Below are 72,089 nucleotides of genomic sequence, written 5' to 3' on the forward strand. Positions count from 1 at the left end.
TTAGGCCAGTACAACAGGATATAAAGCTTTGAACCTTGTTATGCAAAAAGGTTATGCAAATGCATCAAGAAACTTCCTAGGTTATTTGCAAGAATTCTAATTTTGAAAATTATTTCACTTTAAAGTGACCTACCGTATGTAAAATTTGAAGGGAAGATATTTTCGCTATAGTTAGCAAAGATTAAAAATAAAAAAAAAAAAAAAAGAGAAAAAAACTATCAACAGTTAAGGTTTGGTGCAATTGATATATACTTCACACATATGCTTCGAAAGATTTCACTTTCCAAAGTCAGATATTGTTTGCTTTCGTTCACGAAGTACGAGAATATCAAACAATTATCGAAAAATAATAATTTTCCAACACATATGACATATAGCTAGACACTTCACTACTAGATTGGTCTATGAAAAGATCATCAGTGAGAAATGGAAGGTGAAAAGATGTTTTTGACAACTTCTTAAACCAAAGTCACCAAACACAGTTTTTTCCTCAATTGACAAAGGTACCATATCTTCTCTGTTGTCACTACAGAATCAAGAAAAAAGCAATTATTTTACATTAAAAACCCTTCTTTTACAGCCTCATCAATTTTTTTTATATCATCTTGCCTTTTCCTCCCTGGTCTCAAAATGTTAGGTAAGTTGAAATTGAAGAAGTTGAAGTGACAAACTCTCTTTGTAATGCCTAATATCTCATTCACCCAATTCTAAAATGAATTCCAATTCAGCTTAAAATTGCTAATATCAAGTACGACGAGCATAATCTGTAACAGGAAAATCACATTTCATTAGAACCTCAAAATTCTACCGAGCGCATAATCACATACTCCCGCACTTGAAAACAATCGTGAACATAAAAAACCTGCTTCTTCTGGCGAGCTAAATTCCATATCCGCCAACACATGTTCTCTAGTCTGGTGTTCCTCTCCTTAGTACCGCCAGTGGCTTGCGCCTGCGTATTCCCGCGCGCGCGCAAACGCTCATTAGAAAACCAAACCGATATTAGGAGGCAGAGAGAGAGAGTAGGAAGGCGTACATACTCTAACCCAGGAGCGATGCAAATCGGTCTCATCGAAGCCAGTAATGACCTCTTCGACAAAGTATCTGGTAGGACTGAACCTTCCCCTCTCCCGGAGAAGCAGGGAGGACTTGACCTCGTCGATACCAGGGCCGACGTCGAGAATGGCCTCGAGGTAGCTGTTAATCCAGTCGTTTCCAGCCATGGAAGCGTCAAACTCAAGTGTGTGTGGAGAAGAAAGGAAGGGATGGATAGAAGGTGATGAAGGGATGAATGAATGGAAGTGGTCGGTCGACACTCACTCCCTCCTCTCCTTTGCTTTCAGTAACCGCTCAACTCAAACCGACCACTCTCCATTTTTTCTATATATACAGAAAATATTATTAGTAAGAGAGATTTTGGGAATATTATTTCTTTATTTATTCATTGATATTTGGCCGTTTCCTTGCATGTGCTATTTAATTTTTTTCCTAACTGTTCAATTTTTAATACTTATACTACTTTCGTCCCTTCACAAATATAAGTATTTTTATTCTGAATTATTTAATAATTATTTTTAAAAATATTTTATTTTCCTTTTAAATACTTTTATTTTATTAACACATCATATTAAAAGAAAATAAAATAAAATTATTTTTATATTATTTTTAATTACTCATTTTAATTAAAATATTTATTATTGTTAAAGAAAATTGTCAAATGAATAAAGTACTAGTAAACAAAGCGAAACTAATTATTATTACTTATTATTATTATTATTATTATTTACTATTATTTGCTGGTGATATGGAAAGTAATTATTGCCGGGGGCAACGTGTCAACATCAAAAGCATTCAATATCAATAACAGAAATATAGTTTTATACACATAGACGTTGCATTCCCGTATACGTATATTAATATCGTCAACGGTTAGGTGCTGAATTGAAAAAATTAGCATCGTATAATTCAAATCAGCACATGTAATATATATAAATAATACATATTTTTTTATTATACACAACATATGTGCTGAAATCAATTAGTATTTGTGATGTATAAGACTATAGCATGTGATGTTAATTCATGTGTTATATTTATGTTGTTGGTTCATAATTACAAGTGTGTTGTATAACAGTACGTGGTGTGCTGAAATCAAGTATTGAATGTGTTGTATAAGACTATCGCATGTGCTCTTAGTTAGTGATGTTAGTTCATGTGTTGCGTTTGTATTATATGAATGCAGACGGTGTGTTGCCGATAGTAATTAGTGATGAAATAAAAGACAACACAAATTCATTCATATTATGTCTGATCTCTCAAAGTCTCTCTCTTTTATCACTCTATATTTATTAATAGTGCACTTACCTGTACATATATACACATACATTAATATTTATATTATACGTCTTACACACGTCTCGTCACGATATATATATACTTATTAAAATTATATTATTATTATTATGTAACACATGACGAAGACTCTTACCTATTTTATTTTGGTAAATTTTATTTTTATACTTTCTATATTATCTATTTTCTACCATATGGAAAATCTTGCAAAAAATTTTTATTAAACATTTCTCTCTCACCGGAAATAATTTTCTGACTTAGTCTCTGTGTGTCAAAATGCATCTGGTTTCTACGGACCTTGTTCATACAATTGTTAATGACTATGGCTACAAGCCAAGATCGGGCTAAGGCTATTATTTCATTCGTCACCATTTGGATATAAACACATATTTGCATCATTTTGATTGGCATCCATTTAACCTTCAAATATATAAAAATATAGTATTAATAATGGCAAACATAGATATTACAAAATACAGTATAAAAAAGTATAGACGTTAATTTAAATATTACAAAATATAAAATAGCATAATGTAAAATGACATAGTATGTCTATCACTGAGGGTTTGCTGGATCTATGGAAAAATCCGCTATATTAAGATGCGTTGTGTCGTAATTCAGAAGATCATCATCGGGGTCGTCATCATTATCAACGTGATTAATCTCGACATCCTTCCCCTTTTTCTGCAGTGAGGCTTGATAAAGATCAGCTAGGTGTTTGGCTATTCTATAGGTATTGGCCCAATGACCTTCAATGCCGCACTGATTACAAATGTCAATTTGCCTCTTTAGCCTTTTCGGCTCTATCCCCATATTGGGGTTTATTTTGCTTCATGTTAATGTCAAAACCGCGGTGATTGTAAGGGTTATATCGACTGCATTGACTCTCACAACCGCGACCACGTACTTGGCCTCGTTCATAAAATGTCACGTTGGCTTCAGGGAACGGACTAGAACCAGTGGGCGGGGACTGATGATTTTTCATCAGTAACTCATTATTTTTCTCAGCTAATAAAAGACATGCAATGATTTGTGAGTGCTTTTGAAATTTTTTCTCATGATACTACTGTTACAGAACAACATTAGAAGCATGGAAGGTAGAGACAGTCTTTTCCAATTTATTATTCTCAGTAATATTTTATCCGCAGAGTTTTAACTGAGATGCAATCTAATGGATAACAGAGCTGTAATCTGTAACAGTTTAAAAATTCTGTAACCGCAACCGCAAGTTAAGCGAATCATGTCGGGCTTTCGGGAGAGTAATATATTTCAAGTGTCCAAATCTATCCCTTAATTTATTCCACAAATCAAGTGAATCTTTCACCGTCAAATACAATGCAACAACACATACTATATTGAAACACGAAAAATATTTCTCCTATTTGAAAAAGGAAAAGATGAATGTCAATACAATAAGTGGCAGTGCAAAATTAATTGAAGACTCTCGAGAAGACATTATATTTCTCTCCGCAGGGACGAAAATTTTGATACAATACGCATTGTTGGCTCCTAAAGCTCGAAGAAATTTACTAAGCTTTCATGACATTCGAAAAAATGGTTATCACATTGAGACTATGAGTGATACCAATGGTGACTTTTTGTTGATCACCAATATCATTGATAAAAAGAAATGCATCATGGAGAGATTACCCTCACTCTCTACTGGTTTATATTATGTCATTGTTGAGTAAGAAAAAACCAATGTGCAGGGTTTTCGAGAATGGGCCTAGGGCTGTGGATTGGTGTATAGTTCAATTGGCCTATTAATGGCAGTGAGATCCTAAATGGGTCTGAATATAAGCCAAACGGCCCAAGTGTTATTAACAAATAGGTTTTTTTGGGAGAAACCTGTGATTAGGATATCGGTGAATACAGAAGTCGGACAAAAAGAAGACGGACGAAGAAAGATGAGGGCTGATACGGAAATCGAGCAAAAGAAAGTCGAGGAAAGAAAGATAAGATGGCAGACACGGAGGTCGGAAAAAAGGAAGTCGAGGGAAGAAAGATGATATGGCAGACACGGAGGTCGGACAAGTGGAAGGCGGACAAGAGGAGACGGTTAAGGGACAAGAGGAGACACGTAGCAGCAGGTGTGCCGGTCGGACGAAAAGCAGTTCTAAGACGGTTAAGGGAAGTTACAACCGACGAGCGGATCGGACAAGTGAAAGGGCGGTCAGTTGGTCGCTTGATTGGGCGATCGATTAAATCGTCTGGACGGATGATTGTTCAGCCGATTGAAGGGACTGGATGGTGGTTGCTTGATTGGGCGATCGATGAATCGTCTGGACGAATGGTTGTTCAGCCGTTTGAAGGGACTGAATAGTGGTCGCTTGAGTGGGCGACTAATTAGTCGTTTGGTCTAACGACCAGTTAGTATCTGGATTGGTCGGTTGGTCAATTGTTGGGTTATTCGGTAGGTTCAGTCGGTGGATGGTCCAAACGATTTCTCAGTCGGGTGGTGATTTATGATCCGTCTGAAAAGGCGAAGGTTGTTTTCAAAGTTATAGGGTCGAGCAAACGGTTGCTAAATATAAATGCGACCAAAGACAGTTTTTCAGACGGTTGTAAACACGAGGAGGTTTCTCTGTCAGTTATAACTGGTAGTGCACGATCTGATAACTGACTTAGAAGACATATAAGAGGGGGTCCGCAACTGGCAAAAACATCTTCAATCGACATCAAAATCAGTGAATTTCTTTTGGGGATCATCCTTTTACTTTTTCAGTCTATAGCATTTATTTCTTTTCTATTTTATTCATGTATCGTACGTTGTCTAGGGATTCTTAAATCTCAAGCATTTTATTTTATCAAATTCGAAGATAATCTCTATTTTTGGATTTTACTTTTTATTTTTGAAAATCAGCATCAACAGTCATATTAGGTGTTGTTGAAACACACCTCACGGTAGATCAAAAGACTACCATTTTCAAATATGATATAATCGCCTTGAGCATCCTCACGGTATTCATGGTCATTCATTAAAAAATAAAAAAGTGTTAAACTCAAATGAGTTAACTTGTGTTGCTTTTACTCAGAGAAAAATGATAACCAGGTCATTTCCAACTAAAGTAGGTATTGAATTACCAACATTTTTGGAAAGAATACACGGGGATATGTGTGGACCAATAGACCCACCATGTGGGTCATTTAAATATTTTATGGTGTTTATTGATGCATCTACCAGGTGGTCACATGTCTGTTTATTATCCACTCGTAATATGACATTTGCGAGATTGTTTGCCCATTTCGGCTTGGGGGCATGCAATCTTAAATGCAGGAACACTCATAAGAATGAGGCCGACAAACTATATGTGACACCCCGGCCCGCAAGCCACGCAAAGCCTAACTCTAGAGTTCTTTCAGTAGGACTTCCGAAAAAGAATGTGCGCATTGTTGACATGAGTAGTCTATTCAATTTATTTAACCTCTTATTCAACCTCGGGGGTATTTCATCCTCCCCGACTCATATCACTATTCAACTCCGGGGTATTACACTATCATTGCTATTACCTTATGCAACTAGTATATGTTCACGAACCAAATATATCTCATCTACGTATTTTTGGGTGTGTTGTTTATGTATTTCACCCCTCCAAATGTACAAAAATGCGTCCTCAACGTAGATTGAATATTTATGTCGGATATGAATTGCCGTCAATTATAAAATATCTTGAACCTATGACGGGTGATTTATTCACTGCAAGATTTGCAGATTGTCATTTTGACGAATCATATTTTTCGACATTAGGGGGAGATAGAAATGAACTGAAAAGAGACATTAATTGGAAAATCCCATTCAATTTTTATGATCCACATACAAAGCAATGTGAACTAAAATTTTAGTGCATTATACATTTGCAAAATATTGCAAATCAGTTATCGGATGTTTTCAATGACTCGAGCAAAGTCACACGATCATATATCCAAGTTGCTAATGCTCCGACTAAAATAATTGTCGTTGGTGGACAAGTTGCAAGTGCTAATGAATCAGCGATACACTTAAAGCATGGTAGACCACTCGGTTCCAAAGACAAACATCCTCGAAAGAAAAGAGGAATTAATGATGATAATCATGAAAATATCAGGATTGACACTGATAAACCTCAATCTAATGAGGAAGTCAACCCTGAAATAATTACTCAAGAAGAGCATGATCTTGAATAACATTATGAGATTATTGAAAACTCAATTAACTATGTTACTTCAATAAAATGTTGGAATCGTAAAAAGACAATTATTGATAATGCTTTTGCATATAATTTAGCACTTGATATAACTGAAGAAAATGAGGATCCAGAGCCAAAATTAGTTCATGAATGTCGGAAAAAAAAAATTATTGGCTAAAATGGAAAAATGCGATTCAATAAGAGCTTGACTCATTAAACAAAAGAAAGGTCTTCGGACCAATTGTTCAAACACCAGATGGTATAAAACTAGTTGGATGCAAATAGGTATTTGTACGAAAAAGAAATGAGCATAATGAAATTGTGAGATATAAAACCCGTCTTGTAGCTCAAGGATTCTCACAAAGACCTGAAGTAGATTATGATGAAACATACTCTTCAGTTGTTGATGGAATAATATTTATATACCTTGTGAGCCTAGCAGTGCGAGAAAAGCTTGGCATGCGTCTTTTAGACGTAGTTACTGCATATCTTTATGGCTCATTGGATACTGATATTTATATAAAAGTTCCTGAGAGATTCAATATGCTTGAAGCATACAAATTAAACCTAAATGAATCATATTCCATCAAATTGAAAAAATCATTTTATGGACTTAAACAATCAGGGCGAATGTGGTATGATCGTCTCAGTAAATGTTTAATAAATTAACAAAAAAATGTTATACTAATGATCTAATATGTCCATGTGTCTTTATCAAGAAAAATGGATCAAATTTTGTCATTATTGCAATATATGTTGATGATATCAATTTAATTGGAACTCCTAAAGAGATCAAAATTGCAGTTGAATATCTAAAGAAAGAATTTGAGATCAAAGATTTTAGAAAGACAAAATATTGTTTGGGATTATAACTTGATCATGTTAATAATGGAATATTTATCCATCAATCGACATATACCCCAAAGGTATTAACACAATTTTATATGGATAAATTGCACTATCTGAGTACATCAATGATGGTCCAATCCCTTGATCCCATATAAGATCCATTTATACCAAATGAAGAAATACTTGGCCTCGAGATACCATATCTCAGCGCTATTGGCTCATTAATGTACCTTACGAATTGTACCAGACCATATATATCTTTTTCAGTAAGTTACTGGCCAAGTTTAGCGCATCCCCTACAAAATACCATTCGAATGGTATCAAACACACTTTTCATTACTTTCAAGTGCACTTACCTATATATATATACACATACATCTATATTTATATTATCCGGCTCACACACGTCACTATATATATACATATACTTTTCAATATTATATATTATATTATATGATTATTACATAACAATTTTTTAATTTTACTATTATTAAAATTATTATACTTCATTTGTTCAATTCACAAAAATATATAAATATATTTTTATTTTGAATCATTCAATTACAAAATAATTATTTATTTTTAGTATTTATAGATTTTTTTTTTTACAAATACCTCTGTTTTATTGTTATATTATTACTTTTATATTAAAAAAAATAAGGGCATAATTACTTTTACACTACTTTTTTATGTAAAATTTTCAACAATAAAAAAGTAAAATTCAAAACATTATAAATTATAAAATTTAAAATATAATTAAAAAGTTAGTTATATTTTCTAAAAGAAAAAAGGCAAATAAGGTGGGACAAACGAAAACAGAAATAGTAGACGAAAAATGCGGAACGGATGGAGTAATATTTCCTAGTGTTTTAATAAAAAATACTCAAAATTTTTTATATTTTATGTATTGTGTAAAATCTCTTGTGTTAAATTAAGGTTACATAAAATACATTTTTATGCAAAGGTGATGTTTTGATTATAAACATGCATCTAATTATACATATTTTATACACATAAAAAATATCTTAAATAATACTACATCCGTTTCAAATACCATGCAACACTTCATTTTTAGTATGTGCAAACATCCTGTAATATTTCTAAATAGAAAATAATTAAATATACTTAATCTATATCTCACATTTTCTCTCATCATATCTTCTTTCTCATCGTACTACCTAATTCCTAAATTATCTTATTTTTAATACTACCCACCTAAATTCTCCTGTCGAAAATAAATGTTATACCATATTTTGAGACGAAATAAATAAATAATTTATCAACAATAAATTTAATAATTTTTCAAAGACAGACTATTACTTTTTTCTTTAAAAAAAAACTACTATAAAATAAGCTATTTTGAAGGCTCGCCTTTTCGATTTTTCAACATGTGGATTGAGTACGCATCGTTTATGGACACGATCTCTTCAGCCAGGAATTTGCATATTAGAGGAACTGCTCAGTTCTGCCTCGTTACTGAGCTGAAAGGTCTCAAGAAGCACCTAATTGACCTTAACAAGAATCATTTTTCCCACATTTTAGAGAGAAGCAGGGCAGCTCCGATTAACTTGAAATCTGCTCAGCAGGCCCTGGACGCCAATCCGAACTCGGCTGCTACCAATAATATTGCCCAGCTGCGTGAAGATGCTGCCAGACTTCAAAGGGCTGCGATAACCTTCGTCCAACAAAAAACGAATTGCAAGTATCTGGTGGAAAATGACAAATGCTCTAAGACTTTCCACTCTTGGATTAAAAGGGCTGCTAAGGGAAATTTCATTGCTTCGATTACCAGGGAAGATGGTTCAGTTACCTCCTCTATTTCTGAAGTGGTTGGAGAACTATCGAGCTTCTATGTCAATCTGTTGGGTTCGCCTATAGAAGTCGTTGATCTTGAGCAGGAGGTTATCGACTCTGGCCCTCTCATTCCAGAGTCTATTCATGGTGATCTCATGTTGCCTGTCTCGGACATGGAAATTCTTGAAGTCCTCAAATCGATGAATGTCGACAAATCTCCGGGAAGCGACGGATTTTCAGCTGGTTTCTTTGTGGCTGCATGGTACATTGTTGGACCTGATGTGTCTAAAGCAATTAAGGATTTCTTTACTCATGGTAAGCTTCTCAAGCAAGTCAACCATACTAATATTGTGCTCATTCCAAAATCAGCCTCATCCTCTCGGGTGGGTGATTTCTGGCCGATCGCTTGCTGCCGCATCATCTATAAGATCATTTCTAAGCTCCTGGCCAATCGTCTAAAGCAGGGACTGTCGCATATTATCGATAATGCCCAAGGCGCTTTGGTTCAGGGCAGGAATTTAATGGAGAATGTTCTGCTCCTTCAGGAACTCCTAAGAAATTATTCGAGAAAAAGGGTTTCGCCCAGGTGTATAATTAAATTGGACCTCCGCAAGGCTTTTGATTCGGTCTCGTGGGATTTCTTGGAATCAATACTGCTCAGGCTGAACTTCCCAGTGCATTTTGTTCACCTAATTATGGAACGCGTGAGCTCGGTCTCATTTTCATTGTCAATTAATGGGAATTCCTACAGGTTGTTTAAAGGAAGGAAAGGGTTGCGCCAAGGAGACCCTCTCTCCCCATACCTTTTCATCTTATGTATGATCACATCCGCAGGTGGAGTGGAAGTCACCTGTCCTATGCTGGTAGACTTGAGCTAATTCGAACAGTAATTCAAGGCACGTGCTGCTTCTGGCTTTCAATGTTTCCTATGCCTTCGACAGTGCTGCAACATATCACAAAGATATGCAGATCCTTCTTGTGGCAAAATAAATCAGCCCCGATTGTGTGGTCGAAGATCTGCTTGCCGAAAAAGGAGGGCAGTTTGGGCCTGCGCTCGCTGGAAATTTGGAACTCTGCCCTCTTGCTAAATATCTCTGGTCACTATACTCGGGCAAGGAATCTCTTTGGATTAAATGGATGCACAACTGCTACCTCCGGAGCTGAGACATCTGGACGCTGGAAGCATCAAACCATCACTCATATTTCTTAAAATCTATTCTGCGGATCAGAGACAAATTGATTTCAGTTGTCGGTAATCTGGAGCAGACTCGAGCAGTGTTGTACAGATGTTTTGGTCGCGGTATTTCTGATGTCTCAGCTGTCTACAATTATCTTAGAGATCGGAATAGCAACTGGCAGTTTTTTAACCCCGTATGGGACTACCCAATCCTCCCGAAACACTCCTTCATTCAGTGGATAATGGCTTCGGGTAAACTTAAGACGAAGGACAGACTTGAGTTTCTGGATATTGATCGCACCTGTGTCCTCTGCAAAACTCAATCGGAAAGCATTCAACACCTCTTGTTTGCATGCCCATTCTAGTCGCAAATCTGTGCTGCAATTTGTTCGTGGATGCAGACCCCAAACACCATGTGCTGCCTTGAGTCGGCTGCGAGTTGGATCAGCTCCAACACCTCTCAGGATCCCTCTCTCAGATTACTTCACTGTTTCGGCTTTGCATCAACAATATACTACATTTGGACTGCCCGTAACAAAGGGTCTCTTGAAAATTTCTCGTTGAATCCCCGGATCTCTATAAATAAAATTAAATTATGCTCATATCGCATCTTATACTCTTTAAAACCAAACAACATATGAAACATGCTCTTTACTTGGTTTAATGTACAGGTTTTGGCTCTTTTGATCCCAAGGTGAGGAGGCTGATGTGGCTGTTCGACAACTCCAGCTTTATGGAGTTTTGTTTACTTTAATTTTTATTAATTGTAGGGATTGGCCCTTTAGTGATGGCCCCTGTCTGCGTGCAGAATTTGATATCAATTAGTTTTGATTAGTCGAACACTTTTGAATTAGCAGCTGACAGGCTACTGTTGATGGTTCCCTTTGAGTTGGTTGCTTCCCGGGTATGCCCGGTGTATATGTAATTAACTATTATTTTATTTATTTATATATAAAATCCTTGATCTTTCTGATCAAAAAAAACAAAAAAGAATGAAACGAGCTTACAATAGAGTTGTATTCTCCCAAATCTCTCCACTATATCTGTCCTAATTAACAGATTCATCACTTCATCAACATAGAAGGTAAGAACGACATATATGAAAAATATCATTCTAAATAAATCTATATCTTGATTCTACGATATTCTCTCAATCAAATCCCATAAAATCTAATAATTCAACTAAATGAAATCCTCTAAAAATAATATTCCTTTCTGGGATGCTCCGGATTGATCAACATGGTCCGCAAAAAATAGATCACTTGTTTCATAATGATTGGTTTCTCAATGACAGTGGGGATTTGATTTGTATATCCTTTAACTCCTTCATTCAATCATAATCATCTTTTTTGGAGGAGTTCACCTAGTTAAAAATGAATCCCATGTGTCTTCTGCAAGAGACATAATGAACACTTTAATTTTCATTTTCCAATGTTGGTAGTTTTCACCATCAAGTAATGGAGGTCTTGTGATCGAACTTCCTTCCTTTCCCGCCATGGTCGTGGATCTATTCTCAGAATGTCGAGAAGCCTACTCTGATACTAATTGTTGGTCCCAAACGCCTTAAATATTTAATAACACAAAAATGCACCAGATTTTCGTAGAAGGAATTCGAGCATCGTAAACAGAGTTATGTTGTTCGTGCAAGGTTCAAACCACTCACGCATACTGTAATCGAAAAATAAAGGACAATCAAATTGTTAGCCCAGTTCGGCCATCGGAGACCTACATCTAGGGGATACCAACCCAAGCAATATCACTCTTCATGAAGAACAAATCGAGCTTATAATAGAGTTGTACTAGATGCTACTCTATAGCACTCACCCCCCCTCTTCCTAAAGTTGCTCAACAAGCCATCTATACCCTCAATCTTGCCTACTCTATTTTTCTCACGTCGAGATGATCATTACCCCAAGAATTTTCTCTATGATCACTCTCTCGAATCTTCCCACTATATATGTCTTAATTAACAAATTCATCACTTCATCAGCATAGAAGGTAAGAACAACAGATATGAAAAATATCATTCTAAATAAATCTATATATTGACTCTACAATATTCTCTCAATCAAATCCCATCAAATCTAATAATTCAACTAGAGCTGTTAAACGAACCGAGCCGTTCGTGAACACGGCTCGGTTCGGCTCGGTTAAAGCTCGTTCGTGAACGTTAACGAGCCGAACCGAACAACATAAATAGACTCGTTTGGTTAACGAACGAGCCCGAGCCCTGTTCGCGAATGTTCACGAACGTTTGTTAAAATAATATATAATTTTAACTATTATATATAAAAATTATAATTTATAAATAAATAAAGTATTAATTTAAAATAAATAAAACAAATAATTCTAAATTTTAATTTTAATTTATACATATATATAAAAATTAAAAATATATATAAAAAATTTAAAAATAATTTCAAATTTTAATTTTAATTAAAAAATAATATTAAATAAACACCCTCCTCTGTTCTTTACTTTCTTTCTTTAAATTAATACATAAAATATTATATATATATAAATATTAAAAATAAAATAATATACTTGTCAATTGTCATTTCTCAAACCCTAATTTCTACTTCCCTTCCACCTGCCGCTCCTTTCTGTTCATTCTTTTCTTTCTCACCTTTACCCCACCGCTCCTTTCACTCCGCCGCTCCTTTCTGTTCTTTCCTTTCTTTCTTACCTTCACTCGCTACTCGCTAGTAGTAGTCGCTCCATTGTTTACTTATCATATCGTCGCCGCCGTCTTCTTCCTCTCACAGCTGTCTTCCTTCACAGCGAGAAGCCACTGTCTTCCTCCACCATTTTCCGCCGTCAATAGTCGCCGCCTTTGCGAGCCCACAGTCCTGCCACCAGCTCCCGCCAATACTCCAGTCTGCGCGACAGCAACGCCTACTTCGCCCGCCTCTTCTTCCACCTTCCGACCGTCCACAACCCGCCGTCCGCAGCCCACATCCTCGCCTCCTCCCAATCCAAGCTGCAACAGGTAAATTTATATTTATTTTCACATACATTTATTTATCGATTTAGGAGCTCTACCGCTTTCTTTTGAAATTATGAATATATACGAACATATATATACATTGAATTTCACCTCAACCGTCGGACCTCTGTTTTTCTTTATAAATATATATTACAGATTTACAGTTCACAAATAAATATATAAATATTTAAATAAATATTCAATTTGATTATCATGACTATATATGCAAATTACTATATCTATTTCAATAACATTCAATTTGTTCATCATAATTTTAAATTTCGATAAGAGTTTCTAATATTTTTCATATTTGTAATTGTAGCTATGTCTCAAAGTCAATCCCAACAAGGTTCTTCTACTGTTCCTGCCATGGATTATGTTGATCATCTTGTTGAACAAGTTCCCACTGATGAAGGTGAAGATGATGAAATGCACGAGGACGTCGACTTGGAGATTCTTGCTGATAGCCATCAAAAGGATAAAGAAAAAAACATGGAAGAAAATAGGGAGGATTATAAAAAAAAAAGGTCGAGCTAAGAAATCGTTTGTGTGGCAACATATGAAAGAAATATCTCAACCTGATGGGTTAGTAAAAGTGCAATGCAGTCATTGTAAAAGGATTTTCTCAAGAAATCCGGGAGGAATGACAACTACTTACAAGCGTCATCTGGTAACCTGTCGCGCGGTCAATCAAATATTTCACCTAATCCGTTATCAAAATTTAATGTCATATAGGGGAAGGGATCGTCTCCACATGGATTGTGTGATTCATTCTTTCGTGTTCTAGTGCAGTAAATAAAGGGGGAATTTTCTTTTATTATCTAATGAAAATAAAATAACAAAGCAATTAAATTAATGAGGGAACTGACTATCAAGGGGATGTCTGGCTCAACGGATGATGCAGTTATGTCACTTGTGTTTTATCATAAATTCAATAAAGTTAATTCTTATTAAAGTATCAATAAATTGGTTATAGTTATCAACAAGCTCTGACAACCAATTTTTCCTTACAGTGTAAGTAATTAAGGTACGACCGTGAACTACCCCTAATTAAGCAAATAAACCTAGGTGCGCCCATAAGAATATTGCCTAACCGCATTCCAATCTAGAAAAACCCAATTCAAAACAATTATTACCTAAGAGGAGCAATTAGATTTGATTATCTAACCCCCGGGAAGGAACTATTCAACCCGGTTGTCACCTATTCAAGTGCGAATACAATTACGGATATCCTACCTGAATTGACTTTAGATTATCAGACTAATTTCAATATCGGTACCAAAATATTCAATCAATCTAACAATCACAAAAGCTATTCTCAGAATTAGACAAATATTGATAATCAAAAAGAACTTTTATAAAGAAAATCAAGAATCTCCAAAACAAAAGAACCAAAACATTATCACCCCTCAAACCAGAAAAGTGTCTACTCCATAATCAAATAATAAAGAACAAAAGAGAAAGATGAAGTCATAGTGGGAGGGGGAAATCTTCTCTGTCGATTTGCTCCTGCGCGATCTATGAATCTGTCTGCTCCTATGCGTTTCTGCCCTAGCCGTCCTCTCTTCTTTCGAAACGTGTGATCCCTCATCTTTTATTTAAGTTTTGCCCTAATTATTTTGTAGATGGGCTTTTGGGCCTTTAATTAATTTCTCATATCAAGAGGGTGTAGTTAGTAATGGTCATGACTAACTAGGTTGTGCAAATATGAATTTTTCTTCCATTTTTCTGCCAATTATGCCAAATTTGATATTTGCCCTCTGCACACAACAAATAAACAATTCGCATATAAATTAGGTATAATCCAATCAAAATCACTCAAATATCGCATATGATATGAATATAAAATGCGTGCGATTTCTAACTATCAATTCTCCCCACACCTAGATCATGCTTGCCCTCAAGCATAAATTCGAAATAAGCCAAAGAAATCGCAGGCAACTCGATATGACAAGAGGATCCAACACAACCACTTCAATCCGAATTTTAACACATCAAGCCAAGTCAACCTCACAAGATAAAGTGTATTCGCACATGCTCTCTGAAGAAATTAAGTGTATAATTGGTTCAACACTCAGGTAGTGCAACAAAATATTATCCTGTAGGCTTGAGTAAAAATCAAATCTCCCTTGCTTAAAATATTCGAATCTAGCATAAAGAATCAAAGGGACTTTCAATAAGGGTTGTAACGGGGCTTATGGTCAGGGTAGGAAAAAGGATATACAAAGGCTAAAATATGTCAGAAAAGAACACAATAAGAACACGATGCTAGCACATGAATCCGCATAAACAATCAAATCCTTACTCTATTCCCTACCCAAACTTTGATAATGAAATTAAATGAAAATACTTTATTAAGATAATTATTTATTTATTTATTTTTGTATTATTTTTTTTGCTTCTTTTTTTGTTTTTTTTTTTCGTTTTTTTTTATTTCTTGTTTTTTTTTTTGATTTCTTGATTTTTTATTTTTGATTTTTTTTTTGGCTTTTGCCTATATATATATATATACATACACTACCCACAGTTATTCCTTCATACTATGACTTATTCGTACCCAAATTTCATTTCTCACTAGTGCCGAGAAAATAAAGTGCATCACAACATGAACTTAAAGTAATTCTTTCTAACATAGGGTTCAAATTGGAGAGGGCTTAATCAAAAGAAGGGTATGAGACTAAAAAACAGGTTATTATAAAAGAAAAAAATAGGCTAAGAAGACTCAAATGGGCTAACTAGGGGAATATATTGTGCTGGGTAATAAAAAAGGGCTTAGTGGGTTACCTAATGCCCTTATCATTTTCAAAACGCAGGACTCGATAGTTGCAAGTTCAACATGCATAATTACTCAAGTTCTAGGTCATCTAATTGAGCACTACAAATCACACATGAAAGAAATTTCCAAAAGCCTGAATATATGCAATTTATTTTCTAATGTGACTTTTGGAATATAGGCTCAAATTCTCACAGGGTTCAAACGTCGACTTGACTCAACATATCACCAATCAAATGTCATTAGTCATGCCAAACTAACCTATCACACAAATCACCTTTGACCCACTTCAGACTAATCTAAAAAACATGCGAAAAGACAGCAAATCAGGCATAAAAATTGCACAAAATGAAAATTTTGCCCAAAAATTTGTATAACTCTCCTCACACCTAAAGTATGCATTGTCCTCAATTTAAAGAAAGCAATGAAAGAAGAGAGGAACTTCCCTGGAGTCCATAGGGGGTGTAGTAGTTGGGAGCTTTGTTAACACCTCTTCATTTGATCGTGATTTTTAGGGAGGCTTGAATTTTATCCTTGCAAACGATTAGCCAAACGCAACAATGTATTCAAACAAAGTAATTCACTCAAGTGACTAAACCCAATTGCACCAAAAAATCAGCCACAACAACGAACAAGATTATGCAAAGAGAGTGCGATCTTCAATTCAAACATGTCAAACCAAATCATTATATTCAAAACAGTCCTATATAACAACCAACAACCAATAGTCAGTCACAATGTTAGGCAATGCAATTCAGAACACCACTGTAACTAATCCAAGACAGAATAGCCAAGAATAGAACTACGTCAAAACAAATCAAGCGTAACATTACGAACATTACTATGCGACACCAAGTTCACAGCAATTTCCTAGTAACAGGAGTCCATAAAGTGGAAATTCTAAAACATCAATCCCATATCTCAACATATTATTGAAAAATTGAAAGTATTGGTAGGGATGAATAGATAATACCCAATCAAAGAATGAAGATGGGCGTTGGCTGGAGGCGGCCCAGGGCTGTTCGGCGGCGGAAGGAAATGTGGAATCTGCGGCGGCGTGGAGTCGCAGGGGGCGCTGGGCGTCGGAAGGACTGGTTCGATACAGGCGGCGTTACTGGAGGTCGTCTTCTGGCAGAGGCGGCGTCTCGGCGGCGGAAGGAAATCAGGAAAGAAGAACGGCGGAGGCGGAGGGCTCAGCGGAAAGGGATTAGGGATTTTTTTATTTGTTTTATTTATTTATTTTATTTTGGGGATTTTAGGGTTAAAATTTGGTAGAATGAGGGATGCAGGCAGTGTGATAGAGCAGTATTAGTCATGCTCATGACTAAATACTACTTATCATTCTGGAAATTGGAGAGGTATAGAAATATTGGAAAAAAAAAAAAGCAGAATGTGAGGTATCAATTAGTCATGACCATGACTAAAAGCCACTTCTTGATCTGAATTTTTTTTTTTTTTTTTATGCTGCCACGCCTTTGCAAAAAGCCAGTAATTATTTTTCAAAAGACCTGCACAAAATCAAACAAAATTATCAAAAGTATTATTAGAAATTAAATAATAAAAAATAATTAGAATTAAAGAAAGCATTTAAATGGTTTGCGTTGTCTCCCAAAAAGCGCTTTTCTTTATAGTCTTTGAGCTAGACTTCGCTTCGCATCAATTCTGAACATTGAAATCGGCAACGGGTGCCAACTTTATAGGATCAAGTGAGGGTTCCTCGTGGTATAATTTGAAGCGATGTCTATTTGCCACACACTTTTTCTTCGGCTTAGAATTTTGATTCTCCTTATGACATTTTTTTGCTGCCAGCAATGGTGATCCCTTGGGAATCCATCTCCACTTTTCGACAATCTTTTTTCTTTTCTTACTTTCTCCAGTTGGTCTTTTCTCTAACTGTTTTGTCAACACAGTTCTTCGTTTATTCTCATTACCAACTTCACAAGTTTCCTGCACCATAAAATTAATAACATTAATTGCATATAACGATTCAGATTCAACAGGACATTTGACGGGATTAAAAATATTGAAATGAAATTCTTCTCCATCAAACTCCAAGCTGAGTGTGCCCTTTTTAACATCTATCTTTGTTCCTGCAGTGCACATAAAAGGTCTTCCTAACAAAAGAGGCGGTGGATTAAAACAATTTGCATCGTGCATATCAAGAATATAAAAATCAACAGGAAAAATTAATTCATTCACTTGAACTAATACATCTTCTATCATACCATCGGGATAAGCATGGGTTCGATCAGCAAGTTGAATAATAATTCCTGTTTTTTTTAGAGACCCTAGATTTAAAGAGTCGTATATTGATCGAGGCATGACATTAATAGCAGCTCCTAGATCTAGCATAGCCTTAGTTATCTCAGTTTTTCCAATCTTACAAGGGATAGAAAATATACCTGGATCACCTGTTTTAGGTGGTACCTTTCTTTTGATAACAGCAGAAACGTTCTCACCCGCTATAATATGCTCGTCTTCTCGCAATTTCTTTTTGTTGGTGCACAGTTCTTTCAAAAACTTTGCGTACTTGGGGATTTGGGTGATAGCTTCCAGGAGCGGGATATTAAGTTCCAACTTCTTGAATATTTCCATCATCTCTTTTCGTTTGTTTGCCTTTTGTGGTTTCTTCAACCTGTCAGGAAAAGGAGCTGATTAAGTTTCAGTAGGAGGAACAGAGTTAGGAAGTACCTTTTCGTGAAGTTCAACTTCTTTTTCGATCTCCATCTCAATCTGATCTTTATTTTGTTCCTTTGAGATAGGAGGTGGACCTTCCAATTCCTTTCCGCTACGAAGAGTTATAGCACTCGTATTCTTTGGATTAGGCCGGGAAGAACATTCAATCTTCGTATCACTGCAGATAGTGATGGCGCTGACATTTGCTGGATTTGGCTCAGACTGAGCAGGCCACTTTCCTCTTTCACGTAGCTGTTTCACCTCCTCCGACACTTGATTGATCAGACCTTGTCATTTGTCGACAGTTGACTTCATCTCTTGCTGGAATTGCAGGGCACTGGTAGCCATAGACTTCACCAAGTCTTCCAAAGATGGACTGAAGTTGCTTGTGCGTGCTTGGGGTGGCTGTTTCACATAGAAACGAGGTTGTTGCATCTGTTGCATAGCTCCGAATGGTTGATGAGCATTACCCCGCTATGCGTTTCCATAACGCAGGTTCGGATGATCTCTCCAGCCTGGATTGTAGGTGTTGGAGTATGGATTATACGCTGGAGGTCTACATACCGTAGTTTGCAGTGTTCACATCCACTGCACATTCTTCTTGGAGGGTCGGACATGCATCTGTAGAGTGTCATGCACTTGTGCATATTCCACACGCCTTGACCTGGACACTCGGGTTGGATTTTTCCACGACCATCTTGCGAACAAAGCTCGTCAACTCATAAAGTTGTTGTTGTATCGATTGGATGGTATGGTCGTTTTTGTTTCCGCTCATATGTCCAACATCTCTTGAACCAAATTGCTGCGTGTTTTCAGCCATCCTCGCAATAAGATCCCAAGCTTGTGCCGGCGTCTTATTTACTAAAGCTCCACCGCTTGCAGCATCGATAATGTTCCTGTCCATCAACGACAAACCATCATAAAAGTATTGAATCAATAATTGAGAGGGAATTTGATGTTGTGGACATTTGATGATAAGCTTATTGAATCGCTCCCAATATTCATGAAGCGTTTCACCTGATTGTTGCTTAATGCCACATATCTCCTTCCTCAGGATCGCAGCTCTGGAAGCTGGAAAGTACTTCTCCAAAAATTTCTTTTTCATGTCGTTCCACGTGTCGATACTTCCAGGTGGGAGATAGTAGAGCCAATCCTTTGCAGCATCTTTGAGTGAGAATGGGAAGGCTCTAAGTTTGATCTGTTTGTCAGTAACACCTGGTGGTTTCATGCTGGAACACACCACGTCGAACTCTTGCAAGTGTTTGTGAGTTTCTTCACCTGCAAGTCCATGAAAAGAAGGCAATAAATGAATTAATCCAGATTTCAGTTCAAAAGTAATAGTGTTATTTAGAGTGGGAAAGTTAATGCATAAGGGCTGCTGCGCCAAGTTGGGAGCAGCCAACTCCCTTAAAGTGCGGGTATCCTCAGCCATGACAGTCTTTTGATCACTTTTAGAGTCGCTGGAGCTAGAGATTCTGAGGTGGTTTAAAGATTCTGCCAGCTTCGCAACCTGAGTAGGTTTTCGTTGCTTGGCTTCCTTTCGTAGCTTTCGCTCAACCTTCTCGATCTCAAGATTAAATATCAGTTCACCTGTACGAGAAGAACGGGGCATAAACAGGAAGATAAATTAAAATAACACAAAAGAGCAAAACAAAGCGCCAATTCCTGGCAACGGCGCCAAAAATTGACCTGTCGCGCGGTCAATCAAATATTTCACCTAATCCGTGATCACAATTTAATGTAATATAGGGGAAGGGATCGTCTCCACAGAGATTGTGTGATTCACTCTTTCGTGTTCTAGTGCAGTAAATAAAGGGGGAATTTTTTTTATTATCTAATGAAAATAAAATAACAAAGCAATTAAATTAATGAGGGAACTGACTATCAAGGGGATGTCTGGCTCAACGGATGATGCAGTTATGGCACTTGTGTTTTATCATAAATTCAATAAAGTTAATTCTTATTAAAGTATCAATAAATTGATTATAGTTATCAACAAGCTCTGACAACCAATTTTTCCTTACAGTGTAAGTAATTAAGGTACGACCGTTAACTACCCCTAATTAAGCAAATAAACCTAGGTGCCCATAAGAATATTGCCTAACCGCATTCCAATATAGAAAAACCCAATTCAAAACAATTGCTACCTAAGAGGAGCAATTAGATTTGATTATCTAATCCCCGGGAAGGAACTCTTCAACCCGGTTGTCACCTATTCGAGTGCGAATACAATTACGGATATCCTACCTGAATTGACTTTAGATTACCAGACTAATTTAAATATTGGTACCAAAATATTCAATCAATCTAACAATCACAAACGCTATTCTCAGAATTAGACAAATATTGATAATCAAAAAGAACTTTTATAAAGAAAATCAAGAATCTTCAAAACAAAAGAACCAAAACATTATCACCCCTCAAACCAGAAAAGTGTCTACTCCATAATCAAATAATAAAGAACAAAAGAGAAAGATGAAGTCATAGTGGGAGGGGGAAATGTTCTCTGTCGATTTACTCCTGCGCGATCTATGAATCTGTCTGCTCCTATGCGTTTCTGCCCTAGCCGTCCTCTCTTCTTTCGAAACGTGTGATCCCTCCTCTTTTATTTAATTTTTGCCCTAATTATTTTGTAGATGGGCTTTTGGGCGTTTAATTAATTTCTCATTTCAAGAGGGTGTAGTTAGTCATGGTCATGACTAACTAGGTTGTGCAAATCTGAATTTTTCTTCCATTTTTTCTGCTTATTATGCCAAATTTGATATTTGCCCTCTGCACACAGCAAATAAACAATTCGCATATAAATTAGGTACAATCCAATCAAAATCACTCAAATATCGCATATGATATGAATATAAAATGCATGCGATTTCTAACTATCATCTGGATAGTTGTATTAAGACATCATTGCCTTCGGAACAACAAGTTCTTTCTTTCACTACCGAATCTCATTCGGAAGGGATAACTTCGATTGCGAATTATCGGTACGATCATGCTAAGGTACGGGAACTTGCATCCCATATGATTTTAGCTTATAAATATCCTTTTCTAATGATGGAGCATGCTATTTTCAACAAGTTTTTTAAAGTTATTTCTCTATTTTATCAAAAGATTAGTAGACATATTGTGAAGAAGGATTGCATGACTACTTTTGAATTTGAAAAAAAAAATTGAAATCAATGTTAAAGGGTGTTAAAAGAATTAGTCTTACAACTGACTTGTGGAAGTCGAACCATAAGGTTCAATATATGGTGGTGACTGGACACTTTGTAGATGACAATTGGGTATTACAAAAGAGAGTGTAACACCCCCAGTTGGCTCATACTGGACATGCTACCGCCACACTGCATCATGAGGTCGTCATCTCCTACTTCGGGCCCCACAATACAGTGTTAAGGCTAAAATTAACCATAAAAGCGCATTATTATATAACAGAATCTGATTTATAAATATTTACAAAACACACCCCTTAACAAGAGGTTTTTCCGGTTAAAAATTTACATATAATACAATAGACGTAAGTTCACTCACTCAGCCCGTCTTTCTATATCCTGAGACGTCCTCTGTCTCGGATATGCCATGCATACCTGAAACACATATTTTCTTAAAAGCAGTCTAGAATTAAATCCATTTTAAGAACTAACATGAAATATGCCATATCATACCTTTTTAAAATAAAGTCTAATTCCCGTCAATCCTAACATACGTGTCATGTCATGCCAATAGTGAAATGATGCAACAAAGATATCAAACTCGACAACAATGCACATGCACATATATACATCCGCCGAAGTGAGCAGCCGGAATAACCTTGGCTCCATAATAATAGGCTCACTACATTTGTCTAAGTGAGCAGCCGGAATACCCTCGGCCCCGCAATAACAAGCTCACTAGACCATCATTAATAAATAGCCGGAAAACCCTCGGCTCAAGGAAGGACCTGATAAACCCATAATAATATAACGTTCATCCGGTCACTCCCATATACCCATCATACAACTCCTACAATCAATACATGGATAGCCGAACGTTGTCGCCATTAACCACAAGACGCCCCATAGTCTGTGATAGCGAAGATAGGACCCCGGGACTAGCCCTATCCCGTGTAATGTAGTAGAATCCGTGCAACCTGGAATCACCCAAGGGAAACCCGGAAACTCTACTCCTCCTTGCGCGCCGTAACGGGATCACGTTTGGAGTTTGGCATACGATCCTAAACTACCGGTAGAACTCACTAGTAGCTACTCCAATGAGTGGAACAACACCGAACACGAATAATTAGACTGAATACGTCTCAACTACAATGGGTCTAATCCCTGAATAACAGTGCGACTAAGTCACCCAGTTGTCCGACTACTATCGTCCATTATCGCCAAAGTGTTACGGTACATCGGGGTCGAATATCCTAACCCCAGATGATGCCCTCGCCTAGCACTACCACACACAACGACTAGACGATAGATCCATAAAACATATCCGATAAATCGTGCAATATGTGTACAATATACCAAATAAGTGAATTTACCGAAAAGGGCTAGTAAGACAGCTCACCTATCATTCTTTTCATAAATTCACCAACGCGATCAAATACATATATCAAATACCATAAACTGTGAAGTCTCTCACATGCATATGCACACATATATATATAAATATATACATGCACTGACAAAATGATTCACATAATATCACATTAGCATATTAATCAGAATCGCATGCAACATGCATACCTAATTTTCTTAAAATTAGATTTAATTCCCTACTGCTTACCTCTTATCAACACTCCTTAGCTTTTGCAATCTTACCCGAATCTCCTCCAACGTACACCTGTCACATTATTTACTCAAATCAGTTGAGCTATATGCTTACTTATAGGAGCTACCTGCTTATTCAAAAGCTAATTTCTATAATTAGCTCGTTGGGTTTCAAACTTTTATATTTAGTAGACTATGATATTCTAGCTATAAAACTCTTATACCTCATAATATTTATATTGCCCGATTATTAAATAAAAATACTTAAAGATATGAATAAATAGACCGGTGCAATACACTGCCGGTGCAATACACTGCCGTTTTCAATTCGACTCGGATCGATACAAAATTCACAGAATATAATGCTAGGACTACGAATAGGCTATTAGCTAAAGAACTTAGTCGATTAAATAGTAAAATAGCCGGTTATGAATTTTTGAAGAATTTCTAATTTAATATCCTCAATATCTAAATTCATATTAAAATCCATAATTAAATTCTACGTATAACAAGGAATACAATACCGAAGTCGGAATCGAAATCGAACGGCTAAATCTTTTTCTTTCTTCCTTTTTTTTTTTTTTTTCTTCTTCTTTCCCTGCGTTTCTTCTACTTCCTTCATTCGCAGGTAAGATTGATTTATATTATATTATATTATATTATATTATTATTAATAATAAAAGTTATTATTAATATTATTATCATCGTCCATTCGTATCATCATTATCATCACTTAGTATTATTATATTATTATATATATTATAATTTATATTTATTCTTATCGATATTTATCCGTTTAACAGTCTTTTTAATCATAATCAATATATAAAATAGGAATAAGATTTATTCCAAAATATTAATTTCTTGATCCCAAAATATTATAAAAATATTTATTTGCTATAATAATATTATTTTATACACTCCAAAATCGGGGCATTACAGAGAGTGCTGAATTTTTTTTTGTAATGTTCCACCTCCGCATACTGGTGTTATTATTGCTGATGCACTTAGTAGATGCTTTATTGTTTGGGAAATTGAAAATAAAGGGTCTAGTATTACCGTTGATAATGCTTCTTACAATGATGTATGTGTGAAGAGATTGAAAGATGATTTGTTGTTAAGAAAACAATTAAGTATTGGGGGAAAGATATTTCACACGTTCGTTGTTGTGCACACATCCTGAATTTGTTGGTGCAAGATGGTTTTAATGAGATTGGATCTGTGGTTGATTGTGTTCGGGATGGAATAAAGTATTTATGTATTCTGAAGCGCGTCTCACTGACTTTAGCAAGATAAAAAAACAACTCTCTTTGTCTCCGAAGAAGTTATCTCTTGATTGTCCAACACGATGTAATGGCACTTATATGATGTTAGCTTCAACTTTACAGTTTAAAGATGTGTTTTGTAGATATGCTGATATTGATGTTGGATTTCGTTATGTGCCGACTGAATTTGAGTGGAGCCAAGTGGAAGATGTTTGCCAGTTTTTAGGAGTTTTTCATGAGATTACAAATATTATTTCTAGATCTGAATATCTAATGGCTAATATTTTCCTCCCTGAGTTGTATCGGATTAAAGAGCTTCTTAATGAGAAATGCACACATAATTCTTCTCATATGAGGTCTATGACATTAAGAATGGAAGAAAAATTTGACAAGTACTGAGGAGACAGTAATGTGTTGATATCTTTGGGTGCTATTTTAGATCCAAGATATAAAATGGAGCTTATTGATTTTGCTTTTTCAATAATTTATGGTGATGATGAAGCTTCAATTTATGCGGGTGAGATCAAGAAGATTTTATATTATATTTTATGATGAGTATGTCACGAGTTACACTTCTGAAGAGAGGCCTCCAATTGTATTGAAGCATAAACATTCTGAAATTGGAGGGTCTTCAACTTCTAACTCTTTAGGATCTTGTGGGGTTGGAAGCGAAGTTTTAACCGGAAAAGCAAAGTTTCTTATGCATGTGGGTAAGTCTAATAAAGCCCCGCCACAAAAATCTGATTTGGATGTTTATTTGAGTGAAAGTAGATATGATTGTGATGCCAATGCAAACCTGGATGTTTTGGGTTGGTAGAAAGGAGAAAGATTGAGGTTTCGAGTATTGGCAAGGATGGCAAGTGATATATTATCTATTCCTCTAACCACATTGACCTCTGAGTCTAAGTTTAGCGCCGGTGGTAGAGTTATTGATGATCGTCGAGCTTCTATGTCGGTTGATATGGTGCAAATGTTACTTTGTGGCAATGATTAAATTAGAAATTTGCATGGTCTTAAGAAATACTCCTTAAAAAAAAAGGTAATACTTTCTTATTTTTTTATTTTCTAATTTTTCTATGTTAAATTAAATTGATATAATTTTGAATTTTATTACAGGAAGAGTTGGATGCTAAGGAGTTTTCTAACTACAAAGAAATTGATCTTCCAAGTTGAATCATTGAAATAAATAATGTATTGTAATTCAATATATCATTTTTAAATTTATATTTTATAGTTGTATTAAGATTAGCCATTTAATTTTATTTTACATGCATTGATATTTGTATTTATTATTTTTGCAGATTTTCAAAACTAAAGGGCGTAATTCCTTGATGAATTAGCGGTTTGGTAGCTTATTCTTGGTACGTATTTTCTACCTATGGTTTGATGGCGTATCTTAATTTCATGTTCAGGTACTTATTTTCTTCTATTATTGTACTCAATTTATATTTAGATATACAAACATATATATATATATATACAAATATATGCAGATTTTTAGCGTGAAAAGATACGATCATTTGATGCATCTATGGTTTGATAGCGTATCATGATGTTATGTTTAGAAAGATTGTATTTTCATTTAAGTTTGTTTTGGATTGTGCTGGGTTAAGTTTATGTTGGATTGTGTTGGATTAAGTTTGTGTTGGATTATGTTGGATTAAGTTTGTGTTTGATTGTGTTTATTATGTTGGATTAAGTTTGAGTTAAATTGTGTTGGATTTTGTTGAATTAAATTCTTGTTGTTAAATTTTTAGTGGATTGTTATTTATTGTGCTTTTATTCTTGAATTACGATTTTTGCATGTTTTATTACTATTTTTTTTTTAAAAAAAAAAACAAGTGAGACAAACGAGCTCGAACGAGCTCAATCGAGCCTAATCGAGCCCGAACGAGCTTAATCGAGCCCTATCAAGCCGAACACGATCTCAAACATTAAAATTTTTTAACGAGCCGAGCTCGAACACTACGAACGAGCTCGAAAGCTTAACGAAGGAGCCCGAGCCTTGTTCGCGAACATTAATGAACACTTAAAATTTGGCTCGGCTCAGCTCGGCTCGGATCGTTAACAACTCTAAATTCAACTAAATGAAATCCTCTACAAATGATATTCCTTTATGGGATGCACCGATTGATCAATATGGACTGCAACAAATAGATCACTTGTTTCATAATGAATGGGCGGGCCGCAACTAGGATTCCATCAACTTCCTAATTTCTAGGAGGTGTTTATTCCTTCTACGATTCCATATTGCCTATGGTTGTTACATGACTAAGATTGTGGCCTCAGTTTTTTTTTCCTTTTATTGACTTCTCTTGACCACGTCAACTCTCTTCTTGAAACTAAAACCCTTGGCGATATGAAGTATGACTGATCTGAAAGTTTCTATATCTTAAAGGCTCTAGGCAATCATAAAGGACAATTTATTCCTATCATGCTTTTTTGACTTTCTTTTGATCACGTTGGACTTCTCTCTGGGGATTTGATGAACTTGGTAGCATAAGGTTCGATGAATTAGGAGACTTCATCTTCAGAAGCTCTGATCATTTTTTGTGCCAAATTCCTCAAAGCTTTTTCTTGTTTATGAGTTTTGGTCATGCAGCTTTTACTTTCGGGTTCTCATGGCAGACGCTTTGGGCCTTAGGCCCAGGTCCAATAATTTTCTATCTTCATTCACATTCACTATTAAATAAATTTTTTAAAATATTTGTAATTATTATTATTTTTTTTGATAAATTGATTTTTTAGTCATGTTACTGTATCCTTTATCATTTTAGTCTTGTAACTAGAGTCTATCGTAAATTAGTCTCGTAAGTGAAAAATTTTTTTCGCAATTTTAGTCCTCTGGTGTCGGAGATACCTATGTGACATCTATGTGGCTCACCGGATGACACATGTCTCTGTCAAATCAGCTACACCCGACTAATACGTGGATTTTTATTTTTATTTTTAGTTATTTTTAAATTTTAAATTTTCAGTTTTTTGAAAATTTTTATTTTTATTTTTTAAAAAGACAAAATTAAAATATAAATAAAAAGATCTACGTGTCCGTCGGGTGTCACTGACCCGGCGGAAACGTATCCTCCGGCGAGCCACGCGAGTGCCATGTAAGCATTTTCTACGCTGAAGGACTAAAAGTGCAAAAAATTTTCATTTACGTAACTAATTTACGACAAGCTTCAGTTACGGGACTAAAATGATAAAGAGGTTCAGAAAAAAAAATCAATTTAGGGTTTTTTTATTTCCTTTTATTACTTTTTCAATAAAAACATTCATTTTTTATTTTCATGCCGGATCCAAATGAACTATTGTTACCGGAGGGAGTAATATTTTATTAGTGAATGAAATTATCTACGATGCTTTTGACATTTTTATCATTTGTATTTTATGTCTAAATTAATTGTATACGTAATAATATATTTATAATTTATGTAAAAATTAAAATTATTTTGATACCAATGTAATAATTATATTTACGATATCGAATCTAATATACATATTCAATGAAAAACTATATTCAATTGGATGAAAAATATTATTTAAATAAAAAACTGTTCTTTATAATTGGTTACTATAAAATTTAAGATATTTTTTATATTGGATATTGAAAAAATATATTTATACTACTACTTTTTTTATTGAATTGATAATTTTTTTAAATAAATAAAATGTAGGGTGTGTTTTTTTTTATCAAAATAAACAATCATTTGGTAAAGAAATTATTTTTGTGGTGGGAAAACACCACTATATACGCCTTTTAAAATAAATATGGTCGGAAACCCGGTGCCATCATTGTCAAATCTCTGCCCTCTGAAACACAGAAGAAAGAGTGGAGGAACGCAAAAGTAACGGAGATTCGAGATCGATATGGCGTCCACATGTGCAACTATATGCGAAATTCTAATCGCAATCCTCCTCCCTCCCCTCGGCGTTTGCCTCCGCTACGGATGCTGCACCGTAAGCTCCTTGCAATTCGATTCAGATCCCTAACCCTAATTTTTGTTAATTGTTTGGGATTATTGCTTTTTGCAGGTGGAGTTCTTCATCTGCTTAGTTCTGACCATTTTAGGGTATATTCCTGGGATTATTTACGCTATCTACGCTATTGTCTGCCTCAATCCTGATCACATCCGTGGGGATTATTACGAGCTCGCCTAGAACTGTTGTAATTTCTCGCCCCTTCATTTCTTCTGATTTCTGCGCTGTATGTTGTATTGGATATTTCTCATTGCTGTTGTGGAAATGCTTGTTCGTGTAATCTGATCTGATTGCTTGTTTGTTTAATAATATTTGTTCAGTTTGATATTGATTATGTTTGAATTCCAGCGATTTCAGTGGCAAAAACTTACTAAATTGATGAAATGTGTGAAATAGGTAATCTCTTAAGAATTTATCTGGAAAACAATCAAGAATGGATAGAGAAGGATCTGGTGAAATACACACTTAGTTCACCAAATAATAGTGCGTTGTATTAGTAAGAATTTTCTCAAGTTGAAAACAGAGCCAAGATGTGACTTTGTGTATTGGTGCTAGAAGCGGTGAGGGTGACACATAATTCGAACATTCGTGTAAGCTCCTAGAGCACGGTATTGAACTGGAATTTTGCACGAATGTAGATTGTGACATCACTTCACAAATTAATTAGTGTTTCTAGCTAACTTTTTCTAGACTTTATATATTCCAACTACCTCACTATACAACAGCTTAATTAAGTAAATTTTAATGGAATTAAATAACTAAATAGGCTGGTGCAGTACAAACAGCAAAAATTAACAAGAATGATTCATATTAGCATTAAGATGAGTTTTTGCATGCTTGAGGTTGGGTTAAAGCCTTGTTTAGTATCGGCATTTGGTACTAGTTCATGAATTTTTATATGATTGACAATAGATCAGTGCTCAATACATGTGATCCATTTTGGTTTAGAGTTGTTCCATTTCGGTTCTTGTTTGATCATGCAATGTCATTTAATCATTGCTTATATGCCCATATTGTTTTGTTTTCTTGATTCTGTTTGTGTTTTCTATTCTATTGATTGCTTGCATCTAATCGTGCCATTTGGTATTCACAATTCAACCTAAACTTCTGGTAGTGATGGCCTCTTAAGTGTGGCATGCCTTTATTTATTTCTCTATCACCACCGAATTCCCCTCAACTCGTGCGCCACCAAAAATGTTTCGAAATTACTTTGCAACTCACCATTTCATACCATCCCCGCTAGTTTTTCCAGCTTTCCTTCCCCTTCTTCTCCTCCTTGGCTTTTTCTAATTTCACTTTGGCGGGTAGTAAAGGCAACCATATGATATGAGAAACAAATTCTTGCTCGCCCATAGCTATCACCTCAACTCCCTTGCCTGCTTGTTTATGTCACTCTAATATTGCTAGCTCATGAGGTTTCAAGCAGTTGTGGACTCGTGGTTCATAAATAATCTCAATGCCCTTCATTATATACTAAGGTTCGATGAAATGCAAGACATCTTGTGGCGCTTCAATAACCAAATGTTCGTATTATGTATAACATGTTTTTATATAAATTATAATTCGTAGTTGTGTTAGTTAAAATGGTTCATAGCATTCCTTACATTTGTATATAAATTATAAAACAAATTCTATGCATGTTTTTTTAGCATGAAGTGATTTATGCAATCATATTTTACATCTAGTATTGCATGAATTTATGTTAAATTATATTTGTTACATATGTCATTACCCTATTTCCTCGTACTCAAGTGTAATTGAAAACTTTAGGCAAGAAAAACTAACTATTCAAGCCCCGTAAGATGTACCCGAGTTGGCATGGGAGGTGGACTTTTGACCGTTAAGTCATGAGGTAGCTATTACGGTTAGCTAAGAATAACTAACTAATCATCATTTGAGTTTGAGTTCAATAGTAGGGGGGGTGGGGGGGTGAGTGTTGTGCCAAATATTCAATATAACAAATTCCTTGTTCAAATAAATGCATATTATTGATATCATATATAGTTTTCAATAAGAATCATTTCAATGAGGATGAATTGCAATTGCATACAAGTGAAATTGAATTAAACTTAGCATTACAAATTGAGGTTTCCTTGTTGAATTTGTAGAGATGACATTAGAATTAGGTTGGTTTTTTCGGTGTATTTCTACATATTCGTGTATTCATACGTATGCTATTGTTTTGAAGAATCAGGCAAGTATTTCCCGGACAAGAATGTCCGGAAAAGTGTCAAAGCTCTTTCTGGTTGGAACAGGGGAACCTCATGCCCCGCTCCCCTAACTGTCGCAAAAGTTAGGCCTTTGTAGACTTCAGTCCATCCGGCAACCTATATGAAACTCGATTGATGTATATATATATATGTATGTATGTATATTGTCGAGTATGAGCGTTTCACACAAAATTAGGGGATCAGTATGGTCTAATATCTGTACCTGGCCTTGGGAGTACCATGGATACCATTCTCTTTCGACTTTAAGATTGAGATGGCGTAGGGAAAATCGAGTTGCCGTCACTGGAACAACCGAGTCTGTATCTCCGCTACATTTACGGACATAGTTTAAGTTTTTTTATAACTATAGTGTACAAGAAGTATCTTTTTTATACCCTATCATAAGAAAAAGGTTTTGATTTCTCTTTTTTACCATATAGCCTTTTATTATATTTTTATTACAAAAGACAAAAATATATTATATTCTCTCCGTTCGGCTATAAGGGTTATATTTGTTTTTTATGAATATTAATTATTATATCAATATGTAGTACAAAGCAATAAAAAAAGTAAAAAAAAAATTTATTGGTGCCTTATAATACTAATATAATGATAATTGTATAAAAAAATTATACAAATATAATTATATTTATAATATTAAGTACAATGTAAATGTAATATTTACAGGCGGAGAGAATATTAAAAATAGGTGCCAAAATAAATAAATCTATTTTTAGATGGCCGACATAATAACGTGGAAGTTGTATAGGGATAGGTTCGAGGAATGGGATGAATAGTGAAATACATAACTATTTTTGAACTATATATTTATTTAAAGTACAAAAATATAGATGGTAGAATTATTTCTATATATAAAAAAAGATCATTTAGGTTTATTTGATTATTTTTATGAATTGAACAATTAAAATATAAAACAATCATGTGTGTCTGATTTGTAAAATAATGTAAAGGAATATTTTTTTTTTTTATTTGAGATAGATAATTGTGTAAATAATATAAAAATAATAATAAGCCTATAATATATTAATTTTTTGAGAAAAATGTGTTGAATTATTTTGACAAAAAGAAAATATTTGTTTTAATGAATGCTATATATAAGTATTATTATTATTATTACTTAATATATTGTTAATTCATAATGTATTATTTGTAGATTAGTCATTAACCAAGAACAATGGCCCGGTGGCGTGGGACTGTACGTGTGACCATACGGCCGAAGTTAAAAGAATGAGGGTTTTGTTAGTTTTGAAAATACATAGCACTTCTTCTTCCCTTGATAATTATGTCTTCTTCTTTTTCTTTTTCTTTTTTTTTTTCCTTATATCTACAAATTCATTATTTTTATTTTAAAAATAATTATTATTATTTTTATTTCTATTTCTATTTACTCTATTATTTTCTACTAACTCTTTAATAAATATTTTATAATATTTTTATTTAACTTTTTATATAATTTATTTTTATATTAAAATGTTATTATTTTTTAAAATATAGGCTCAAATATAATGACATTACGAAGTCTTAGATGAAAAAAAAAAAGAGTATTTAATATAATATAAGTATATATTATATTTGATATTTTATGTAAAAAAAAATAGTTTTTAAATTAGTATTTATAATAAAAATAAGTATTTGATGAATATGCAAACATTATTAAAAATATGTGGTAAACATGGTATGCTTACTTTTCAATTTTAGTATTTTTACTTCTGGCCTAAAATTTAGATTTTAAGCTAAATTGTGCCAATTTAATGAAGTTCTTAATAAAGATTTCTCTTTACATAAAATACTATTTAAAGTTTAAATTAAAAAATAAAATTCAAATATAAACAAACAAGCTGACAATTGAATTTCGTTTCGTTCTTTTGTGTTTAGAAATTTAAAATTTTTGTTATTAATTATAATGAACTATGATATTGTCATTAAAATAATTATTTTAATTGTTTTCAAAATATTTTATAAAAGTATATATTTATTAAAAATAGTATATAATATTTTGTGCAAATGAACAAATTTGTGACACATTATAAATTAAAGAGGAGCTTTTTGATATCGTTTAATAATTATTCAATATTGATCTACAAGGATGTGTTTATTTTTAATGATTAATTTGAACAATATTATTTCATTTAATAAAATAACTTATTTACTTGAGTTAATGAAAACTTGTAAGTAATCATTGTTAGGTCTATTTTGACATAAAAAATATAGAGGGAAAAGACAAAAGCATGCAAATGTAAATTTAAAGTAAAAATAGTTATTTTGTCTTTAGATAAATTTTTAGACAATGATATTTTATTTAAATGTATTTATTATTATTTTTTTTTATAACTATTGCCTTTATAAATTTATTTTAAAATATAATAAATTATATATTAAATTATCAAATATAAATTAAACATTTATATTTTTAGGACTTGCAATGAGTAAGGTTGATTTGAGTAGAACTGAAAAATGTAAAATTATTTATCTCAATTTCTTTAAAGTTTGGATTTTAGATTTGTATTTTGAAAATAATAAGATTTTGAATAAAATAATATTTGATTTTATGGTTTTAGACGAAAAATGAAAATGATAAATAATGTGAAATCAAATTTGAATCTTAAAGAAATAGTCTCAAAATTTTTATTTTATTTATTTTGATAAGGTGGAACATGCGGCCGCTACAATGTCAGAGGTTTGAACTAACGATTTTACGATAACGATTTACCCTCATACCATTAAATCATTTTTTTTACGGACATGTGTTTTAGGATTTGCTTTACTCTGTTTTAGCTCATCTTGAGAATAATAAAAGTTTTAATTGAAATGATTGTTTAATGTATTGTATTTGTTTCTTTAACAAATTTTTTTAACAAATTTCTCAAAAAAAATAATTTAATATACTATACACATTCATTATTTTCATATTATTTACATAATCTCTATATCTTATGTTAAAAAATTTTCTTCGTACCAAAACGCAAAACAAACACACCCATTTGATATAGAATAAAAAAATTAAAACTACTATTATATAAATTATAAATATTGAGAACACCTTAACAAAAATGTACAAAATATTTTTTTTTTATATATAAATTATAAGCCGGAACTCATATGATAGTGAAACATATACATGTTTATTTTGTCAGTATTTTGTTCACCAATATAAGTATATTACGTGCTATTCAGTTAATACAGTGATGAATCATAAATATTTTTATATTTTAAAATCTATTAAAATTATTTATTTTTTCCTAAAATATTTTTTTTCTTTATTTATTTATATATATTTTGTTTTTTCACTGTTTTGTCTTTACTCTTTGTTCGAAATGAGTTTAAATTATATTTGTATATAAACGAAGAACAATTGCAAATAGTTTACGATATCCTAAATTATTAGAAAATATATTTAAATGGAGAGATTATTACTATTTTCGTCTTATAAAGTATGCTTACTTAGCTTTCTTTGTATTTTACAAAAGAAATTATCACATTTTTGTAAGACAAATGAATTTTTTTATAACATACCTTATCAGTTGATGATGCACATGTAACTTTATTTTAATATAATATGCTGTTTGGGATGTGACCTTTGAGCCTATGCTTGGATTTGTTACTATGTCATAAGAGATTGGTAAACTTAAATGTATTTGGTTTTGGGTTTTAATTTAGCTGCTGGTTGAATATGAATGTTTTGTGAAAAAAATAAATAAATACTTTCTTCGTCCACAAACTAATATTCTATTTTCTTATTTGGGACGTTTAACAACTGTTGTCCTATTCCATTTTTTAAACATAAATTTTATATTTTTACCCTCCATTTATTTTACTTTTAATCTCTACCATACAATTAAGGACAAATTTGACAATTCATGACAAAAAGACAATCACCTAAAAGTGCAAATATACTTTAGGACAATAGAAATTGGACGGAGAAAGTATTATTTAGAGAATTGTAAGATTAAATAGTAAAAAAAAAAAAAAAACTTAGAGAAAATAAGGGGTATTTTTTTTTTAAAGTTTGAATTTTGGTTTAAATAATAATTTAATATAATTTTTACGAAAAAAAATTTAATTATATTTAAAAAGATACCAATTAATTAGTTAAAATTATTAAAAAAAAAAAACTAAAAGAAACAATAGTAATTTGATATAATATATTATTTTGATGTACTTATAAGATCAATAATAAGATGGTACCTGAATACCCATATTCTAAGCCCCGCAGCAATGAGCTTTTTGTACGTTGGGAGCATCGAAAACTCGGAGTCCTTCCAATTTCCTAGAAGATCATCACTGTCAAAAATACAAATTATTTTTGTCTTATAAGTTTCTCAAAATTATTTTGTTGTATTATGACATTTTAGATTATTTTACAGATAATTAAAACATTGAATTGGAATAAATATAGTACGGAATGTTACGATTTGATTGAGAAATATATATATATATATATTAAATAAAATAAGATCTTGAGATAAATATTTTGAAGCGATAGGGGCGGGGAGAGAGGGGTTATTGTTATAGAATGAATAACGATAAAAATAAATATAAAGCACAACCGAACAAACCTGCATGCGGTCCACTTGTACGGGATCCCCGTTGTATTTGCATGAAGGGCCTTTTGTACATCTGGCCGATTATAATATATCTCCGCGTATCTCTCAGTGCAAGGGTCGTAGCCGGAAAATCTAAGATGAATAGGGTTATTCTTGAATTTTAAAGAGCGTTGGCGTAATCTTTTTGAGGATGCCTCGCATTTCGGCGTGTAAATGCTATAAGGATCGATCTCCCCAAATTCATAGCTCATAGCGTAATCCATGGCATCATCGCACTCTCGAGAAGTATTTTGTGTCCTAAAATCACATGACTTTAAGATTCGCTTGTAGGTTTTATCTGATATGATAGAATGAGTCCACCAATATGTCACGGTCCCAATATTATCGTAGTAGTTGTCCATGACAGCATTGCCGACCTGCGTCCACATATATTATGATAAAAAAATACTAATTCGGGGTTTATACTTTTAAAGAAAATCAATATTTGGTGATACAAAAAATAAAATAAAGGAATTAGAGGATGAAATAGTGTAAGAACGGGCTTACGATGAACCCTTTGAGATTGATGATCGGATTGGAACGGAAATATCTTTTGTTATACTCAAGTATCGCTTGCGCTAATTGAGGAACGTAATGTCCTATTGAACAACAAGGAAGATCAACGTCATTACAAAACATAGTTGAATATTTTTAAGGTTTGAATTTGATCTAATATTTTGAATAAAAAATATATATAATATACTAAAGAATAATAAATATTCGATTGTTTTAAGGGAAAAAAAAATACAAATAGTACTAAGATCAAATACAAACCTTAAACACAGCCTTAGGAATTGTATGCACTAATTTTGTTGATACGAAGATAAATTATGAAGTACTCATTTATTTTTGATGCATAATTTAATAAAAAATACTATGTCGATCTTACCTACCGTGTCACAGTTACTATATATACAGAAATTTAGGAGAAAGATGATTAATAAATAATTTAAAATATATTAGTAAAAAAGTAATTATAGTATAATACACATAATTATCGATTAAGATAACTAATTACTTTAATTAAAATAAAAATAATAAAAATAAAAAAATTAAAATATAATTAAAGTGCCTTCTTTTCCTTTTTCTTTTTTTTAAAATGACATTGAGATGTGGGAAGAAAAAACATGACACAAAATGTGGAACATAAGAAGTATATTTTAATAGTAGATTTTGGTACTTTTTGTATGTAAAATTATTTTTCCTCTGAAGTATAAATTAATGTAATAATATTATATACATAAGTGTAAGTTAACAAAACAGATAACTTTAAAATGGGCAAATGAAGTATTATGCAATACTACACTCGTCAAATAATTTTATTTGGTGAGTAAGTTTGTGTAAAATAAAAATTAAAGAAAAAAGTAAAAAGTCTAAAATACTATTGGGATTAGTAGGGTAAAAAAATTAGTGAGATGGTATCATAGTAAATAAAAAAAAAAATGAGAGTAAATTAGGGTGTGTTCTTTTTATTTTTTTCTCAAGCACATTTTTCAAAAAATTAATATATTATATATATTCATTATTTTTATATTCTCTATAAATTCTCCATACTTCACATAAAAAAATTTCTTTCCAACTATTTCATTATTTTTAGTAATTGCATGAGCCCCCACATACACTATAAATGAAAATGACATGTTTAGATGGAAAAACCTTAACTAAAAAGTAAGATTATTTAAGTGGGATGGAAACAATATAATTTATATAAGATATTATTTTATGTATTTAAATTAAAAGTATCGGTGTCGATCATATGCTGAAAGAATTCATTTAGCACAGGTGTTGATAACATAAAATATAATTACTCTAATTTATATAATTAAATACTTAATTAATATAATTATAAATAATATGTTTTTAAACATTAGCACAGGTTAAAATTCAGCACTTAATCTATACTGTTAAAACATACTCCCTCCATCTAAAAAAAATGAGAACATACTTTTGGACACAATTTTAATGAAGGTGTATATATATATATATATTTGTAATTTTTTTTGTCTTTTATAGTAAAATGTAATTTAGGTAATATGATTTTTACTAAATAAAGAAATCAAAATACTTTTAAGGGATATATAAAAAAATGAATAAATTTTTTAAGTGATAGAAGGAGTGAGTGTAAGTAGAATATTTATTACCTGCATAACTCTCCCCAGAAATGTAGAATTCTCTGTACTTATACCGAGGAAATTTGTCCAGCCATTTCAAAATGAAAATTAGAGAATCTCGCGCTGTACGAATCAATTAATATAAATAAAGTATATTATCATTTTTATGAATACAAAATCAAATATATAATAAAATTTATAGACCTTTTTTTCGATTGGAAAAAAAATTTCATGAAATTCATTATGTTTCATTTGGTCGGATGGATTTGAATTTGAAAAAAGGAGCTACCAAATGAAAGGGATTCGGCCGCTCCTTGGCCTTTGGAGATGAGAAGGCATAATGAATTTTAAATGAATGAAATTTAAATAATTGAGTTTGAATTAGACAATGAATTTTAAACTAATGGATTTAAATTATTATAAATTCGAAATATTTTCATAATTAATATTCATTCTTTGATTGGACAAAGTATTTGAAATAAAATGATATAATGAGGATTTGAAATATTAAAAGAGATGAATTTGAAATTTACAATCAACTTTAAACATTTGAAATTCATTGCATTTCCAAGCAAAATTAGTGAATTTGGAGGAATAATTTGAAATCTCTTTTAACTTGAATAACTCCAACCAAATGAATTTTATGAATTTCAGATCTTGTGGTTTTTTAAATCATCATTTTCATATTTCAAATATTTATCTATACCGTATCGTTTTAAATACTTTCTGCAACAGAACGGATGAATTATAATTATGAAGTATTCAAATAGACAAAGTAATCAAACTCATTAATTTAAACTTCATCCTCAAATCCAAATACATTCAATCGAACGACACTATAGAGCATTTTGATTGTTTAATTTATATTAAAAATTTTATTTTCTAAAATATTTTTATTTTCTCATTTAATTTTTCATCTAATTATATTATATTTAACATCATTTTTCCTCATAAAGCATAACATTAAAATATTATTTTTATTTAAAATTTTTTAAAAAAAAAACAAAATACAAAGAACAAAGTCTTATTTTACCTGTTCTTTTATCCCCTGTGTGACGGAGATCAGAAGATGTGTTTGTATATGAATATCCAACTCCAGCCGGAGACTCGAGAAAAAGTATATTTGCGTCTGCATGAAAAAAATAAAATTGCAATTATTTATTATCATTGTTATTATTATTATTATTATAGAATAAATTATAGTAATATAATACCACATCAAGTAAGTGAAATTATACAACTAATTAATAGTAAAATATTAAATTTACAATATTATCTTGTAGGGCCGTTTCGGACTTTTTCTGGGCCCTGAGCAAAAATAAAATTTAGGCCCTATAAATACATGGCTAGAAGTATTTTTAAAATGACATCAGTGACATTGGCTTCGGCTAGACAAGAAGTTTAAGACAACGGTCTGACGATGGTGTTGACTCAAGAGAAAAAGATGGAAATCGAACCGATGACGCTTCGTCTGGATGTTCGAATAGTGAGAAAAACTGAGAGAATGTGAAATAGAAAGTAAAGAGAGGGAGAAAAGTGGGTTTTGGTCTGTGTAGATAGGCGCAAGGCGACAAGGACGTGAAAGGGGGAGGTGTAGGCGACATTGAAGTTCTGTGTCATTAGGAAGAAAAGATTAATAAAAAAAAAAGAAAAAAAGAGATAATTTAATCTTAAAATTAAAATTAAATTGAATAATAATAAAAATATAATATATAAAATAAAATTTAAAATTTAATAATGATAATAATCTAATATAAAAAAAAAAAAAAACATGAGCAGTTGCTCACCCTACTGTTGTTAATAGCCGTCCTTATTATCTTTTATGCTTTGTCATTCGTATATGTATGTAAATATACACACTTCCCCTTTTTCAAAATTTTTACTATTATTTCTAATTTAGAATTGATTAGAAGTTTTGCAAATTTTCTTCCTTTATACTCATTTTTTCATTTTTGTTTTCCACTTTATATGCATTTTATAAAATTATTTTGAACATAAAGGTAAGAGTGAAATTGTCAAAAAAAAATTTTTATTTTTTTATTTTTATTTATTTTCTATCAAATTATACTATTTATAATATATCAAAAGTCAATATATCAAAAATAATGGAACGAAGGGTGACAGCTATAGTTCCGACGACAAATAGTTAGCACTGTGCTGGCAATACATAAAATATGAATTGACAACACATATCTATGTTAATATAATATAAATATAATATATAAATTGAAAATACATAATAATAATAATAATAATAATAATATCATGAATTGATAATACATAACAATAATTTACACTATATATATTACAATTGATATCAATACACGTTGATACTACACCAAATTCTTGGTTCCAGAATTTCTTAACTTCCTTTAGTCTTACCAATAAAATAGTGATGTGTGTTGAGACAAAATATGAATAATTTATTATATTTAGATATATATTATTATTTTTAATTTATATTACTTACTCATTTTTTAAATAAAATAAAATAAAATAAGATTTATATTCAATGTTAATTTATATTCAGTTTTTTTATTATATTACTTTAAATTTTTTATAAAAATATAATAATTATTATTATTATTCTTATTTTTTCAAAATATCTCTATCAAACCTAAATACAAACTTAATACAAAATAAATTGTTAAATTAATTGTATACTTAAATTCAAGTTAGTTTTATTTATGATTTAAAATTAATTTAAAATGAGGTATTGATTTGAGTTATTATCTAAATAATATTTTCATATGATATTTTATTTAAGAGAATAATAATATATTTTTATAAAAAATCATGCTATGCTATGTGAATAGTATTATTTGAATTTGAAATAATAAATGTACAATCATTTTTATACAATATTTTAAGAAATTTTTATTTAATTTTATATTTTACATTTCGTTTAGATAGTAATTCAATATGATAATTTATTTAAAAATATATTTTCACAAATTTTCAAAGAACATGATAAAAAATGAAATTAAGAATATATATAATTTTGAATTAAAAAAAATTGAATATATATATATTTTTTCAATGAAACATCTGAATATCATTTTTTATAATAAAATATATATATTTTTTTGATTTTTTTTTATCATAGTACTATTTTTAATTTCTGTAAAAATACATAATTATTTTCAAAGATATTATATTCAATTATTATTTAAATGAAATATCAATATTAAATTAAATATAAAATAGACCTAATTATATATAAATAATAATTTAAATATATAATGTTTTAAGAGTTTAATTTTTGTATATAATTTTCTATTTTAATTTTAAGTACGATATTTTATATAAAAAAATGTATATATTTTCTTATACAAATTATAAAATAATGTAATAAAAATTTAACTAAAATTGTAGATTTATAACTATTACTATTTTATTTTTAAAGAAAAAAAAATTAATACCTAATTTTTTTTTAATAAAACTTAAATTCTTTTTGTATTTTTTTTTTCTTCCAACATAATCACACTATTTTATTGGTGGGAATAGCAGTAGAAAATTTTAGAATAAAAAATTTGATTTCTGTTAATACAACACATAGAATAGAATAGATAATGTTCGATTAATTTCCTTACGCAGATAAATAAATTAATAAAAATAAATAAATAAAATGAATGATACTTATCCCTATAGACACGATTATTCAAATCGTCTAACAAATAATAAATACTATCAATCTATCTAACAGAATGTAGTATTGATGGTGTGTTTGTTTGGAGGATTGAATTTTTAATCCACTATTCATCCTATTTTTTTCCCCCAAAAATATCAAATCAAACACCTATTTTTCATTTTTTATATTATACTAAAAATCAATTTTACATTCAAAATATTACATCAACACCTATTTATATCTCATCATACAACTATTCAAATTCAAAATTTTTACTATTCAAGTCCCAACTGAAAATCCAAAACCCCGAACAAACACATAGGATCAGGATAATACATATGCATAGGTAAGTTAGTACCTGTGTTCCATGAATATTTGTTTAGGTAGAGAGATGAAGCAGTTTGATTGATTCTAAATGGCCCAATTTCTTCAGATGCTCCATATGCCACTGATGAACATCCTGGCCCTGTACCACTACTAATTAATTCATTCTATTTTTTTAACTTAAATGTATAAATTAAGCAAATTTCGATACTTAATTTCATTTTTGTGTCAGTTAAAAAGGTGTATAAAATTCCCATTTTGCACGTATAATTGAAATTTCCTACATTATTTTCATTGTCGCAGTTTGTTTGGGGGTTTGAATAATTGTATGATGTGATATAAATAGGTGTTGATGTGATGTTTTGAATATAAATTGATTTTTAGTATAATAGAAAAAATAAAAAATAAGTGTTTGATTTGATATTTTTGGGAGAAAAAAATAAAATGAATAGCGGAAGTCTACTCCAATCCCCCAAACAAACACACCCTTAGAAAAATAAATAAATACATAGGACATATATATTGTTGTACATTTTACTTGGAATATAAATATTATGCGTGTTTAATTTAAAGGATAGAATTATAGTATATATGACTATTTTAAAAGATTACATAATTATAAGATTAATTAATATCATATTTATTTTATTTGATTAAATATTGAAAAATATAACAACTATGGATACAAATATTACTAGAGATAAACTAATTCTATCTATTTAAGTAGGATTAATTATTTATTATTATATTGGCTTTAATTAATCCCATATTTTAATACATCAAAATAAACAAATGATTAGATTGAGTAAAATAATACTATTCATCTTAATCATTTAAATAAACACAATATATGTATATATCATTTATCCTCATTATTTTTCATCTTTTGAAATATCATATAATGTTAAAAAACAGCATTCAAATTCACATACTTGATTGTGTATATATAAACAAATTAATAATTTAGATGATCATATGAATTATGATAAATTGATAGTAAATTTTCATGTGATCCAATTTCAATTATTATAAGATAATGGAATTGAGTATTAATTTAATATTGAGTAAAAGTTGAATTACTTGTAAATATGCCAATTAAGAAAAGTTGTTTATGAATTGCTGTTTCTGAAAGCAAAGGAACTTGATCTGCTTATCAATTAATTTATTACTTCACAAATTAATTAAACAATAATGTTATTATAGGGATATCCAACTTTATTACTAGTATTTTTATTTTAGAATCTTTGAAATAAGTTATACCTTTATTTTTTATTATTATTTTTTTCAATTTACAAATAATTTTCTTCATTTCCAGTTATCTTTATGTATACAATTATTAAAAAAATTCAAACAAAAGATTAAAATAAAACAGATAAAAAATTATTTAAATGGTATCATTTAGAAAACAATACGAACAAGTTAAAGGAATTTGGCAGGAAATGGAGTAAAAATACACAGCCAATTTGTTATTTTATTTTTTAAGTCATTCTCAATAAATTTTGTAATTGGTTTTGTAATAAAAATAAACTAATTTTCTCTCAAAAAAATATTTTAAAAATAATAAAAATTATTTCACTCAAACAATATCACAATTCTTCAAAATATTTAATCCATAATTCTTAATAACCAACCAAAAAAAAAAAAATCCCTCTAAAATTCTAAAATACTAAAAGAATACAACCATATTACTATTATTTTTTAAAAAGTAAAAGATATATATTTTTTTGTTTATTTAAGATTTTATTAATTAAAAAATATGTGGGCGTTTTCTTTGATAATTTTAAATCGAAATCAATAATGTTCAAATTTTAAATAAAAAATATAATATTTTCTTTTATAAAATAAAATATCAAAATAATATTTAAACAAAAAACTCAATTCAGTGTTCCATTTCAAATTCCGTAACACAAAAAAATAGAACTAAATTCAACAAAATTTTTGACATATTAAGTTATAATTAAAATTTCATAACATAACCAATTGTGATCATTTTCCTTTTAGGACATAAGATTTATAACCATATATATATATATAAAGAGTTATTGAAGGTGAAGTGAATTGAATTGAAGAATATATAGAATATACCTCCATTGAGCCAAAGGAGAAGGGGTTTGATGGAAGCATTGGAGTGAGCCTGAGTGAGCCAGTAGAAGAGAGCACGGCCGTGTTTCTCACTCACAGTCACATACCCGGAAAATTGCGAGAAATTCACCCGTGGTTGCCCCGGCAGCGCCGTTATCCGCTGCTCCTCCTCTCCCTCCACAAACCCTAACAAAATTATTAATACAAACAACAACACACCAAATCTTGATGCTCCTCCCTCCATTACTACTTAATTTGCCTCAACGGAGGGGAGAGAGGAGGCATATATATATATATATATATATAGAGAGAGAGAGAATAAACAAGTATGGATATAATATATATCTTGAGTTTTTATTATTTATTTATTTTCACATTTTGAATTTCACTATTGGTGGAAATTAAGAAAGAAATAATAATAAAAAAAATTACACAAAAAGCAAAGATTGATAATTTACATTCACCGGTGACCAAATAAGATAAGTTTACTAGTATTTTCGGGTATAAATTACATAGAGAATACATCAAGTATATATAGAAGTGTAGGTCAAAATTCTACCGCTTGGCTCAATAAATTGTATTTTTTATTTATTTATTTTTTGCTGGCCTCCTTGTAACACCAGGGAACTCACCACTGAGTTTGACCAGTGCTCAAAGGGTTCGATGTACAATACCTTTCAAACTTCAATTTGGGTTTCACAACACATTATTTGCAATCCTCACTATTTTCTATACTTTTCTATGAAAACTAGATACAAATTTCGGCATTTTCATTTTTTGGAATACAAAATATACATTTTTACTATAATTGAATTTCGCTACACGTTATAAATACATTTAAATTCACACTTATTTACGTCAATATTATTATGATAAATTAAAATGGAAATGCCAAAAAATAAAAATCTTTACACATAAAAAATATCCACTAGCATTCATTTAAAAATATTAATATTTTTTAAATTTCATATAAAAAGGTATATATATATTTTTACAAATATGGTGTGTATGTATGTACCCGTAAATTTATTGTAAATTGATAATATTTAAGTTAGTACACTTAAGAGGGAGGATCAGGATGACTGATAGTCTAATAAATGAAAATTGATTAAAAATTGTTAGACGATATAAATGATACAACATACTTAACAGTTTAAGTTATGATACACATCATTTATTTATTTACTTACGGACGAGAGTTTACTGACAAAATGTTCATGCCATATGGTATGCTATATAATTGTTATATTAAATACTCTACTGTCCCACTTAATTTATCCTCTTCAGTTTGGGCGTAGAGTTTTAAGTATTATGTAATTAGTTAGTAATTAATACATTATAATTTAATAAAAATAATTATAAAATAAGATTAAGATGAATAAATAGTTTAATTAAAATTAAAAAATTATAAATTATGAATTTTAAAATGTGATTAAAATGTATAATTATATTTTCAAATTAAATGGGAGGAAGGGAGTATTTTTCAAGATTTTAAAAAGAATAATATTATTTATAATATTTTTATTTATATCTCAATCTCTTGCAAAATTGCAACAAAAATGTAGATCCGTAAAGATATTTAACACATTATGCTACCGAATACTGAAAAGTTCCTTTGCAAAATCCGTCACTACATTGGAAGGTATAACCCCTTTCGCAATCGAAAAGCTTTGTTTGCAAATTCCATCACTAAGTTGTGACAAAATGTTTTCTTTGCAATATCTATTACTAAATGGCGAGGGTGTAATCATTTAGTTTTAAAATTAGTAGCCATTTTGCGACGGAATATATTCACTCAGTTGCAACTCCCCATATTAATTTGTCTCAATATAGAATATTTGAAATTCCATTGCACAATTGCGATGAAAATTAAACCTTTGCAAAAAAGTCTGATCTCATTTGAAGAATGATAACATAGAACAAATAAGTTGATGTCGGATCCAATTCACATCAGCTTTGTTAAATCAAAATATCTCACTATAACATTTGATTAGTTAATTGTCGATCTCAACGAAAAAATGTGTTAAAAAGTAGATAGAATTTAGTCTTGTTGAAAGATGTATTTTAATACTTTATGTAAAAAGATTAGTAAAACTTAATCTTATAAAATAATTATCATTTAATTAATAATTTAACTTAAAAAGCATATTTAAGTTATGATTAAAATTTATAAATTTAATGTACTTATTAAAACAATTATATTTAAAATATTATTTAATTTTACAAATTATTTATTTATTTAAATTTATAAAGCAATTTATTTGTTTAACTTGCTGAATTTATAATCTTCAAAATTTTAAACTACAATTGAAAGTAGCTAGTTTGACCCATCAATTAATTTATAATTTGAAGAAATGTAAATTTGAAATCGAACTTTATAAAATTTGATTTCAGTTCTAATTTATCCATAATTTCGATTCAATATAATATACATAAAATTACACAATATATGTTTTTATATGATTAAATATTATGATGTGTTATATGGAAATGTGTGCAAATTTCTTTGGTGATTTATATTGATAGGATAAAATCAGCAAGTCCTATGATTATAAAAAATTAAAAACTCAAATTAGTATAGTGCACTTTACTGAATTAAAATTATGTTTAATTAGAATTTGGTTTTAATTTTTACCATGTGGTACTCATAATTATATATATATATATATACTTTTATAAAAAAAAAAAAAATTCTAAATTGTAATAATAATAATAATAATAATAAAATACACACGCGAACGGACGTAGTCAAGTCAATGTAAAGCTTACTTAATTATTTATCTCAAATTAGTTAGGTTGCTTTAAATGGAATCTGAAGATGACTTGAGAATTCCATCTCTATATGTGCAAGAAAACTAAAAAATACTCCCTCCGTCCCACGTACCATGTCCATGTTACTATTTCTGTCCGTCCCACATACCATATCATTTTTCTTTTTTGAAAAATGATTACATACTTTAATCTCATTTTAAACTTTTTAATTTTATTTTATTTTTAATTTTAATTAAACTAATTAGTTATCTTAATTTTAATTTATAATTATTTATATTATCGAATAATTATTTTCACTAATACATTATTAATTATCTATTAATTACACCCCTCCTAAAATACCGTGTCTACAGTGTAGCAGACACGGTATGTGGGACGGAGGGAGTAATACTTTCTCCGTTTCACCTAATTTTTTTTCCCTCTTTCTATTTCTATCTGTCCCACATAATTTGTGATTTTCTTTTTTGAAAATATAATTATACACTGTAATCACAATTTAAAAATTTATAATTTATAATTTTTTTATTTTAATTAAACTAAGAAGAAGTAAAATTAATAAATTAATAATAAACCTCATATTCGAGGTAACAAAACTAAAACCTCAAATAACAAACCTAAAAGATGATAAAATATAGTCTAGAAACAAGTTTCAAACTTTGAATAGCAAATTCAATATAACTTTGTGAACTTGGTTATACATCTTAAACGTTGAGTGACAAATATGATGATGAGGGGCTGTATGATTCCAATGCAATATGTTTTGACTTTGATATTATGTTAAAACGGTTATTTCACTAAAAGTTTTATACTTAAAAAAATATGTATAATTTATTTTTTTATTTATTTATTATGAAGTTAATTAATATGTAAAATTTTAGGTGAAATGATCATTTAATATTATATTATAATTAAAATATCCACTGTTGGAGTCTCATTGTCTCTTCTTATTCGTATGTATTCTAAATCACTGTTGAGATGTTAATTGAATGTTTATAATTTATAATTTTTTAAAAAATATATTTTACCATCTTAAATATTAGTGTAAATTATATAATACTCTATTGTGTTTTTAGGTAAAGACACAAATATTTTGTATTATATTTATTGCATCAAATCTCTTTGTGTTAAATTAAAGTATGTATAATTACTTTTTCAATTCGCTCAAAGCTGATATTTGGTTATAAAGCGCATACCTAGTTATGTAAATGTTATATAAATAAAAATAGTAAAATATCTTAAATAATTTTTTTTGAATAAAATAAATAACTAAATAATTTATCAATCATTCATATAATAAATTTTTTAGGAGAAACTTTTACTTAATTTTTACATAAAACTAAAAAACAGAAAGAATTAATAAATTATATATTTATTTATTTCATTCAAATAATATTATTTAAGATATTAAAAAATTTGCATAATTACGTACGCATTTACAATTTAACATCAACTTTGAACGAAAAGAATATTTTGTGTCTACTTTGATTTAACAAAAGGAAGTTTCACGCAGTAACAAATTAAAGTACGAAATATTTTATGCATTTAAACTAAAATATAAGGGAATATTATGCAATTTACTCTAAATATTATTCAAATTAATAGACTTAAACTTCCAAACCCAATCTAAATTGAGAAAAAACACACCTTATACTTTACCAAAAATTAATAGAAGCATAAATTTATAAAGGGTAAAATGTTTTTTTTTAGTCTAACTGTACTCCCTTATCATTTTAGTCCCGTAAGTGGAGAGCCTATCACAAACTACTCTCAAGTGAAATTTTTTTGCTGTTTTAGTCCTCCGGCGTCGGAGACGTCCACGTGACTCGCCGGAGACCACGTGTCCGCCAAGTCAGCGACACCTGGCAGATACGTGGATTTTATTTTTTATTTTAATTTTTTAATTTTTTAAAAAAATTTATTTTTAATTTAATTTTTTTGTTTGGTCCAATTATAAAAAAAATTAATTTTTTTTAAAAAAATGAAAAAAAAAATAAAATTCACGCGGACATGTGCTTCCAGCAAGTCACGCGAACGTCTCCGACGCCGAAGGACTAAAACAACGAAAATTTTTCAATTATAAAACTAATTTGCGACATGCTCCACTTACGAAACTAAAATAATAAGGGGTCCAATTACGACAGTCTAACCATTTAAAAAATACATATATGCACATGTGCTTCAATCTTGATTTTGTAACATGGAAATATTTAATTAAGAATATTATTGACTTACAAATGCAGCTGAGTATCTTAACAGCTGAGTAATAGTATTGATTATATTGAACTAAAATATATTTTTGACTTAGGTGCTGTAACACCATCATCATGATTATTATTATTATTATTATTATTATTATTATTATTATTATTATTATTATTATTCTCTAATTTAAAATTATCTTCAATCTTTTTGCAATGAAATGCGGAAAAAAATACTTATAATTTATTTATAATTTGGAACTTTTATATAATTTGTCATCATAATTTTAAAATTACATGATACATTTTTATATATATATTTTTTTAAAAAAATATTGTATAAATCTATCATGCAATTTTTAGGAAAGTAATACCAAATATTTTTGTTAATTTTAATTTTAATTTTAGGTTTTGTTTTATTATTCCTTTAATAAATAATAGTGCGGGTCAGAGTCAAAAGTCTAAAATAGAAAAATATTGGGAAGATTTACGATACACAATTTTTAATTTTATTATAGTTAGAGCCATTGTACAAGTAATCCTCATGTGCGTCCAATTCAACTCTATTTAATTTGCGTTGAATCTTAATTGAATAATATTATATATTGATCTAGAATGCTAACTATACATTCTATTATTATTCATTTAATTTATATGAGTATATATTTAAAATTAATAATATTTTAATATGAAAATAAACACAGTTGTATAGGCCTGAAAGGTCAATCTCGGCATTATTAGAAAAATATAAAATTATTTTAGAAAAATTGTCCCAAAATTTTTAAATACGAGATAATTAATTAATACGAGATAATTAATTGAAAATTTTCAACAATTGTTTAGAAATCTTTGTTCTGGTCGTTTGGTTGTGGCAATTTGGAAAATCACAGAATGACGAGACAAATTTTTTCGACATATTGACTGAGAGAATTACGTAACAATCTATTATCTCGAATATACTCGTAAACTCCGTCGAGACTATATTTTCTCTTCAACTTCCGTGACAATTTCCGAGACTATACTTTGTCGCTAGCGGTCGTAACTGTAGACAAAAATCTGTGTTATATTTTTATAAACACAAAAATTTTACAAATTACATTTAATTTAAATATATGCGGATCCTATTCTCTATTTGGATCATTTGATTCTCTTCCCGGGTCGATTCATTTTCCAACTTGGATTTAGATGACTTCTTTTGATCCGAATGAAATTGATTTTCGGTTTGACTTTGCCGGCTTTGGAGGACTTTGGTCTCCGTGTAGGCGATTTTGATCGTCGTGTTTGGATTTGATGTCTTCATTGGATGATCCGAGACTTTGATCTTCGAAGAGGTAGATTTGGTATACGCTTTGCGGCGTATCCCTTTGACTTTTAGATCGAAGAGGGCTGGGTTGAGGCTTTTGACGAAGAACGCGACGAACGCCTTGGAGCTTTGGGATGGACTTTGGAGGTTCTTCTTTGGCTTTGACAAATTCCTCAATGACTTTGGGAGCTTTGATCTTCATCTGGCTTGGACAGACGATGAATAACGTTAACTTTATCAATTCGTCGACCAATATTGGATCATTTGTTCAAATCGGAGACTTTTCGACAAAGAACGCTTCGAATGACACGAAAAACAATGAAGAACATTGCAAAGAATCTAGAAAGACTTACCTTTGCGCGAGTTTTCAAACGAACTTCGGTGTGTAATGAATTGACCAAGACTCCTATTTATAAGGGAGGGGTGGTCTTGACTTTTTTTTTTCGGATGGTGCCACGTGGCGCGTCCTGATTGATTAACAATAAGATTTTATAATCCTTCATTTTTCATCGGATGCTCTTTTTAATTCTTGAATGATTTGATTGTGCTCATTTCTTTTTCGTCAAGATCTTTATATTATTTCTTTTTTCGAAAGATACTAATTTAAATACTTCATTCATTGAAGAAATTAATTTATTTTGCTGTCAAATTTATTATGGCTCTATTTATGTACATAATATTTGTACGATATCTTTCATTTTAAGCCGATTCTTGCATTAATAGTTAATATTTATTATACAAAAATTAACATAGGTCCATAATTAAATATCACACATTTATTATATCAGAATTTTATTTTATTCTAATATACATGATTCTTATTTTAATTTAGATATTTAATTTAGATATACATGAACGAAAATCAATTTTATATATATATATATTTTTTACTGACACTTTTTTTTTTTTTTGCAATTTTATTTTTCTTTATGGCGTTTTTCCCTTGTTTTGCCATTATTTTTTTTGCATTTTTTTCCATTTCTTTTAATGGTGTTTTCTTTGTCAATTTTTTGCAATTTTTTTGCAATTTGTTTTTTTTAATGGTGTTTTTCTTTTGCCATATTTTTTTATTTTTTTTAAGGGCGTCTTTTTTTGTCAGTTTTTTTTTCAATTTTTTTAATGGCATATTTTGCCATTCTTTTTGCAAGTCTTTATTTTTATGGCGTTTTTTTTTTTTTTTTTCCATTTTGTTTTTGCAATTTATTTATTTATATTTTCTTATGGCAATTTTTTTTTGCCTTCTTTTAATACACATATATCATATATATGCATATATATATATTCTTTTTTTCTTTATTTTTTTTATTTCATTCTCTTTATTTTCTTATCTTCTTATTTCCTTATGCATGTATTTATATATGACTCAATTTTTAGACATTATATAAACCTCTCACCATAAGAGAACTTTGTCATTCTCGAATTCTCATAACTTTGATTTCTCCCATTCTTGTGTAGGTTTCTTTCTCTTGTATTGTCCTTATTTTCTTTTTCTTTTTTTGACATTTTTTTTATTCCATTGTTAGTTGGAGCAAAGAATCCCGTGTATGGATGAAAAGATGGCGACCCGAGATTCTATTGTAGAGGTGATTGAAGAAAACAGAGATGTTTGCAATGAGCAAGTAAAAGATGTTCCAACCAAGCCCATAGTCGTTCAGTATGTTGTGCCCGCGGTTTCAGAATTTTGTGGCGCAGATTTTGTGAAGGCGATCCAGCGTGAATATATGGGAAAAGTATGGTCGGATCTTCGGGCCAAGCTTTTGAGGAGACCAGCTCGTTCGCTTTCCTCGATTAAGGACGAGGTTGACGTAGTGCTCCAATCAATGAAAAACTTTAAGTACTCTGACATTTCTCATATTGAAGACCGAGTCAAGGCCTTTTTTGATGACGCTGCATCTTTTGACGAGGCATGTTCTGACTCGCTCGACGCCGTATCCTTGGCGGCCCGCGACCAACAGATTTTTGAGATCAAAGATCGATTGTCGCACCTTGAGACGAGGCATATTGAGGAGAGTGAAGCTATCAAAGAGTTAGAGAAGTGTGTAATAACTATTGGCGTAAAACTTCGCCCTTTACAAGAGCAAAAAAGAGAGAGAATTTCCCTTATTAAGCGACGTCAAGAAGTTAATGAGAATATCATCACCAAAATTGCTAAAGTTAAAGGATGAACTAGCCGCTGTAGAGAATGTCCTTGTGCCAGACGAAGAATACTTAAAGACTTAGAAGAATTGTTGGATATTAGCAAAGAAGAGTTGCATAATCTTAATGTTTAAGATCGATTTGTACTCTTCATTTTGATTGCTGATCAATAAATTTAATTTTTTTTAACTCTCTTATTGAAATTCAATTTTTTTCCGGGCATTTTTTTGTAACCCAAATCATTTATTGTTTTTTTTTTTTTTTTCATTTGACTGAACTTGAAGATATATTTCAAGCTGCCAACGTATCCGGTAAAGGGATCAAATCATGACGTAGTTCAAAACAAATTGAATTTGTTTATTTTTGTTAAATAATTTATTCTCGTGTTAAGAAGTCTTGATTTGATCTGAAGGTCTCATGCATAATATCTTTTGAGAAATCTCCCATTGATTGGCCCTATTCGGAGTATGTCTTGAGATGTTAACTTGTATGTGCCATTTGTGTAGACCTCAGTGACGACATTGGCTCCATCCCACTTGGATAAAAATTTATTTCCCGAACGAAAGTTGATCACAATAGGCCTTCTCATAGCAATAACCAAGTTCCCGATTTGAAAGGATCGTGATTTGACTTTTTTATTGTAAGCTCGAGACAAACGTGCTTGATAACACTACAGTCTTTGTTGAGCTTGTAGTTTTTCTCGTCGAGAGCCTCTAGCTCCTCGAGTCTTAATTGGACATTTTCTTCGGTTGTGAATTCTTCTTAGAGAGCAATCCTTAATGAAGGCATTTGTCTTTCCAATGGGAGGACGGCTTCGACCCCGTATACAAGTGAGTACAGTGTTACTTGTGTTGGAGTGCGGAATGTAGTACGATAGGCCCACAAAGCTTCACCAATGCAATCATGTCAATCTCTTTTTGATTTGGAGACGACCTTTCTCATCAAGTTACAAATGGAGACCTCCTAGTCAAACAATTTGTACTGTCACTAAAGGGCAACGCATTCGACTGGTACATCGACTTAGAGGCTGGTTCCATAAAAAATTGGGAACAACTAAAGTACGAGTTCTTGAATCAGTTCTACAGCACACAGAGAACCGTCAGCATGACCGAACTCACCAACAACCGCCAATAGAAAAATGAGCTAGTAATTGACTACATCAACCGCTGGAGAAGTCTAAGCCTCAACTGCAAAGACCGTCCGTCCGTGGCTTCCGGCATAGAAATGTGCATTCAAGGAATGCAATGGGGCTTGAAATACATCCTACAAATGGATCTAACCCCATACTTTTGAAAAACCCACCACTCGCGCTCATGATATGGAATTGAGCATAATGTCTAGTGGAATATATAGACCGCCTACAGAAGATTTCTTAAAAGACGAGAAATACAACACTTCTAATAGTGGAGGCAGTCATACTTTTTGCACATTCTTGGAAATGAAGATAAACTTTCTACAATCTCCTGGAAATGAGGATAAACTTTCTGCAACCTCCTAGAAACGAGGATAAACTTTCTACAATCTCCTGAAAACAAGGATAAACTTTCTGCAGCTTTTTAGAAACGAGGATAAACTTTCTCTAATCTCCTGAAAACGAGGATAAACTTTCTAAAATCTACTAAAAAAGATAATAAACTTTCTACAACCTTCTAGAAATGAGGATAAATTTTTACCAATTTTCTAGAAACGAGGTTAAACTTTCAACAAAACTCTTTAACACGAGAATAAACTGTTTAACAAAAACAAACAAATTCAATTTGTTTGAACTACGTTATGACTTGATCCTTCACCGGATACGTAGACAACTTGGAATATAACTCCGAGTTCAGTCAATTATGCCAAAAGTGTTATGGAGCACCAAATCCACCTCTTCAATGATCAAAGCTCCAAAAGCCGTTGAAGAATCCATCAAAGCCAAGGAAGAGCATCCGAAGTTCATCCCAAAGCTTCAAGGCGTTAATCGCGTTCTTCATCAAAGCATCAACCAGGCCCTCTTCGATCAAAAAGTCAAAGGGACATGCCACCAAAAGCGTTATGGAGCACCAAATCTACCTTCTCAAAGATCAAAGCCAACAATCAAATCGTCCACACGGAGACCGAAGCTCTCTAAAAGACAGAAAAGACAAGTCAAATATCAAAGCCACGGATCGTCTAAAGAAGACATCAAATCCAAAACCGATGATCAAATCGCCCACACAGAGACCAAAGCTCTCCAAAAGACAGCAAAGCCAAAGCAAAGATTAAAGCTGCGGATCGTCTAAAGAAGATAACAAATCCAAAGTTAACGATCAAATCGCCCATACGGAGACCAAAGTCCTCCAAAAGGCGGCAAAACCAAATCAAATATTAAAGTCTCGGATCGTCCAGAGAGGACATCAAATCCAAAGCCGACGTCCAAATCGCCTGCACGGAGACCAAAATCCTCCTATGTCTGGAAAAATTAAACTGAAGACCAAATCTTTTCGGATCAAAGAAGCTACAGAAAACCAAGTTGGAAAACAAATCGACCCGGAAGGAGAATCAAATGACCCATTTAGAGAATATGACCCAATTAAATTCAAATTAAATATAATTTGTACAAATTTTGTATTCATTAAAAATAACACAATTTATTGTCCATAAATATAATTTTTATTTTTTTATTATTATTTTTTTCTCCTTTTAATGATTGGATAATAAAGATACGAATCAATAAAATGACTAATATTATTATTATCTCATTGGTGGAAGGATGTGAAAATTCGGAATCGATGATATAATCCCATTAATATATATATATATATATATATATATAAAACGTTTCTCTTCTTTTTAATCAACCAAATGCAAAGTTTTGTTTTTGTGTTCTTCATCCTTTCAAGAAATAAAACTCAAATTAGAGTTTTTATTTGAAACCAAAATCAAACACTATTTACTTACACAGTTTTCAATAAAAATACATTATTTTTTTTTTTACAAAATATTACATAGTCAAACCAACTTCTTTTTATCTTATCTGAGAGTCGACGAGTTATAGAGAATGTCGAAATCCTAAACCCTATTAAGTCAATCCGGGAGGCTGTTCAAATTGAAATTTGTTTTTGGAACGTAACCTACCTACGTCTGAAGAATTCAGAATTGTCTCTCTCACCATGTACGCCATATATAAAATTAACCGCGTGTACACTTTCGTATTTTTTGATGTATATGTTTTTTCATGTTAATCGGTTAATATAAAAAATATCTGTGTTTTAACTTAAAAGTACTCTTTTATCAATTTCCTATGTCCACTCAAAAATATTTATTTTCTATTATAATAAGATAATATACAACAATACTAAAATATCATTAATTTTTACATCAATTACAAATATTGTATTAGATAAAATACAAAAGATAAAAATAGTAAAATCATCTTACACACTTCTACCTACTAATAAAATTTTTCTGTGCAGATCAGATACGCTGAAATATTGAATAGTTATTTTTTAATGGATATAATATACACCCTCCTTCCCCCGCTTAAATTGGTCATTCTTTCTATATTTTTGTTGTGTTCCACATCATTTGTCTTTTTTTAAAAAAAATATAATTATACACTTTAATCACATTTTAAAATTTATAATTTTTTATTTTAATTAAATATTATTTTATATATATTGTGGGAGTAGATATATATCATATTTTTTTATTATAATATTTGTAGGATATCATGTTATCTGTAACTTGTTTATTTTATATTTTCGAATAGATAGATGCTAGATATGAGGAATCATATTGACGAAATTAAAAATAATATCTTATGTTAAATTTTTACTTTTTTTTAATAATATGAGAAATCATATCAACAATATAAAAAAAATAATATTTTATGTTAGAATATTATTTTTTATTTTTATGATAGAAAAAATATAGATATTATAATTTTTATAATATTTATAGATAGCGGAGTCGTAAAAAAAAATACAAAGTGAACAAACCCTATAACGGTCATCGTCTAAACCACAGGTGATCGAGCATATATTTCTCTTTTGTGGGTGACTTCAGATTACTTATGTATTCATATATAGATATATATATCTATCGTAAACTAGGGTTTCTGTTTCAGATATTATAGGGTTTCTGTGATTTTCATCACTTTATTTTGTTTATGATAAGTTTATAGCATTAGGGTTCTTGTGCTTTCTGACGGTTTCCTATAGTTGACGACGTCTATGAGTTTTTCGGAGAGCAGTATGGCAAGCAAAAACGACGAGAAACTGGTTAGTAGTGAGAAGTTACAAGATTCAATTTCGATCGATAAGAAGGCTACAAGTACTTCAGTGAAATTAAGAAAAGGCCAATGGAGTCCGGAAGAAGACGAGATCTTAAGTAGGTATGTCAAAGAGAATGGCGAGAAAAATTGGAAAGACGTCGGAAAAAACACGGGGCTGGCCCGAGATGGGAAGAGTTGTCGTCTCAGGTGGAAAAATCACTTGAAATCGAACTTAAAGAAATCCAAATTCAGTAAAGATGAAATCGAGTTTATCATTCGATTCCATGCCCAAAATGGAAACAAGTGGTCTCAGATGGCCAAACATGTATGCAATCTCAATTAGAATTCCTTTTTATGCGTTTTGGATTTGTTTTCTTGATTTTTATTTATGGATCATTAATTGTGTTTTCTTGCAGCTGGAAGGTCGAACAGACAATGAGATCAAGAACTTTTGGCACACGTGGGTTAAAAGACAGCGGAAAAACGGAAAGTCAATTTATCCGCCGGGGATGGAAGTAATAAAATGTCGGGATGAGGGTCAGAAGAGTGATGGTCATGGTACAATTACAAACACCAATACCAAGTCGGAGATGAAAGATATCTTTTTGGAGATTCCCGAATTTAAAAGTTATCCGTACAACACTACGTTATATAGCTACGCTCCTCCTCCTCCTCCGATCAACATGGGCCCCGTCGGCAATGTGGGCGTGGATCTCAGACCTGATCCGAATCCAAATGGATCCATACGGAATAGTTCCTTGAAGTTGTGTTGGGAGCGAGTTGAGGTTGTACCCGCTTACGCTCCTCCGCCGATCAACTCGTGCCCCGATGCCGGTGTGAATCTTAACCCGAATGGATTCCTATTCCAGCCAACACCAAATCATTCGCTCGAGACGTGTCCAGAGCTAGTTCAGCTTGCATTCGACGCCCAACTGGGACTCGATCAGGATGTAAATTGGGCTGAGAATTTGGACTTGAGCATGTTGGATGAAACTCAATATGAATGGGGGGTGGAAAATAACGGGTTTGGCAATCTGAAAAGCGGCATTTACTTGGGAGAGAAAGATAATAGTCTGCTACCATTAGCAATGCCATCCCTGCAATTATCATCAAACTTCAACCAAGAACCATCACTGCCTTTCCGACCACCATTTCCTGAGGCGCCGCCATCATCATTAGCATCCCTTCCACCGGCGCCGCTGCCATCATCATCAGCCTCCCTTCCACGGCCGCCATTACCATCCAGCTTCAATCAGCAAGCATTACTGCCTCTCCGAACACCAGTGCGGCCATCCTTCTCATCATCATCCGTCTGCCAGCATCAATCATCTCCGGCAGTGTTGGACGTCGCTGGCTTCAGGACTTCCTTCAATCAGGGTCCAGGTATTTCTATATATGTAACGTAATAGAATGTACTCTACTAGCTAGTTTGTTTAATTTAATTTTTTTTTTTTTTCAGCTTGTAGTTTTTGTCTGTCTCAAGGATACGGTGATCCGTTTATGTGTAACCATGGCCATGGGAGTGGGAGTTCCTTCTGGACGACGATGGTTCCGAATGCCAACCCATTCTTACCAGACTTCTCTGTGAGGAGAACTTGAAGAAACATATCCTCAGGAAGATCCATCGGTGGCGGTTATGCCTGCAAAGTTCAAAAATTTCTTCAATCCCGACTATTTTTATTCTTTTTGTTCTTTCTTGCTGTATGAGTTTATGTTACGTACAGGGAATGACTGGTAAACAAGCCCTTCAATTTTTTGTGTTACACTATAAAAATCTGATTGTTTTTGCTAACTTTTATGGTTATAGGCATATACATATATATATATATATATATCTTATACTCTCTTTCCGTCGTCCATGGTCTTCTGTCGGCGTTGATCGAAGTCACCGGAGCCGAAACGAATGCGAGAAAAGGAGCGGCCGCCGGTGAAGACATCATTGGTCGAATTTAGAGCATTTGGTGGATAGGGCAATTGGAGTCGTTCATCGAGTGAAATTGATTTGATTTGCTTTAATTGCAATTCCCATATAAGGCTCTGTTTGGTTATTGTTCTAATTCCAGAGAGAGTAGTTCCAACAGAGTTAGTTCAGTGGAAACCAATATTAAAAATACGAGAAAAAAGTAATGGCAGCCCGAGAGGGGGATTTTCCGATGACCAGACCTTCTTCATCCCATACCACTAACTTATCCGTTACGAGACAATGATTGTATTGGTTCTTGATTCCCTGTTAGTTTGATTTATATATGGTCTCTATTCCAATAAAATTGTTTTTACCCTTTCATATATTGTACATAATTTTAAATTTGATTCGGTTTTATTAATTGAATTTTATTCGAATTTACTTTTTCTAATTAAATTGTATATTTGTTTACGAGGTTCGATTCGATAGAGTCCATCAATTCATATATAAATTTACAACAATGTTACTATAAGTTTAGTTTAATTGGAGTTATTTCAATTTAATTCGATTTTGCTGATAGTTCGTATAAATGTTTTCGGATATTTGTTCGAAAAACTCATCAATCCGATATATATAAACTCACAACAGTCCCTACGTAACGTAATCTTTTGCATCAGCACACTAACTTCAAATAATTAACATTTTATTGTAAGACAAATAGCATTTGTTATATTACACATGCAGAAACATGTATTTATGTGGATTATAAATTATGCTACGCTGTATAATATGATTATTGTATTAAAATCACAATATATTATTGTGTTACACCTAATTATATAATGTACTATCAAAATATATGTTATTTATTGTATTAATCTATATTGTGTGAGTTATATATTGTGCTATATTGTATAATATATTTATTACGCTAAAATCGTGTTATATAGAATTATGTAATTTGGTGTTTAAATTATTTAGTATATATTGTATTAATATATGTTGTCAATATTTACAATTTTCTGTATAATATGTACTAATTGGATGTTGATATGACCCAATTGGTAATAAAAATGATACTCCCTTCGTGCCCCACAGCAACATTTCCTTTTTGGTAAGTTTCAAATATAATGCAATATTTCTAAAATAGAAACTTAATACTACCCACTTAAAAATCCGTGCTAAAAATAAATGTTGTACTTTGTTTGGGACGGATGAAGTATTATATATTATATTTTTAATGGAGTATTTTTTTTAGTTTTTTTAGGATTATGTATCTTAAAAAGGATTAAACATTAGTGTTTTAACAGATATTATACGACAACAAAAAATAGTAATTTTCCTTTTAATTAATAAAACAAGAATGAATGAATAGTAAGGCACAGAAAAACAAAAAAAAAAAAAGGATGTTTCTTAATTCTTATCATTTAGAGCTCAAATGAAATGAATTGTGCTTTACCACTAAATATATATATATATATATATTTAATAGAAATTAGAGGCGAAAATTTTTTTAGTCTCTATTAACTATGAAAATAAAGACGAAATAAAAAAAAATTATTATCAATGAAACTTAGCTACGGAATAAAATCCGTCTATATTAAAAATATAAAATAAATACAATTCTATCTCTCATTAGAGATGGAATTAAGGACGATAATATTTGGGTCCCTAATTGACAATTGAAAATTAGGACTCGCGTTCTCAATATCACACATTCTCAATCTCAACCCCAGTTGCTCTTGTGGAGGCGATTCCATGGCAGAGGGCGAGGCGACATTGGAGGTGCTTGAAATTTACATTCTTTTTCTATTATTATCAGTATTTTCTACGTCATCAAAATCTGTGCTCATTCTCTTTATATTTTACAAAGGAAGTGAGCACAGATTTTGATGACCGATGTAGTATTATTTTGAGCCGGCCACAATAGACATCCCACCAGCCGGCGACGGCGAATTCAGGGGAGGGCTGCAACCATGGACGAAACTAATAAGAGGCTTAGAGGGGCATTGACCCCAAGCCCTCCAAAAACATAAATTTTAATATAAAATATTAAATTATTAAAGTTAATAGGTTAATTTAATAATCTATAATATTTTTAATTATAAATATATATATATATTAAATAAAAAATACTGGTTTTGTTCATCTAACTAATATTTTTACTGGTATAATTTTTAAAGTATATAATATAAATTATATATTCTCTCGTAAAAATTAATATTCAATATTAAAAATTATTTTTTTATATTCAAATTCTCCCTATCTCAAATCAAAATATTGAAAAAATACATGTTTTTTTTTCTTATCACTCCCCTATATTGTCAAAGGGTATCAAAGCTGTTAAAATGACATTAGAAGTGAACTGATGAATAAGTTTTTTAAATTTTTTTCAAATACAATTTTTTTTGCCTTAGAATTTTAAATCTAATTTCGTCACTGACTACGACAAATTGCCCTCACTGGAGTCCTGTTCTCCTTATTATTATAATTATTATTATTATTATTTAAATTTTCAGGACTGCCAGCAACTAGCCATGGCGACTGATGGTGGTTACCACCAACCATGGTGAACCTCCCACCGGCAGGCGACGACCATTTCCAAAGAGGGCAGCGGCAGAGTGCCTTTCCCTATTTCATTTTTTTTTAAAAAAAAAAAATTATTATTTTATTCTCCTGATTCGTCAGGATTATATTACTTTTGCGTCATTGTACTTAACATTAAAAATATTTTTATATTTGTATAATTTTTGTACAAATGTTATTATTATTAGTATATATGATACTAAACGAAGTAATTTTGTCATTTTCTTTGATTTGTACTTACATTTTGATATAATAATTAATATTCAAATATTAAAACGCAATAAGTAAATGTGACCTCTAGAGGTAGACATGTAATATTTATTTTTGCATAAATAAATCAATGTGTTTTTTTATTATGTTAAGTTTTGTTTCAAATAAATATATTTAATTATTTTCCAATTTTTTTTGTCTCAATTTTGTATCAATTTGTCTTTTTCAATAGATTAAAAATAATAGTATTATATTATTAAGTAAGTTGAAGCGTGTAAGATAATTTTATTTTAGAATGATTTAATGAAATTTAGATTTTTTTCTTCTTGATGGCTCATCAATTTTGATTTAATGAAAATGAATTCCGATGAGGCATATTCCAAAAAGGTCCTGTGCAATGCTCAATCTATATATATATATTTAACAGAACCAAAATACTCTATAGTATATTGTTCAATATAAAGTAATTGAATTTTTATAAAAATATTTTGTTTCTAGAACATTTTATTCAATTCATTATTCTCTATTCCTAACTTATCAAATAATCTTTATTTTGCCTAAATAAGGTTAAGAATCGTCATCAAAATTATGTTAAAAATATTTTTTTTATATTAAAAAAGTAAATATAAATAGATGCATTAAATATATTAAAAAACTATTAAATTTTTCATTAAAAAAATAAGTATATCACATTAAAATAATATATATTAAATATTTTTATTTTAAAATTTTATTTAATAATAGTATTCGCTTAAAAAAATAAAATACTTATATACATAAACAAAATAAATAAAAAGCAAGTAATATATTAAATCATTAAATACTTTCTAATTAAGTTTAATTTACTATTAATAAATTATGAATACAAAATATTAATATATACTCGGTATGTCCAGTTACAAAGTATATATCTTTCTATTTTGGATGTCCAATTACAAAGTAAATCTTTTATTAAATATTTTATTTTTTTCAATACTCTTACTTTACATCACATTATTACTTTTATACCAAAAATCAAGGGCAAAAATGTCATTACATTACTTTTAATTACCTACTATAATAAAAATACTATTATTTCTTAATATCGTGCCAAAAATAAATGTTTACTTTATATGTGAAGGATGAAGTATTTATATCAAGACATTAATATATATATCAACCTGAATAAAAATAAACATCGATAGCGAAAATCAAGAAATATTCGCTATGGTCACAAACGAGGATAAGTAAACAAAGCAATGTATAGATCAACAAAGAAAGCAACCTCGGAATACTTATAATAGTTCACAGCTAATTATAGAGCAACCAATAATTAAAATTTAAGAAACAATACAATCAAAGTGATCTAGAGGCAGACCATATCAGCTGCTTTCCATAGACCTTGTACACCCCAACTTCAAAGTAAGCTCCATGATCTCACCAACTAGATTAGTCACTTGCGGAGGGAAGGAAATTAAATTTATAGAAAAGATTTCAATAGTATATATGAATGATGTATTAGTAAAAATGAGGGGAAGGAAAATCGATATGAAAATTCGAGTAATCACGCTTAAATCGTGCACAAGTGTATGAACTAAAAGTGACGATTCGGTGGAAGATGTAAAGTGCCCTATGTGCGACGGTGAGTGTATGGAAGAAGGTGAAGGCGAATTAAGTGTATTTTGTAAAATTGTTTAAAGAGATATTTTTTTAATGTAAGAGATAAATAACTATGTTGTTGGTAATATAAAAATAATGAATGTATATACTCCCTTCGATTTAAAGTAGTTTTTTTCCATTTTCTTTAGTCTCACTCAAAATTATTTATTTCAATTTTTTAAAAGTAAAAATAAGTATATACTAATGTTAAAATATCTAATTTTTATTTTAATTACAAATATATCATTACGTACAATTATTTTTTTACATAAAATTTAAAAACCTCTTACACACTTTCACTGATCAATAAAAACACATAATTTTTCTACAAATATAGTATAATAAAATGTTAGAAAGAATAAATAAAAAAAATTAATTATTTTCTTTTTATTATATCCGCAAAATGTATATATTTATTTATTTTATATTTAATATAACAGTAAAAAAATTTAAATATTATACTCCCTCCGTTCTAGAAGAGATGTGTTGTTAGAAGTCAGCACAAAAATTAATGGGTAAGTAGATATACAATAGAATGTAAAAGACTGAAATGTTTTTACTTTTTTAAGGATTTTAAAAATAAGTTAGAATAATAATTATAGATCATTTAGAAAAGTAGGAATGTGGGGACCACGGTTACTAAATAAGAAACAAAACCATTGTTTTGGATAGACTAAATGAAAATAAAAACAACCTTTTTGGGACGAAGGGAATAAATGGAAGTCTTTTTAGCGGCCGAACAATTCGCACACCTGAGCTTATTCAACCACAACAATAGCCACCACAATTCTCTGCTACGGCTACCATCCACCTTTGAGTAGCAAAAGCATCCACGAAGCCGGCGCCATTGCAATCACCTCTGGTGGTGTTCCGGCTGTTAAAAAATTATTATACTGCGAGAATATCAAATAATTATCGAAACATAAAATTCGATATCAAAATAATTTTATCTAAATAAAATTGATAATCAATAATAATTTATCAAAATAAATTCGATAATCAATAATAGTTTATCAAAATAAATTCGATAATCATGACAATTTTATCGAAATAAATTCGATAATCAATTTATCGAAATAAATTCGATAATCTCATTAATTTTATCGAAACAAATTTGATAATCAATAATAAATTATCGAAATAAATTCGATAATCACGTCGAGTCGAGGTAAAACCTCTTTCCGTAAAAACGAATACGTCCCGGTAGTCGGTAGTACCTCCAATTCGTGACGCAACGTTCCCAAAGATACAACAACGTTCGTTCTGAATTAAATGACATCCCAATATTTTGGAATTTCGGCGAACTAAAATAAGGGGACTCAAGCTATATCAGGAGACTAAGGAAGAGAGGATCGATTCCGTAATATTAACTGAAAAGTTGCTACTTAGAAATATTTATATGCCTAACCACACTATTAAAAAAAAAAAAAAAATCTTTATGATTCCAAAAGAACAAAAAGAACCTAGGCTCTGATATCAGTGTAGATCGATAAAGTTTTCTTTTTGACGAAAAGATAAACAAACACATATATTGCTGTCAAGTAATTAAAAAATGAAAGAAATATAAGTGGTTTAGTCCTTAGTAGCGAATGAAACATTTATGGCCATGTATACTTTAAAATGTGACCAACTTCAACACAGCTGGATGAAACCTCACTATAGAGAAACAACGTCAAAGGACTCCTCCAGTAGTGTTACTTTTTATCGTTTTCAGTCCATTTGCATGTTTTTGCTTGCCGATTTGAACCAAATCGAAATTAGAATTAAACCAAAGGAAAAACACAAATATTTTGTAAATAAAATTAGGAATATTAAACACAAACGAACAAGCCTAGAATTGCAATTGAATCATTCGAGTTCATCTCTGTTCCCAAGTCTTGCATGATCACCACCCACGACTCCTTTCCAAAAATAAAATTCGATATCAAAATAATTTATCTTGATAAATTGATTATCCAATTTATTTCGATAAATTATTTTGATATCGAATTTTATTTTGTTGGAAAATCGGTTAATTATTTAATCGATGAAATTTAATTTTAAATTAAATTCATAATTTCCGAAACCGATTATTCGGTGAATAAAAATGCACGTGAGTTGTATGATAGTTATTGATAATGTGGTTAGACATATAAATGTCGGTAAGCTACAGGCGTGCGTGCCACATGTCCGGACCAGATAATTACATGCATATATGATAAATAATCATTTTTAATTTAAAATTCAAATAATATATTTATGACCGAAATTAAATTTTGTGTTTATGATCGGAATTAAATATGATGTTTATTGTCTGGCGTTACCGAAATTATGGCCAACGATTACAAGCCATTAAAAGCTGATGGTTTCGACTTGACATTAAAGTTCCAAGGGCGGAGGTACCTATAAAAGGCTCCCCTCACACCCATTTCAAAACACAGCACACCAATTCTCTCTATTCTCCCTCTCCTCTCCGACAACCATTTCCGGCGAGTTTTCCGGCAAGTTTCGGAAACTCCCTTATTTAAGCCTCCCGACATAGCTCATAGTTCACCTTATTTTAATTCGTTGGAGCTTCGAAATATTGGGCTGCCACCTAATTCGAAAACGAACGTCGTTTTATCTTTGGGAACGTTACGCCATGAACCGGAGGCACTACCGGGACGTATTCATTTTTACGGAAAGAGGTCTACCTCAACTCGACGTAATTATCGAATCTATTTCGATAAAGTGATTATCGAATCTATTTTGATAAAGTGATTATCGAATCTATTTCGATAAAATTGTCGTGATTATCGAATTTATTTCGATAAATTATTATTGATTATCGAATATATTTCGATAAATTATTTTGATATCGAAATTTATTTTTCGATAATTATATAATATTCTTGCGATATAAAAATTTTTCAACAGTAATCACGCCACAAGGTGGAGGTCGGCTCTTCACCCTGAGCCATGACACGCATCGGAAAATCGGCATTGAAAAAGGTCGAATCCCTCCTCTCGGCTTCTCAACCACCCCTACACACTTAAACTAATTAACTCACATGGGCTTAAGGTTTGGATATGGATAAAAGGGATTGAACTGATTCAATTGCCGGGCTAAAGAACAGACCAATTTATTTTCTTTACCAAGGTACTTATATGAGAGCATCTGTGATAATTACATTCTCTATTACCTTATCATTATCTTCTTAGTTTTTATTATAACTAAGATGTAAAAATAATAAAAATAAATAAATAAATAATTGTTTAATTAATTATAATTTAAAATTTAAAATTTATCAATAATTTATTTATACAATACAAATTCAAATTTATTTTAAAAAAATCACGACTTACCTACGTATTTTTCAATATTTTTTTTATATATCCAATTTTAACATTTAAAATTTAAATTTTTTTTATATTTAATCTATTTTCAATTAGTTCTTTAACAAAATTATCGAAAACAAAAGATTATTCTCGCAATATATTAATTTGAGTTTATTTCAGTCATTCAGATTTTTAAATACATGCCACTAATCTTATAAATTCGAATAACTTTAATATTTCATAATATAAAAATTTATATAATATTATTATACTCTCCGTCCCATAACTAGGTATTCGTTTCTTTTATAATATTATATTGGAATTTAGTAGGAATAAAGTAGAAATTATTAAAAATATTTGTAATGTTAAGTAGATAGTACAGTTACTAAAAAAAATTGATATTTGTTATGAGCAGGATGGAGTAGTTTATATAAATAATATTTTAAAAATAAAATATAATATTACACTATAAATATTATTTATATATTATTAGATATAAAAATATATAAAAATTAATAATTATGATGAAATTTATATTATTGTAAAGGTAATAGATAAAAGTGACGATACACTATTTTGAAAGTTGACATGGATCCGATACGGAATGTAATACAGCAAAGACACGGCTGTAACGGATACTCTGAGCTAGGCCTCCAAAGCCAAATTTTCCAACAATAATCAAATTAATTGAACAGAAACGAAACTGAATTAACACTAAATATTAGGCAAAACTAATATTCCTTCGACGGACAACTACAACTCAGCGGCAGCCATCTTCTCCGGCAGCCCACGACAGACAATGACTTGGCGGTGAACAGCGACTCTCCTCCGGCAGCCTCAAACAGATTGACAGAATTCTCCGATTCCAGGCGATTAACTCATCGTTCGATTTTGTGAGAACAGCATTGTGCCCAGGAAGATTCATACCGTCAATAATGACAACTTCAAACCGGCGACGGATAGAGCAGAGGATGTCAGCCAGATCTTCCTTGCAGATCGGGAGTTGATTTCGAGAAAATGGAAATAGAAGGTAAATTTTGTATTGGTAAAATATATGTATGTTGGGAAAGTGTTAACATATAATATGTTAGGAAAGTGTTAAAACGTTTAAAACTTTATTATTTTTAAATTATTTTTTAAAAATAACTTTATACAATTTTATAAATCTTTTATTTATAATTATAATATTGACTTTTTGTTACGGTTTCAAATACGTAACAAATATATATAGGACTACGTCTCGTCATATTTGTAATTGTTACGGATAAACTATCGAAACAAATAATAAAAAATATTGACCAATACAAATTTGTTTTGTTCCACATAAGGCGTAACAAAAGCCACTTTTTGTGACGAAACTATTGCAGTGGATTCAATTTCTCTTAAAAAAAAAAAAAAAAATATATTTTTTTTTGTAGTGATAGTACACAAAAATGTATTGAAGAACAACTTATAAGATCACATCATAGATGAAAAAGTTCATTAGTTATTAGAATCATACCAAATTGTAAGATACTGACAAAGCCCTAACCAAACACCATGTCCTCAATAAAAATGAAACTAGTGAAATTGTGCAAACGGATTCAGAATTATCACAATTTGCAATTTCGTTCAAACAATGCAAGGATTTCCAAAATATTAATGACAATTTACACACCTTAAGCAAGATTCAAACATGTTAGGTAGAGAATAGAATAGCTAAGTTTTTAACTAACTTGTCGATTTCGTAAGCACAACAGTAGCGACTTCGAAGATTCACGGTCGATTCGGCCTACCTCACTCTGCGTAGGTGAGAGATGACAGCGCGCGGTTGATTTCGACCTACCTCGAAGCGGGCACGGCGGCGGAGTAGAATGACGGGTAGCAGCATCACCGTCTCTGGATCGATTTTGATTTTGGAAAAGGGAAAGTGAAGTGCGGTAATTTCTGTAAGGTGTATATTTGAGAAGCTTAATAATGCTTTTATCTTTATAATTTTAAAATAATTATATGTAACTTTTTAGTACTTTATTTATAATTATAAAATTTAGATTGACTTTTTGTTATGAGTTGAATTGCATAACAACTAAATATATATATAATTGTTACAAATAAATTATCGAAATAAATATATTTTTTTTATATAATTGTTTTATTATTATAGAAAATTTAATATTAAACTTTTTTGTTACCGTTTAATTACGTAACAAATACATAGAGGAGGATATCTTGTTGTATATGGATTTGTTACCAATAAACTACCGAAACTAATAAGTTTTACTTTTTTTAAATTTTGAAAAATATATATAGATTTTATTTATTATTAGAATTATAATATTTATCTTTTGTTACGGCTTGCATTGCATAACAAATATATATATGACGACATCTTGTCCTATATGTAGTTGTTACGGATATTCTACCCAAACAAACAAAAAAAAGAGTTTGACCAACAATAAATTTTTTTGTTCCGACAATTTTGTTACAAAAGCATCTTTTTGTGACAGATTTATTCTTACCGACAATATTTCGCTACAAATACAAGGTTTTTTGGTAGTGAATGACCTGGAATATTACATTCTTGTGGCATTTGGACGATGGTATTGTGTTGTTATTGTTTATAATATATGATATCGTCTTGTTGCATTTGCTTAGTTTAGTTGTATTAAATTGAAGTGTTTTAGATGAAATGGTCATCTAACAAATTTTAAACACTATGAAATGAGATGCTCTCGATTCATAATTTTGCAGCTGTCATTTGTGAATGTTAATTATTTGATTTGATTTGTTTATTTGATGCTAATTATGCAATGATTTGTTTATTTGATGCTAATTATGCAATGATTTGTTTTTGTGAATATTAATTATTTGATTTGATTTGTTTTAATATTATTTGATGCTCTCAATGCTAATTATGTAGGATGATATATTTTTGTGAATTATGCATTTATGATTTGTTTTTGTGAATATTAATTATTTGATTTGATTGGTTTTTTTGTTATTGTATAATTAAATTGCATATGCTATTTAGAAGAATGATATATCGGGTTTTTTTAATCAAAACAAATAAAAATAATTTGGGGACAATTATGTCATTTTAAATATAAAAATTCAAATCCTTCAATTAATCTGCAAAACAAACTGAATTTGAGAAATATAAATCTCGAATAATCTTACTCACAAAATGCAGGATAGGATTCCAAATCGTAATAAATCCTATTCGTTATCGTTCCTCATATTTTTGTGAGAGTGAAACATTTTCCACGTGAAAAATTATTGTATCTCTTTTGTGTTTCATTTGCGCAAATAATAGTAAATTTCAATATAAAAATTATTTTAATTTTAAAATTTGTACTTTTTATTATCCATGAATAAATTGAAGAAAGTATATAAAAAAAAAAGAATAAAATGAGAAGAATAAAAGATAGGAAAAGAAGAGAAGTAGAAAGAAGAAGAATAAAATAGACAGACAGAGAAACACAAGACGAGGGAGTTGGAGCTACAGGTATGATATTTTTTATTTGTTTGTTTATTTAATTATAGATAATATTATCTTCGTCTGGCTTTAAGTGTTCCATTTACTTTTTGCGTGTTCATCTTTGAATATTAATTATTATATCAAAACGTAGTATAAATTAAAAAAAAAATTGCAAAAATAATTTCATTAGTGTCTTATAATACTAATAGGGGGACATTTTCACAAAAACTTATACAAATATAAAAATATTTTTAATGTTCAGAAAAATAACGCAAAAGATAAATGTAAGCTTAGAGGTAGACGGAGAGATTATTATGTATCAATTTTACTATGTATAATAATATTGAGTTAATTTTAAGTTTTTACTAATAGATATATATTTTTTGTTTTCTTATTATGTAAGTATTTTTTTATTTATTTGGTTTTGGGTATGATATTCTAAGATATACTATATATTTTTTAGTTTTGTAGATTGTTTTGAAATTTTGAGTTTTTTTTATTTGAAAAAATATTTGGATAATTCATAAGGAAACTAAATTTATAGTTTTTCTAATTAATTTGGTTTTGAGTATTATATTATAATATATTTTTCAATTTTCTAGATTAGGTTCAAATTTTGACTTTTTAATTTGAAAAAGTATTTGAAGAATTTGTTGAAAATATTATTGTAAATTTAAAAATATAAAAGATTTATTCTTATTTTATTACTTTTATTCTTATCGTCTATGTATTTTTTTAGTTATATATTGTATTATTTTAATTTTTTACTAATTAAATTTTTATTCTTATTTAATATGTGTTTTTTCAAAAGAAAATTAATTTGTTTCTGAATATTATATTATTTTTTTCTAATTTTATATATTATATTTAAATTTTAAATCTTTTGATTTGAAATAATATTAGAGAAATTTATAAAAAAAATTTATAGGAAATCTTAGTACTCTATAAAAATATTATTCATAATGGCAGACCAATTTTGGAAGATTTTGATCAATTGAATCAAGGCGACTTGGGCCGATGTAACATAATTTTGTTAGCGTCAGGTCCAAACATCTAAATCTGACTATTTAATCGTGAATTGTGATTAGCAACGGCCCAAAAGAATGCAAGCCCGATGAAAAATTCGACCCATTGATGGTTTACAATGTTTGGCGTTTGGAATTGAAAAGATAATGAGTTAATTAAAATGTTAGTGGGGTTATGACTATTAACAAGACATTTAATATGCAACATGATTTCAAGCAATAATGAGAAATCAATGAAGGTAAATAAGAGTTACAAAAACCTTTGAAATGGATCAACTATGGAGGACAATTATGGGGATGTTAATTCAACTTAATGTAAATATTTTGCATAAAACAAGAATAACAATGGTGTGGAAGGACCACATTTCAATCCACAAAATTATCTTTCATTTCTTTACCTTTTCCTTGTATTTTTTCTTCTTTTGTTTTTTTTTTAGAATAATGTTGAATCAATCTTAAATCAATACAACTCGTTTGCGCCGTCTTTTCTTTGAATGTTTTTGTGTGATTTGTTCTTAAATTTATCGCATACCACCGGGGATTCACATCGAGTTGCCCGGGAACCCACCAATACTCCCGGCGAGAAGATTTAGGCCGGAAATTATTTTCCGGGCCAACAAAATTATATTTTTATTTTAGTACTTTCATTCTTATTATGTATGTACTTTTTAATTATGTATTTATCATTTTTATTTTTTACTAATCAATTTTTACTTATTTTTATTGTATATGTATTTTTCAAATTGATTTGGTTAGTATTACTATTCTAATATATATATCATTTTAATTTGTAAATTACATACAAATTTCGAATATTTTGTCTTTAAATCTATTACAAAAATAATATATCAATCATTTGTACCATTTATTGGATTATTGATTATCTTCCAATGAACTAAATATGAACCGTAAAAGCAGATCAGATGTTGAATGTTTATGTGCTGATATGCGCTGAAAGTCATTAAAATAGAATTATTCTAATTATATTAATAATATAATTTAATTATACAAATTAAAATAATTAAACTTACAAAGTACGAGCGACATAATTCGCCGGGCTCCTCCTTATTTCCTCGACCAGTCAGGGCAGTATCTTCATTCCATAGTCGACCTTTGCTTTGTGGTCGCCCTGGCCCGTCGGCACAGTTGCTCTATTTCCCATCTCCCCAACCAGTCGGCTTCCCTATGCTGACTGTCTCGCCTGTCCTCCGAAAAGACGCCAAATATGATGACCGGACAATGGCCTCACCCCTGTCGTGGATGGACGTCGACATTCTATCGATGTCCAGCTCCCCATTGCCTCCGGCATCCTAATCGATGTAGAGATACCCTGCAATTCCAGCAAGAGATGAAGTCAACTGTCGACAAGCTGCAAAGTCAGATTAGCCAAGTATCAGAAGAGGTAAGACAACTACGTGAAAGAGGAAAGTAGCCCGCTCAGCCTGAGCCAAATCCAACAAATGTCAGCGCCATCACTATATGCAGTGATACGATGATTGAATGTTCTTCCCGGCCTAATCCAAAGAATACGAGTGCTATAACCCTCCGTAGCGGAAAGGAATTGGAAGGCTCACCTCTTGTCTCAATGGAACAAAATG

At 30.8% G+C, this 72,089-nt stretch overlaps 4 protein-coding genes and 1 non-coding gene across 8 annotated transcripts in view; 2 read left to right on the forward strand and 3 right to left on the reverse strand.

Annotated features, from left to right (window-relative positions):
- LOC127258785 (probable sucrose-phosphate synthase 1) overlaps nt 1-1,368 on the reverse strand; it is an 8,004-nt gene extending 6,636 nt beyond the window's left edge. Inside the window, exons 1-2 of one of the 2 annotated variants that reach the window (XM_051285781.1) lie at nt 1,041-1,368; nt 863-952 (exon numbers count right to left, since the gene is read on the reverse strand). In XM_051285781.1, coding sequence (XP_051141738.1) covers nt 863-952; nt 1,041-1,223 — 273 coding nt within the window. In that variant the 5' untranslated portion in view covers nt 1,224-1,368. Of the gene's footprint in view, nt 1-862; nt 953-1,036 lie in introns of both variants that reach the window. The other variant, XM_051285786.1, reaches the window with a different exon arrangement.
- A 16,385-nt stretch (nt 1,369-17,753) lies between these two features.
- LOC127258426 (uncharacterized) lies at nt 17,754-20,385 on the reverse strand. The gene is made up of 3 exons (XM_051285264.1): nt 19,413-20,385; nt 18,789-19,060; nt 17,754-18,725 (listed from the first exon to the last, which is right to left on the reverse strand). Exons 1-3 carry the CDS (start codon nt 20,383-20,385, stop codon nt 17,754-17,756), a joined length of 2,217 nt encoding a protein of 738 aa, XP_051141221.1.
- LOC127259842 (small nucleolar RNA R71) lies at nt 19,724-19,830 on the forward strand. Its single transcript, XR_007840585.1, has one exon. It is a non-coding gene; the product is annotated as a small nucleolar RNA R71 (small nucleolar RNA).
- An 8,181-nt stretch (nt 20,386-28,566) lies between the features above and the next one.
- Nucleotides 28,567-31,412, forward strand: LOC127259349 (UPF0057 membrane protein At2g24040-like). 2 transcript variants are annotated; one of them, XM_051286641.1, is made up of 3 exons: nt 28,567-28,749; nt 28,825-28,957; nt 30,965-31,412. In XM_051286641.1, the coding sequence occupies exons 1-2, from the start codon at nt 28,660-28,662 to the stop codon at nt 28,948-28,950; spliced, it is 216 nt and encodes a 71-aa protein (XP_051142598.1). In that variant the 5' UTR covers nt 28,567-28,659; the 3' UTR covers nt 28,951-28,957; nt 30,965-31,412. The 2 variants fall into 2 exon arrangements, with proteins under 2 accessions (XP_051142598.1, XP_051142588.1); XM_051286631.1 differs by having other exon boundaries at nt 28,568-28,749; nt 30,959-31,412.
- LOC127259338 (serine carboxypeptidase 24-like) lies at nt 30,925-43,986 on the reverse strand. Of its 2 annotated transcripts, XM_051286610.1 has the most exons (9): nt 43,736-43,986; nt 41,685-41,792; nt 38,729-38,824; nt 37,726-37,818; nt 36,092-36,183; nt 35,558-35,961; nt 35,187-35,282; nt 31,204-31,309; nt 30,925-31,097 (listed from the first exon to the last, which is right to left on the reverse strand). In XM_051286610.1, exons 1-9 carry the CDS (start codon nt 43,974-43,976, stop codon nt 30,945-30,947), a joined length of 1,389 nt encoding a protein of 462 aa, XP_051142567.1. In that variant the 5' UTR covers nt 43,977-43,986; the 3' UTR covers nt 30,925-30,944. The 2 variants fall into 2 exon arrangements, with proteins under 2 accessions (XP_051142567.1, XP_051142577.1); XM_051286620.1 differs by lacking the exon at nt 41,685-41,792.
- Between the last annotated feature and the right edge of the window lie 28,103 nt (nt 43,987-72,089).

This window comes from Andrographis paniculata, unplaced genomic scaffold (assembly GCF_009805555.1).
Source record: "Andrographis paniculata isolate CXL003 unplaced genomic scaffold, ASM980555v1 Contig14END, whole genome shotgun sequence".
In the NCBI taxonomy this organism is placed as follows: Eukaryota; Viridiplantae; Streptophyta; class Magnoliopsida; order Lamiales; family Acanthaceae; genus Andrographis; species Andrographis paniculata.

What these genes read in the sequence shown, in the direction of transcription:
- LOC127258426 (XM_051285264.1), bottom strand. Translation starts at nt 20,385, where the DNA reads ATGCCCCGTTCTTCTCGTACAGGTGAACTGATATTTAATCTTGAGATC. An exon ending in GGCGTGTGGAATATGCACAA is followed by an intron (nt 19,061 to 19,412) that starts GTGCATGACACT and finishes ACAAATGACAAG; the next exon opens with GTCTGATCAATCAAGTGTCG. An exon ending in AAGTTGAACTTCACGAAAAG is followed by an intron (nt 18,726 to 18,788) that starts GTACTTCCTAAC and finishes GACAGGTTGAAG; the next exon opens with AAACCACAAAAGGCAAACAA.
- LOC127259338 (XM_051286610.1), bottom strand. Translation starts at nt 43,976, where the DNA reads ATGGAGGGAGGAGCATCAAGATTTGGTGTGTTGTTGTTTGTATTAATA. An exon ending in TCTCCTTTGGCTCAATGGAG is followed by an intron (nt 41,793 to 43,735) that starts GTATATTCTATA and finishes GTAGTGGTACAG; the next exon opens with GGCCAGGATGTTCATCAGTG. An exon ending in TCAATCTCAAAGGGTTCATC is followed by an intron (nt 35,962 to 36,091) that starts GTAAGCCCGTTC and finishes ATGTGGACGCAG; the next exon opens with GTCGGCAATGCTGTCATGGA.
- LOC127259349 (XM_051286641.1), top strand. Translation starts at nt 28,660, where the DNA reads ATGGCGTCCACATGTGCAACTATATGCGAAATTCTAATCGCAATCCTC. An exon ending in TCCGCTACGGATGCTGCACC is followed by an intron (nt 28,750 to 28,824) that starts GTAAGCTCCTTG and finishes TGCTTTTTGCAG; the next exon opens with GTGGAGTTCTTCATCTGCTT.